Source organism: Protomyctophum parallelum (genome assembly GCF_964188405.1).
Source record: "Protomyctophum parallelum genome assembly, chromosome: 21".
Lineage (NCBI taxonomy): Eukaryota > Metazoa > Chordata > Actinopteri > Myctophiformes > Myctophidae > Protomyctophum > Protomyctophum parallelum.
In genome coordinates, this window is record NC_139713.1 from 38,629,266 (window position 1) to 38,701,354 (window position 72,089).

The following is a 72,089-nucleotide window of genomic DNA, read 5'->3' on the forward strand; positions in this document are numbered from 1 at the left end:
ACACAGGGGTCACAGGGGTCATGTTGGGGTCATGTTGGGCTCATGTTTGCACACACACACACACACACACACACACACACACACACACACACACACAGGGGTCATTTTGGGGTCATGTTCACGCACACACACGCACGCATAAAGCTCATTAATCACCTTAATCACTTAATGTAAATCTCATTAGCATAATGAAGTTAATCACCACTTACCTGTAGATGGATTGTAGGCGTTGCCGATGTTACTGAAGACTCTCTGATAAACCAGAGTGGTTGTATTACTATATGGTCCAATCCATCCATCACCCAAATAATGCGCAGAGAAGGCCACCTTTGGTTGGTCTGTCAACACAAGAGATTATCACATTATTCATATGATTATAAAAACATTCATTAGATTATTAATTACATGAGCAGTGTTGGGTGTAACGGCGCTATTAATAACGACGTTATGTAACGGACTACTTTTATTGGTAACGGAATAAACTAACTAGTTAGTTTTGCAATTCAGTAGTTAGTTACTTAGTTACTTTTCCAAAAAAGTAATCCCGTTATTATAATGTGTCCCTGTTCATTCTGTTGGCAAGATTTAAAAATAATAAAGCCCCGACTGCCTGCGGAGTTTATTTATCCTGCCTTCTGTGTGATGTATCCTTCCAAGCCCACTATACCATGTACTATACATCCTGCGTCTACTACATCCTGTAGTTCACTTAAGAAATAAAAGTATTGTTACAAGCAGCTTTTATTTTGAAGAGGAAGTTGTTTCGGTTGTAGCCAGCTACCATGACAGTGGTAGTGGTGCCGGGTGGTAGAGGAATAATAAAAACAACATGCTTTTAGCCAAAACCGCATGCGTCTATGACTTAAACAATGTAGGCTAAACACTTTGGAATTACGTTAAACATGGTACATCCTCCGTGGCGGCGTCATTAGGTGAGTACTAGTAAATTAATTGTTAAGTTTCATAGTATCATTCATCATCAACAGGCTGTTGTTGATGCCCCCCAAAATGAACAGGTTACAGCCTACAGGATTCTCATTCTGTTACTGTCACTGCCTGCAAGGATGGCCACCGTGCCATTTCTTATAAACTATCTAATTCATACGTGGGTCGTCGTGGGTCCATGTGGAGTTGTTATTGTTGTTCATGCACCACGGTGCGTGGCGTGGAGAGGGCATCAGAGCGCAGCGCTACAGCCTAGTATGGTATTTTCTGTACTCTCTGCACTAGCTCTTTCTGTCCAGTCCTACGTGTATAGGCTGGCGATTGTGGCGACTTATATTCGTTATCGTTAATAAAGAGAGAGCTGTAAAGGGGATATTGTCTATGATCAGTTCATGGTGTGTATCATTCTCGTTTTTAACCGGGCCGTGATAATGCGGCGCAATGGCGGTAGGCAGTAGCCTAATACAATGTAACCAACTTGCGCAAGCATAAAAAAAAAGGGTTTTAATTGTCTGGTAACGGAAAATAACGGAAAATAATCTAACTTGTTACTTTTCTCAGAAGGTAATCTGTAACGGTAAGGGATTCTTTTTATGGGCAGTAATCCAGTAACCTAACGACGTTACTTTAGAAAGTAACGATGCCCAACACTGTACATGAGAGAGAGAGAGAGAGAGAGAGAGAGAGAGAGTGGCCAGTCTGGGGTCATCCCTATGTTCCCCAGGTTCTATGTTCCCCAGGTTCTATGTTCCCCAGGTTCTATGTTCCCCAGAGGAAAACGGGTTACATAGAACTTTATAGCTAAATGGGGAACACAGCAGGTTTTCAACCTGCGGTGTAGGACAGTAGTACGTAGTGTGGTGTCTCGATGGTAAATCACCGCCCAGGTAAGAGTACCCCCGGAGGCCAGCAGAGGCAGAGACCAGCTGGGATGTGCGTCACAGGTATTCGCCCATCAGATACTACAAAACTGAGCTCTCTCTGCCTCAGAGGAGATTACACTCCGGGGGGTGAGGTCGCAAGTCATTATAGACTGCTAGGGCGGTGAGTCGAGAAACCACTAATTCACTGTCACTCTGTGCCACTGTGCTGAATTATCACACTGACCCCTCTGTCTTATTCCCCCCCAGGCTTATACTGACAGCACGCTAAACGCGCACTTGGAGCACGCATGTAACCTGTAGCGTTGCAACAAGGAGAACCAAGGAAAGAGGAGGATAACCTTACGGAGTATGGAAAAGGAGTGACAGGATCGCGACCCGAGTACACAGCCAGAGACAAAGGCTGAGTAGAAATACAGAACTACCGTTTAACTCGCTACCAGTGGATCCGACTACTGAAAGAGAGACACTGTGCATTATATTATATTGCAGTCTACTGAAAGAGAGACACTGTGCATTACATTATATTGCAGTCTACTGAAAGAGAGACACTGTGCATTATATTATATTGCCGTCTACTGAAAGAAAGACACTGTGCATTATATTATATCGCTATTGAAATTCCCCTCTCTGCCGCAGAGTCCAGAGACAAGGTCCAGAGACTGACAGACCAACATGCATAGCTATCGGGTTTCAAGCAGTGTTTTCTGTGCCACATGTGGAGGAGGCGGACTTACTGTATGTCACTGGAGAAGGAAAACACGTACACGTACGTGATGCGGAAATCCGTTGCGAGGAGACAAAATACACCACCGAGCCTGCACCTGATGTACACTCGCTCTATGCGGTCTCGGAGAGGCCACTCGGCTCCTCCACTCGACTCCACTCTCCTCCTCGATGGAGCACTTTAACAATCGGAATGTTAACCATTTCCGGGTCACGCTGGAATGACCCCGAGTGACAGAGTGGGAGTGAGCGAGTGGCCGAGATTAATAAGGTTTTCAACCTGCTGTGTAGGACAGTAGTACGTAGACTAAGAAGGTTTTCAACCTGCTGTGTAGGACAGCAGTACGTAGGCTAAGGTTTCAACCTACTGTGTAGGACAGTAGTACGTAGGCTAAGGTTTTCAACCTGCTGTGTAGGACAGCAGTACGTAGGCTAAGGTTTCAACCTACTGTGTAGGACAGTAGTACGTAGGCTAAGGTTTTCAACCTGCTGTGTAGGACAGCAGTACGTAGGCTAAGGTTTTCAACCTGCTGTGTAGGACAGCAGTACGTAGGCTAAGGTTTTCAACCTACTGTGTAGGACATCAGTATGTAGGCTAAGAAGGTTTTCAACCTACTGTGTAGGACATCAGTACGTAGGCTAAGAAGGTTTTCAACCTGCTGTGTGGGACAGGCTAAGGTTTCAACCTGCTGTTTAGGACAGTAGTACGTAGGCTAAGGTTTTCAACCTGCTGTGTAGGACAGTAGTACGTAGGCTAAGGTTTTCAACCTGCTGTGTAGGACAGTAGTATGTAGGCTAAGAAGGTTTTCAACCTTATAATTGGATGTTTAATGTCACACGGTGACTGTTTAGTTCATGTTATAGGATTCACATTGAGGACACACTGTAACTTGTTACACTTTAGTTTAGGCTCCTGTTAATGACGGAGACAGTGTTTGATGACCAATTCCCTGGCTTAGGAGGAATAAACAGCCTACTTGAGAACAACTGCCTGTGTCGTGTCCTTCCGTGCCCTGGGTTGTGACTAGTTTTGTCACAGTAGGCTAAGAAGGTGTTCAGGGAAAAGGGTGTGTTACGGCCGTAGTCCTACAGGTATGTGTTTGTGTGCGCAGCGCGCACCCCGTTGCCTATTCCCTCCCTATAGATCCGTCAGCACAGCCATTGGTTCTAACCGGCTCCTACACCTGAGTCCACCTCTACTCAATCTCTGAGTCCACGCAGTATGCATTGTAGGTACATCTTTTTTTTTCTAAATGTGAAGGTAATTACCTGCATTCTCTCTGGCCAGCTCCACTCGACTCACACTTTGATTCAGCATCATAAGAAAGGACAGCTGAGCAAGGTTGGCTGAAATCATAACAATATTAACATTAAATCACTCATTAATTAATGCAGTTAAATATCAAAATATGGTTGAGGGAGAGATTTCTGTTGATAATAAATAATTGAATTTTTAGACTTTAAAAAAAAAATAATTATGTAATCTACCAAAAACCGGCCGAAATCCACGCGATCGTGCACTATCGTGCACGCGCGCCGTCTCGATGTGATTCGCGGCAAAAAAATATATATTTTGGGATGTTCCTGGCCGTTTTTAAGCTTAATTTGACTATGTTATGAAAAAGCTAATGTTAGCTTAGCAATCCGGACAGCCAAGCTATCTGCTTGGGGTCAAACTAGCCTCGGTTGTTTACCTCCGTTTGACAGGAAGTGATTTAGACAGATTTGACACTTTAGCCAAAATCAGCATAATGGTACGTTCCCGCCATCTGGTGGCAATTCTGGGTATTACTTTGAAAGTGAAAGTAAAACGTGATGTATTTTACTTAGATCGCTGATCTGCGATTTGCATTAAAATGACGAATTAAGAAATGGGGCATTGGCCAGATTTGGCGACTTTTTGAATGGCAATCGAAAAATGTGAGATATGACCACAATGTCACGAAATGTCTCATTTTAAAGCTCCAAGTCACTAGTTTACAATGAAAAAATAATTATGATTATAGCTTGTTCCATCGTTTACTTTTTAGTAGACCTTGGTTTCAGTGATAAGTCAAACCAAGGTGTACTAAAATGCTTATAAGTAAACGATGGAACAAGCTAGAATCATAATTATTTTTTCGGTGTAAACTATAGACGTGGGGCTTTAAAATGAGACATTTCGTGACATTGTGGTCATATCTGTCACATTTCTGGGGTAGTTTATCTACTCTGGCTTCGGTGTTTCACCCCAGACATTTTATGTTGCAAATTCATGTCTTACGACATCCTATATGAACCTTTTGTGACTTGAAAATCCATTTTAACCATGTTAGACTAATTGAAAACACACGTCTCTGCTTCTGGTGACTGATATTGGCCCGGTTTCCCAAAGGACACATGGTGTAAGTGGTATGGTGTAGCACATGCTCAGATGCCCTCTAGGCCGCACACATGAACATTTATAAAACAATTATACTTTTTTTTTATAAAGAAAGTAAAGAGAGCCTGTCAGCTGTCCAGCAGTCCAAATATTATTACATTAAATGTCAGAATGGTAGGCCTGAGGCCTAGGCACATCTAAAACTACTACTAAAAAAGTAGGACAGGTCACTTGTTGTATTTATGCATAGGTACTTTAAGGTGTATTATGGATGTTTGCTGGTTCAAAATGTAACATTGATGATGTGGTATTGAAGTGTAATTTTTATTTCTGCCTCTTGGCCAGTTCCCACTTGTAAAAGAGACGCAGTCTCAATGTGATTTTACTGGTTAAATAAAGGTTAAATAAATAAATAAACATCTATGCACGGAATGTCTATGTTCACAGGCTTCTGTGTGCGGCCTAGAGGGCATCTGAGCATGTGCGGCACTACAAGACTTACACCATTATGCGTTTGGGAAACCCAGCCATTGACTTTATGTCTATCATTTGCTTTTCCCGGTGATGTATTTCAGTCACAGATAGTGACTGGAAATCGCTCTGGATTAAGAGCATCTGCTAAATTCCTAAATTGTAAGAAAAACCATTGAATGTAAATATCAGAGACATAGCTTTTTCAGAAAACTGTCAGGATGTAGAAAACATTTTTAGAATCTGATCTCAGGTCAAAATGGGTTAAGCTAAATGTCATCAAAATTGGTCGGTGGCTCAAATGCTGAATAAATAATTGGCCTTGATATGAAAATAGTTGAAAACCACTGTTTTATGGCATTTTAATTACATAGTTAAACATTTATGTTACGTTTGAGCCCAGATTAAGAGTTATTCATTTTTATTATTTATTTATTTAAAATGGAAATGAAGAGCTTACATAGTACACAGTGCATGCATAAACTTTAATCGCAGCGGCCAATTTGTATTGGTGGTGGGGGTCGCGAGACATGCCCAAAGCATTTCTGGTGGTCCCCAGAGGGGGTCTCTAAAGGGGGGCCCTAGAGGGGGTCTCCAGAGGGGGTCTCCAGAGGGGGTCTCCAGAGGGGGTCTCCAGAGGGGGTCTCCAGAGGGGGTCCCTAGAGGGGGTCTCCAGAGGGGGTCTCCAGAGGGGGTCTCCAGAGGGGGTCCCTAGAGGGGGTCTCCAGAGGGGGTCTCCAGAGGGGGTCTCCAGAGGGGGTCTCCAGAGGGGGTCTCCAGAGGGGGTCCCTAGAGGGGGTCTCCAGAGGGGGTCTCCAGAGGGGGTCTCCAGAGGGGGTCTCCAGAGGGGGTCCCTAGAGGGGGTCTCCAGAGGGGGTCTCCAGAGGGGGTCTCCAGAGGGGGTCCCTAGAGGGGGTCTCCAGAGGGGGTCTCCAGAGGGGGTCTCCAGAGGGGGTCTCCAGAGGGGGTCCCTAGAGGGGGTCTCCAGAGGGGGTCTCCAGAGGGGGTCTCCAGAGGGGGTCCCTAGAGGGGGTCTCCAGAGGGGGTCTCCAGAGGGGGTCTCCAGAGGGGGTCTCCAGAGGGGGTCTCCAGAGGGGGTCTCCAGAGGGGGTCTCCAGAGGGGGTCTCTAGAGGGGGTCTCCAGAGGGGGTCTCCAGAGGGGGTCTCCAGAGGGGGTCTCTAGAGGGGGTCCCTAGAGGGGGTCTCCAGAGGGGGTCTCCAGAGGGGGTCCCTAGAGGGGGTCTCCAGAGGGGGTCTCCAGAGGGGGTCTCCAGAGGGGGTCTCCAGAGGGGGTCCCTAGAGTGAGCTCTCTGGAGTGAGTGTGGAACTATAGTGGCCCTCTGGAGTAAGTGTGGAACTATAGTGGCCCTCTGGAGTAAGTGTGGAACTATAGTGGCCCTCTGGAGTAAGTGTGGAACTATAGTGGCCCTCTGGAGTGAGTGTGGAACTATAGTGGCCCTCTGGAGTAAGTGTGGAACTATAGTGGCCCTCTGGAGTAAGTGTGGAACTATAGTGGCCCTCTGGAGTGAGTGTGGAACTATAGTGGCCCTCTGGAGTGAGTGTGGAACTATATTGGCCCTCTGGAGTTAGTGTGGAACTATAGTGGCCCTCTGGAGTGAGTGTGGAACTATAGTGGCCCTCTGGAGTGAGTGTGGAACTATAGTGGCCCTCTGGAGTGGGGAACTATCCATAGATCTGAAGTCCCGTTGCACTGCTCCCGTGCTTGCGGTTAGGTTTAGGTTTGCTCCCGTGCTTGCAGTTAGGTTTAGTTTAGGGTTAGAGATAGGGATAGTAATTTCGGAACAATGAACCTTCTGACTAATGACACGGCACCCTGGAGTGAGTGTGGAACTATAGTGGCTATTGTGTCTGGTCAATATTCATTAGAACAATGTGAAGTTATTAACCTTCATTCTGTGCATCCAGCCGGGCTTTCATGGCTGTCCGTTTAGCTGAAAACAGAACAAACAGAACATTAACATTCAAGTCAATCATACATACTAAATATAGCAGGGGCAGGGGCGGACTGAATTTTGGTGTGGTGTTAGGTATGGGAATAAGGTTTTCAAAAAGCTGTGCAAACACACAATCTACTCAAGTGGTGTTTCCCGACGACAGTTAGGTCACACATAACGCCAAACCGTCTGCACACTGCGTAGCCAGTGAAGACTTTGGGGAAACGGGTTTGCTGCTACGTGCAGTCTTAGGGGGCAATGGGGGCATTTGCGCAAGCTACGCACCACCTAAAATCCGCCCCCATGACGATTATAAAAACATTTCGTCTCTGCACGCACGCACGCAGTATTCATTGTAGGTGCATAATTTCTTTTCTAAATGTGAAGGTAATTACCTGCATTCTCTCTGGCCAGTTGCTCCACTCGACTCACACTTTGATTCAGCATCATTACTACACCTAGCTGAGCAAGGTTGGCTGAAATCATAACAATATTAACATTAAATCACTCATTAATTAATGCAGTCAAATATCAAAATATGGTTGAGGGAGAGATTTCTGTTGACCCTGAATTTATCCTAAAGATCATGTATTTTAATACAATCCGCCTGTGAAGAAAGGTCTTTATTTTTTATCGTATTTTAATTTCATAGTTATAGTTATAGTTATTTTACACTGAAGGGTCATTTTGACCCAGCCAGTATGGTTAGATGTTAAAACACTTCTGGGGTAGTTTATCTACTCTGGCTTCGGTGTTTCACCCCAGACATTTTATGTTGCAAATCGCAAGTTATGTATATAACTATGGTTCTATGAATACCGGATGACCGCCAGAGGGCGGTGTTTTCAACACCTGGATATACATCGCGCGCATGCGCAGAGGTCGAAAATTAATACCAACTGTCACTCGTGACCCCCTGTGGGCGTACCGATATAGGTGCCCAGTTCACAGGGTTCGTCCTCATGAAATCTTTTCGTCAGGATTCCGAGTGACAATGAACTCTGGCGGTCATCCGGTATTCATAGAACCATAGTTATATACATAACTTGCATTCTATTTCATATCTACTGACCGCCAGAGGGCGGTGTTTTCACGGGGCCCGGAAAGGGCACAATAGGCAGATACTAGAATGCTCCATGCCTAGCTGTGGAGCAAACTAAAAGTGATAGGCTAGCCAACGTACAAGGCAGAAAGTCCTTGACGACATAAGAGGGATTGGCGAATGGTAAACCCAGACCCATCGGCATCCCAGTCTCAGGCACTGGGCAGGGCATGAAGACAACCTACTCACTTCCGTAGGGTCGCAGTGAGGGCAAATGGTACTTCCAGATAGCCATTTGAGAACGGCCCGATACAAGGGCTGGGGACAAAGTCCACCCAAACCTGGTAGAGTGGTACCTCGTACCAGATGGTAGGGGGGCGATTACTCGCCCCGTCAGCGTGGCTGATGACATAACCACAATAAAGTGTGACAGGCGCTGTCCAGAGAAAGCGCAACCTTTATTAGAGCCATCATAGCCAATGAAGAGCCATTCTGACCACCAAGTGCACATGGTAGGTCTAACATAATAGGCTCTCCGTACTGGGCACAACAGTTCTCAATCACAATTACTTTCCTGGTGGAGAGGTTAAGGCTGCCAATATCACAGGCAGGTATTATGAAAACACAGAGCAGCATGGTGGTGCTTTGTCTCAACTAGACCACACTTTACTCGTGTTGGCGTGCAACGCCCTGGTGCAGGATGCACCAGAATCAAGTAGGGTTCGGACAATAGGCATGATTGTCAGTGGTCAATTTACGCAGCCGGGTGAGAATGCACCCTCTCCCTAAACTGTGACAGGGGATTCTGTCTCTGTGGGGAGGCCAAAGCACTTCATCGAGAAGCTGCAGTAGATGATTCGGCTGCAGTGGTAACCAGAACGAACCTCTAGTCGCGTATAGCCCACCCAATATGAAAAACTAATTGAGGCGGAAACATGGAAACTCATACTTCCTGACCGGTATGGTGGCACCATACTACTGTGCGACTGCCTCTGCCTATCCTGTGAAGAATACACTGCACCAAAAGTGGCATGTAGAGAAGACTTACAAGAAGTCGCCTGGCCAGGGGTGGGCCAGAGTGTCCTGCCCTAACAGTCAGTGCCGGAAGGGAGAGCTACAGTTGGCCATGCGCCAAGCGCTCAAGGCCAAAGATCCTGCTCTGCCGTACATATGCCCAGTGATACGAAACATCATCGGATCCAAGAGGCTTAAATGGGAAGCATGTCCGCCGCCTGGACTGTATACTGGAGTTGGACTGGATGTGTGCAATTATTCCAGAAACTGCTTCCGGTGGCGCTGCTCAGTGGCGACCCGGGCTCTAGTGCTGCTGCTACATTAAGCGCTTTTTATTTGTTTTTACTGTTTTTATCGTTGTATGTCCTTGCATTATTGTACAAGCAGTAAAGAGAAACACAGGGCTTTTCTCTCTGGGAAGCAACGAAAGCTGGCGCTGTCACTCTTTCAGTAACATTGTTGTGAGGAGAGGAGTTAGCTCTTTGAGTTAGCCAGGGGGCTAGGCTAACCCCTAAGGAACAGACTGCCTGCCTGGGAACTACTATTCTGCAGCCATGGCAGCACTGGACGCTGCTTGTGTTGTTCTTGGTCTTTGGGGAACTCCTGTACACAAGTGGGTTTGAAACAACACTTCCCACAAACACGGCAGTGCTCCGTGCCTACACGAGAGAGGCCCTGCTCGCCCTTCGGTTGAAAGGGAATACACCGCCAACGAACCTCCCTGAGGCCGTCATCAGCAGCCCTGCCGGGGGAGCCAGACGGAGGAAGAGGGGTAGGAAAGGTGGCGTCAGGCAACGCGTCCGCAGAAGAGGAAACAAACCTCCGCTGCCTTCAATCATCTTGAGCAACGTGCGGTCACTTCGAAACAAAATGGATGAGCTCCGCGTACACACAAGATTTAGCCACGAGTACCGGGAGGCTAATATCTTGGTGTTTACCGAAACGTGGCTACGGGAGGATATACCGAACTCCATGCTGGAGCTGGAGGGTTTCTCATCAACACGGGCGGATCGGGAGGCTACATCTGGGAAATCCAAAGGAGGAGGACTCAGTGTGTATGTGAGTAATAGTTGGTGTAGCCAATACACGATCAGAGAGAAATACTGTGACCCGGACGTTGAACTGCTTTTTCTCTCTATGAGACCGTTCTACCTTCCGAGGGAATTTGGCAATATTATTATTTGTGTAGCTTATGTACCGCCTAGCGCTAATGCAGCTAGAGCTGCAAACAGTCTAGCAGACTGTGTACACGCACAAATGCAACGTACGCCTGGAGCCCCAATCTTCGTACTGGGGGACCTAAACCACTGTAGACTGGAGCCAGTTTTACCTGGGTTTCACCAGTATGTCAAATGTGGTACAAGGAATAAAAATGTGCTAGACAAATGTTATGGCAACATAAAAAAATGCGTACAGAGCCAAGGTTCTCCCTCCTCTTGCCAACTCGGATCACTCGACTGTCCAGCTCATGCCCACTTACAAATCTGTGTTAAAGTCCAGTAAGCCTGTCCAAGAAACTGTGATACAGTGGTCAGAGGACAGTGTGGAGGCTCTTAAGGGCTGCTTCCTATGCACAGACTGGAGCATTTTTCATGATCTTGAACTGAACGAGGCTACAGAGACTGTAACGGATTACATTAACTTCTGTGTGGACAATGTCGTTCCTAAAAAGTCCATTCGCCACTTCCCTAACAACAAGCCCTACATCACCAAGGAGGTGAAAGCCTGTATTAACAGCAAGAAAGTGGCTTTTAAAAATGGGGACAGGGGGGGCATGGCTGTGGCCCAAAGGGAGCTAAATCGGATGTTGTCCCAGGCCAAAAGAAACCACCGAGCTGCACTAGAGGAAAGTGTCGGCACCATGAACACTAAGGGTCTATGGGATCATATGAAAAAAATAACGAACATGAACACTAACCGAAATCCCATTGCTACACTGGATGAACTAGCAAAAGCCAATGAATTGAATGACTTTTTCCTCCGTCATGACACTGACTCCTCAGAGCAGGAGTCTGTGGACTTTAATATTGATTCTATCATGTGTAATGCTTCTGATCGACTTCTCATTGATCCTAAACAGGTCCAGAGTGTCTTTAGCAGGGTATGCAACAAAAAATCAACGGGGCCTGATGGTTTGCCTGCCTTGTTGTTAAAAAAGTGCTCTGAAGAGCTTACAGCTGCCTGGTGCCCTATTTTCCAGCAGTCTGTAGACAAACACATGGTTCTTGATATCTGGAAAAAGTCACTAATAATTCCTGTTCCCAAAGTATCTTGTCCCTCTGTGAACAAAGATTACAGACCTATTGCTTTAACTTGTGGGGTTATGAAATGTTTTGAGAGAATTATCGTGAACTCACTTAAGTCTCAGGTGGCTTCCTTCATGGATCCTTTACAATTCGCTTACAGGGCTGGGCGCAGCACGGAGGATGCTGTAGTCAGTATAACCCATTTAATTAGCAAGCACTTGAAGGAGCCAAAGGCGTATGCTCGTGTCCTTTTTGCAGACTTCAGTTCTGCTTTTGATACTGTAAGCCCTCTGTTACTTGTCAAAAAGCTAAATAACATGAATGTAAATCCATTCATCATTAGATGGTTCCACTCCATGTTAACAAACAGATCTCAACAGGTAAAGGTGAACTCAGTACTCTCAAGCTCTAAATTGTGTAGCACAGGTGTGCCACAAGGGGGGGTGAGTTCACCATTTATTTTCACCGCTTACACAAATGACTGCAGAAGCAGTCAGCCAAACAATTTCATCTTGAAATTTTCTGATGACACTGTAATAGTCAGCCTGTTGAGGGGTGTTGAACACCCGGTGGGTTATATCAGTGAGATCAATAACTTTAAAGACTGGTGTGATAATAGCCACCTTATGTTAAACACCACAAAAACCAAAGAGATGATCTTCGATCCAAAAGGTGTCCACATCCATGTCCCAGTGGTCATGGGGGGCACGCAAATTGAGCAGGTTGTATCATACAAGTACCTGGGGATCCAAATGGACAACCAGCTCAAATGGAATGTCCATGTGGACTATCTGTGTGCCAAATTGGCACAACGCTTGCACTTTCTCCGCAGGCTCAGGCTCTTTGGTGTGAGCAAGGGAGTCATGTCAACCTTCTATGATGCAGTGCTAGGTAGCATTATTAGATATGGCATGTCAGCTTGGTTTGGGACACTCTCTGTCCAGCTCAAATCTAGAATAGCTAAAATGGAAAAAACAGCCATGAAGGTAATTGGTAGGAAAGATTCTCCATCTCTTCAGACAATCTTTGAGAAAACGGTGCTCAGTCTGTCAAATAGAGTGTTGTCTGATCCTTCACATATATTATCTTCAGAGTATGAGCTGTTACCCTCTGGTAGACGCTACAGAGCGTGTCGTTGCAAGAGCAACCGCTTCAAACTTTATTTTGTTCCCACTTCAATTGTTCTACTAAACAACCGCCACATAGTTCATAGTTCTTAGTGGGGAAGGGACTTCTTGACCTTCATCAGTTATTTATTGCACTTTACTGTGATTGTGTACTATAAACTGTGAATACACTTTTTTATATTTTATACCTTCTCTTATTGCAACTTGCACTTCTTTTGTGATACTCTTGTGACTGTGTATTGTCTTTTTTGTATTGTCTGTCTGTTTTAAAAAGCGTTGATGTATGTACTAATGCACTTTTGCCCAAGACAAATTTCCCCTTGTGGGACAATAAAGTATATCTCATATCATCATCTCATCTCATACCCAACAAGAGCATTGCTATGAAACCAGCAAGATGAGTCAAGACCTCCTGCAGAGACTGACTGGATCGAGCGACCCCTTAGTGGGTCGGAAGATAGACTGTTGACATATTATGTTACGAACAAAGTATAAACATCCCAAGGGCCAAGTCCACTGCACACTGGCCCAGTACATCACAGACACTGGCTAGAGGTGGTAGGCTGTAGAGCGAAGCACGCTCTTACTTAAATGCCTGTACATAACTGAAACAGTAACCCAACCGTATCCACGGTGGTAGGCAGAATTCTGGGGTTTGAGGCCCAGAAATTATAGACAGGACATGTAAAAGGGTGCAATGAAAGCAGCCCTAGAGAAGCAACTGTCTATGTCGCTTCGGTGTGCCCAACAACCAGAGGGACTGGCTGGCAGTACTGTACTCGTCCAAGACGAGACAGGTCAGTGGAATCTGTCCGGCAGCCTCCCATTAACTCTAAGAGAGAGGCCATGATTGCAGACCATTCTCAATCTGGCACCGCCTGGAGCACATCCACTGTGCCCAGCATACATGACCAGAGGCAGCTGGTAGGTCTGAGATCGAGGATCAGGCGAAAACCACCACCGTCATCAGTCACACTATGAGTCAAGGAGAAACCTTCAGTTGAACCAAACTGCTTGTTCACCGTGCACTATGCTGCAAGGTCTGTTGGGTAGCAGGCCCAAACATCCGGCCTGGAACGACAGGCAGAGTGTTAAGTGTCCCACTGTACTTCCCTGGAAGTGGGGCCTGTTAGAATGCTGGGCCTATAATCGATGTGCAAGCTAGCTCAGCTGTACAGTTGCACATACGCAGCATGTGTCCCCTGCATTTACCCATCGTATTGCTACTAGGAGCAATGAGCAGCCATTATACAGCGCTCGGGGAGCAGTTAGGGGCTCAGACCGCGACACACATGGACACATTGCTGGCCGGATCTGGCATTGAACCCGGGACATCCAGGGGCTCTAGGTCGCCAGGCGGGCTCACTAACCCGCCATGGCCGCCCCTCGGGGCCACACTAGGCCCCAACATCATCAGGGTAGTTAGTTACCACGTAAGCTAACGCCTAGAACAAGCATCACCCATAGGTGCCAAAGGGCCAGGATGAGGTGACCATTAAGGGACCGTTTAACACGTCCCAGTCCAGCTGCCATGGCATGGATCTAGTTGGCAGACGAGTGACTCTACACTGAGTGCGGCCATGGGCAATAGCCATACTAGCTCGAAGGCTTCATCTAGTGAGACCACCAGAGAAGCAATGCTGGCATTATGTCCAGGGTTAGGGACCCTGTCTCGGTCACCCACAGAAGGCAATCTAAAAGGTCAGTGCTACTCATCACAGACCATGAGTAGCGGCTCTGCAAACGGCAGTGAAAAGAGCAGCACCCATTTATCAACCCATTAAGACAGGAACAAGTCTGGGTTGCCGCTGCTATGTAAGTATATATCCACATGTATACTCTTCTCAATTCTTCAAATAGACATTTTAAATCATTCAGAGACCTAGGTCAGGATTCTGAAGGTGTTTACAGCATCGGCCCTAAATGGGTTAAGAAGTTCTCAACCTGAGCAACTTAGTGGCCAACAGTACCACCTTGAAATTTCCCCTAGTTGAGAGAGCATCATCTCACAAGGGCTCAACGCTAGCATCCCCGTGGGAGGCAAACCAGCCACCACCACGGCCAACACAGTTGACATACGTGCCAGAAGTATGCAGCCACAACATCAATGTCTTCAAAATGGCCTTGGATCACCTCGGGATCCCCCAGAATGAAGTTACTAATGCTGATCTGGGGAGGAAGTCTGCAGCTCTCGGTGTGGAGCCGTTTCCCTCGCGACCAGACTACGGATAAGCGGTTGGAGATGGATGGAAGAATGAAACACAGCCATAGCCTGTGTCCGGCACCCAAGTCGAAACACGACTAGAGGCGCAAGTAATGGACCTCCTCTGTGGGACCAGAGAAGACCAGCATGTTGCACTAATCCATGAACGGCAGCAGAGCGAGACAATAAATACAACTGGTTATGTAGTTGTAGCATAGAATCACTCAAGCTACAGTGTCAAGTAGTGCCCTAGTATAGTGGCAAAGCCAAACACTTGGACCGTCATATACAACCATTTTAATACCAAGCATATTGCTCAGATGCCCTCTAGGCCGCACACATGAACATTTATAAAACAATTATACTATTGTTTTATAAAGAAAGTAAAGAGAGCCTGTCAGCTGTCCAGCAGTCCAAATATTATTACATTAAATGTCAGAATGGTAGGCCTGAGGCCTACCATTGCGTGGCACATCTAAAACTACTACTAAAAAAATAGGACAGGTGACTTGTTGTATTTATGCATAGGTACTTTAAGGTGTATTATGGATGTTTGCTGGTTCAAAATGTAACATTGATGATGTGGTATTGAAGTGTAATTTTTATTTCTGCCTCTTGGTCTCCAGTTCCCACTTGTAAAAGAGACGCAGTCTCAATGTGATTTTACTGGTTAAATAAAGGTTAAATAAATAAAAAAACATCTATGCACGGAATGTCTATGTTCACAGGCTTCTGTGTGCGGCCTAGAGGGCATCTGAGCATGCGTGGCACTACAAGTCTTACACCATTATGCGTTTGGGAAACCCAGCCATTTACTTTATTTCTATCATTTGCTTTTCCCGGTGATGTATTTCAGTCACAGATAGTGACTGGAAATCTGCTAAATTCCTAAATTGTAAGAAAAACCATTGAATGTAAATATCAGAGACATAGCTTTTTCAGAAAACTGTCAGGATGTAGAAAACATTTTTAGAATCTGATCTCAGGTCAAAATGGGTTAAGCTAAATCAAAAAATCAAAAAAAATCTAAATTGGTCGGTGGCTCAAATGCTGAATAAATAATTGTCCTTGATATGAAAATAGTTGAAAACCACTGTTTTATGGCATTTTAATTACATAGTTAAACGTTTATGTTATGTTTGAGCCCAGATTAAGAGTTATTAATTATTATTATTTATTTATTTAAAATGGAAATGAAGAGTTTACATAGTACACATAGTGCATGCATAAACTTTAATCGCAGCGGCCAAGGCGGCGGACAAGGCGAGACATGGCCAAAGCATTTCTGGTGGTCCCCAGAGGGGGTCTCTAGAGGGGTCCCCTGAGGGGGTCCCTAGAGGGGGTCTCCAGAGGGGGTCCCCAGAGGGGGTCTCCAGAGGGGGTCCCCAGAGGGGGTCTCCAGAGGGGGTCCCTAGAGGGGGTCTCCAGAGGGGGTCTCCAGAGGGGGTCTCCAGAGGGGGTCCCTAGAGGGGGTCTCCAGAGGGGGTCCCCAGAGGGGGTCTCCAGAGGGGGTCCCTAGAGGGGGTCTCCAGAGGGGGTCTCCAGAGGGGGTCTCCAGAGGGGGTCCCTAGAGGGGGTCTCCAGAGGGGGTCTCCAGAGGGGGTCCCTAGAGGGGGTCCCCAGAGGGGGTCCCCAGAGGGGGTCTCCAGAGGGGTCCCCAGAGGGGGTCCCTAGAGGGGGTCTCCAGAGGGGGTCCCTAGAGGGGGTCTCCAGAGGGGGTCCCCAGAGGGGGTCCCTAGAGGGGGTCTCCAGAGGGGGTCTCCAGAGGGGGTCTCCAGAGGGGGTCCCTAGAGGGGGTCCCCAGAGGGGGTCCCCAGAGGGGGTCTCCAGAGGGGTCCCCAGAGGGGGTCCCCAGAGGGGGTCTCCAGAGGGGGTCCCCAGAGGGGGTCTCCAGAGGGGGTCCCTAGAGTGAGCTCTCTGGAGTGAGTGTGGGACTATAGTGGGTCTCTGGAGCGAGTGTGGAACTATAGTGGTCCTCTGGAGTAAGTGTGGAACTATAGTGGCCCTCTGGACTAGTAAGTGTGGAACTATAGTGGCCCTCTGGAGTGAGTGTGGAACTATAGTGGCCCTCTGGAGTGAGTGTGGAACTATAGTGGCCCTCTGGAGTGAGTGTGGAACTATAGTGTGTCTCTGGAGCGAGTGTGGAACTATAGTGGTCCTCTGGAGTAAGTGTGGAACTATAGTGGCCCTCTGGACTAGTAAGTGTGGAACTATAGTGGCCCTCTGGAGTGAGTGTGGAACTATAGTGGCCCTCTGGAGTGAGTGTGGAACTATAGTGGCCCTCTGGAGTGAGTGTGGAACTATAGTGGCCCTCTGGAGTGAGTGTGGAACTATAGTGGCCCTCTGGAGTGGGGAACTACCCATAGATCTGAAGTCCCGTTAGTCCAAACATGCACTGCTCCCGTGCTTGCGGTTAGGTTTAGGTTTGCTCCCGTGCTTGCGGTTAGGTTTAGGTTAGGGTTAGAGATAGGGATAGTAATTTCGGAACAATGAACCTTCTGACTAATGATACGGCACCCTGGAGTGAGTGTGGAACTATAGTGGCTATTGTGTCTGGTCAATATTAATTAGAACAATGTGAACTTATTAACCTTCATTCTGTGCATCCAGCCGGGCTTTCATGGCTGTCCGTTTAGCTGAAAACAGAACAAACAGAACATTAACATTCAAGTCAATCATAAATACTAAATATAGCAGGGGCGGACTTGTAAAGATTTGGCTTTTGGTGACTAGTTTCTGAATTTTGGTGTGGTGTTAGGTATGGGTATAAGGTTTTCAAAAAGCTGTGCAAACACACAATCTACGCAAGTGGTGTTTCCCGACGACAGTTAGGTCACACATAACGCCAAACCGGCTGCACACTGCGTAGCCAGCGAAGACTTTGGGGAAACGGGTTTGCTGCTACGTGCAGTCTTAGGGGGCAATGGGGGCATTTGCGCAAGCTATGCACCACCTAAAATCCGCCCCCCATGACGATTATAAAAACATTTCGTCTCTGCACGCACGCACGCAGTATTCATTGTAGGTACATCATTTTTTTTCTAAATGTGAAGGTAATTACCTGCATTCTCTCTGGCCAGTTCCTCCATTCGACTCACATTTTGATTCAGCCACATTTCTACGCTGGACAGCTGAGCAAGGTTGGCTGAAATCATAACAATATTAACATTAAATCACTCATTAATTAATGCAGTTTGATTAAAACACCAGTAGTGCTTATAGTTAAATAATGTTTCTGAATTATATTAATCAAATATGGTTGAGTGAGAGATTTCTGTTGACCCTGAATTTATCCTGAAGATCATGTATTTTAATACAACCCACCTGTGAAGAAAGGTCTTCATTTGTTATGTTTTTTATTTATTTCATGGTTAAACTATGTATTTTACACTGAAGGGTCATTTTGACCCAGCCAGTATGGTTAGGTGTTAAAACACTTCTGGGGTAGTTTATCTACTCTGGCTTCGGTGTTTCACCCCAGACATTTTATGTTGCAAATTCATGTCTTACGACATCCTATATGAACCTATTGTGACTTGAAAACCATTTTAACCATGTTAGACTAATTGAAATCACACGTCTCTGCTTCTGGTGACTGATATTGGCCCGGTTTCCCAAAGGACACATGGTGTAAGAGGTATTATGTAGCACATGCTCAGTATAAATATATATATACTATTATTTTTAAGAGTAAAGAGAGCCTGTCAGCTGTCCAGCAGTCCAAATATTATTAAATTAAATGTCATGTGCCACGTGTCATGTCATGTGCCACGTGTCTTTCTATGCACGGAATGTCTATGTTCACAGGCTTCTGTGTGCGGCCTAGAGGGCATCTGAGCATGTGCGGCACTACAAGTCTTACGCCATATGCGTTTGGGAAACCCAGCCATTTTCTATCATTTGCTTTTCCCGGTGATGTATTTCAGTCACAGATAGTTTTCAATATTTCTTAACGTTGAATGAAGAATACCAAAGTGAAGGTAAGAGCTCATTCTTGGGAAAACAGAGTGTTTTAACTTGTGTCACTATTATTACTTGTTGGGGTAGTTTTAATTGATTGATGCACATAATGTCAAGATTGATTTAAATAAACTCAGATTAACTCATTGTTGCATAGAAGAGTTGTAATTTTAATTGACCCTCATGCATTCTTTATACATTCTTTATTCTTTATTATCTATCTTCATGTATGCAAAAATAACTCCACATTGATGGAAGCAACACACTCAGATGAGGTTGAAAGTTGGTGGAAGCAACAAACTCATATTACCTACTTCAATTATATATATAAATAGATCTTAGATTATATAGATCTTAGATTACCAAATGAGATAGCATTTTATGTAGACATATCACTATAGAGGGTATAGCATGCATAACGTGAGTGGCAAAGTGAGTGTAATGTTGTTTAGCGTTGTTTAATGCAATCATATTGGACTTTTCTGGTTGGATGTCGAGGCTAGAAAGTAGTTTTTTGGCACTCAGTAGGCGTTCCCTGGTTTGATGATGATGTCACGCGCATACCCTCTATATATGCATAGGTTCATTATATAGATATTCACTGTTAGGCTCTTAGCTTACGTATGATTCATAATCACTATGTTTTATGTATATTATGATTCATAATGACTGTTTTATGTATATTATGATTAATAATGACTGTTTTATGTATAATATGATTCATAATGACTGTTTTATGTAAAATATGATTCATAATGACTGTTTTATGTATATTATGTATTACCATGTTTTGTTCTTGCTGACTGAAAATCGCTCTGGATTAAGAGCATCTTCTAAATGCCTAAATTGTAAGAAAAACCATTGAATGTAAATAATCACAGACACTTTTCAACAACAGCGAAACATGTGAAGTTATTTACCGCCATTCTTATTGGCCAGTTGCTCCACTCTAGTCTCGCTGTGATTCATCCTCATTTCTATGCTGGACAGCTGAGCAAGGTTGGCTGAAATAATCACAATATTAACATTAAATCTATCATTACTTTAATGTATGCAGTTTGATTAAAACACCACTAGTGATTATAGTTAATCTGATTCGACATTACAATATTATTTTTAAAACCTTAGCTCTTGAATTATATGAATCAAATATATTACAGTAGTTAAGCTTCAAAAGACAGAACTGCCACCCTGGGCAGTTAACGTGTTAATGCTAGGGTTGTTCCGATGTCACTAGAACCTATTATGAGAACTTCTGTCTTATCCTCATTTAGCTTGAGAAGATTCTCACTCATCATTATAGTGGCCCTCTGGAGCGAGTGTGGAACTCTAGTGATGCTCTGGAGTGAGTGTGGGACTATAGTGGGTCTCTGGAGCGAGTGTGGAACTATAGTGGCCCTCTGGACTAGTGATTGTGGAACTATAGTGGCCCTCTGGACTAGTGAGTGTGGAACTATAGTGGCCCTCTGGAGTGAGTGTGGAACTATAGTGGCCCTCTGGAGTGAGTGTGGAACTATAGTGGCCCTCTGGACTAGTGAGTGTGGAACTATAGTGGCCCTCTGGACTAGTGAGTGTGGAACTATAGTGGCCCTCTGGACTAGTGAGTGTGGAACTATAGTGGCCCTCTGGAGTGAGTGTGGAACTATAGTGGCCCTCTGGAGTGAGTGTGGAACTATAGTGGCCCTCTGGAGTGAGTGTGGAACTATAGTGGCTATTGTGTCTGGTCAATATTCATTAGAACAATGTGAAGTTATTAACCTTCATTCTGTGCATCCAGCTGGGCTTTCATGGCTGTCCGTTTAGCTGAAAACAGAACAAACAGAACATTAACATTAAATAATGTTTCTGAATGCTATTAATCAAATATGGTTGAGGGAGAGATTTCTGTTGACCCTGAATTTATCCTAAATATCATGTATTTTAATACAATCCGCCTGTGAAGAAAGGTCTTCATTTTTTATGTTTTTTTAATTTCATAGTTAAACTATTTATTTTACACTGAAGGGTCATTTTGACCCAGCCAGTATGGTTAGGTGTTAAAACACTTCTGGGGTAGTTTATCTACTCTGGCTTCGGTGTTTCACCCCAGACATTTTATGTTGCAAATTCATTCAATCTTACGACATCCTATTTGATCCTATTGTGACTTGAAAATCCATTTTAACCATGTTAGACTAATTTAAAACACACGTCTCTGCTTCTGGTGACTGATATTGGCCCGGTTTCCCAAAGGACACATGGTGTAAGAGGTATAGTGTAGCACATGCTCAGATGCCCTCTAGGCCGCACACGTGAAAATATATAAAAATATGCAGTATATATACTATTTTTTTCCCTAGAACCTATTGTATTCCTGGGACATATGAGAACTCTGGCCTTTGTGTTTCACCCCAGACACTTTTCATGTTGCTTGATTCAAGATTTTCATATTTCAGAACCCACCTCACCCCTGCCCATTTTGATAGGCTGGAATAGCTTAGGGTTGATGACAAAGTAACCTACAGCAACTTGCAATGGGCCTGGTCTACACGATTCTCTCTGTGGAACTATAGTGGCCCTCTGGAGCGAGTGTGGAACTATAGTGGTCCTCTGGAGCGAGTGTGGAACTGTAGTGGCCCTCTGGAGCGAGTGTGGAAAAATAGTGGCCCTCTGGAGCGACTGTGGAACTATAGTGGCCTTCTGGAGTGAATGTGGAACTATAGTTGCCCTCTGGAGTGAGTGTGGAACTATAGTGGCCCTCTGGAGTGAGTGTGGAACTATAGTGGCCCTCTGGAGCGAGTTGTGGAACTATAGTGGTCCTCTGGAGCGAGTGTGGAACTGTAGTGGCCCTCTGGAGCGAGTGTGGAACTATAGTGGTCCTCTGGAGCGAGTGTGGAACTATAGTGGCCCTCTGGAGCGAGTGTGGAACTATAGTGGTCCTCTGGAGCGAGTGTGGAACTGTAGTGGCCCTCTGGAGCGAGTGTGGAACTATAGTGGTCCTCTGGAGCGAGTGTGGAACTGTAGTGGCCCTCTGGAGCGAGTGTGGAACTATAGTGGTCCTCTGGAGCGAGTGTGGAACTGTAGTGGCCCTCTGGAGCGAGTGTGGAAAAATAGTGGCCCTCTGGAGCGACTGTGGAACTATAGTGGCCTTCTGGAGTGAATGTGGAACTATAGTTGCCCTCTGGAGTGAGTGTGGAACTATAGTGGCCCTCTGGAGTGAGTGTGGAACTATAGTGGCCCTCTGGAGTGAGTGTGGAACTATAGTGGCCCTCTGGAGTGAGTGTGGAACTATAGTGGCCCTCTAGAGCGAGTTGTGGAACTATAGTGGCCCTCTGGAGTGAATGTGGAACTATAGTGGCTATTGGCCATATTCAGACTGCAGCCATCTTGCCAGCAACGTGATACTAGGTGATACTTCCCATAGACGGCTCTTTCATCCAAACAGAAAAGTCCTCTCTAATTATATTAAACAACGTCAAAATCACCAACATTGCAGCTGTAGGGACAGCTTGAATTATCGTCTTTCAATCTATAAAGTGTTTTTTCTTTCATAAAAAATCCACCGTAGACATTTTATGAGCTACTTCCTGTCAATAAATGCCTTGCAAGTGTTGGAGTTTGGAAGAGCTCGTTGAGTATCACTCAACAGCCCAGGCGTACCACCTGTTTTGAATGTGCACATAGTGCAGCAGGCAGCAGGAGGTTCCTTTACTGATAACGAGCGCTTCCATACTCTGATACTAGAAAATAATCATCTGCAAGGAATTTATTGACAGGAAGTAGCTCATAAAATGTCTACGGTGGATTTGTATTAAACAAAAACTTTACAGATTGAAAGACGATAATTCAAGCTGTCCCTACAGCTGCAATGTTGGTGATTTTGACGTTGTTTAAAATAATTAGAGAGGACTTTTCTGTTTGGATGAATGGGGTGTCTATGGGAAGTGTCACCTAGGTATCACGCTGCTGGCAAGATGTCTGCGGTCTGAATATGGCCTATTGTGTCTGGTCAATATTCAGTAGAACAATGTGAAGTTATAAACCTTCATTCACTTCTTCACTTGCAGCCAGCCGGGCTTCCATGGCTGTCCGCTTCGCTGAAAACAGAACAAACAGAACAAACAGAACATTAACATTCAGTCAATCATAAATACTAAAAAGTTTCATTTAAAAACGCAGCAATAAGTTGAGTGTTTATTAACCCTAGAAGAACACTAAACCCAACTTTTGTCACACCATCACTAATTTAATCAGATGTAATATACACTACTAGTAATTGGTATACTGACCATGGTATTACTGTGCTTAACTGACCAGCCTGACCTGAACCCCACAGATATATATATATATATATATATTCAACAATACACCTTAGTTTAAAACTGCTATCAAAGCAAATCTGGGCTTTCATAACACCTCAACCTCTAACATTTTGAGATACAAGTTGTAGTATTTTTTGATTTTCACGAGCTGTATGCCAGAATGATCAAGATTAAAACAAAACAAAATTTTAAATATTTCACTTTATGCACAATTAATCTAGAATATATGAAAGTTTCACTTTTTTAATTATATTATGGAAGATAATTAATAATTTAATAAAATGAATATTCTAATCTTTTGAGATGCAGCTGTATAGTGTCCCTCTCCATCGACAGAATCATGAAAACCCCTAGCCGCGATTTGCAACTCTAGATTATCCAGAGTTGCAATACCCTCCATTGACTTTTGTTTCATATAAATCCACCATAGACATGCTATGAGCGAATGCAAGACTGCTCGCCCCTTTACCAACTCGCCCCCGCAATTTTTTCTAATGTAGTTAACAATTAATTTAGTATTTCCCTCCCTCTCTGAAATGATCTTGTATACAGATTTATTTGATTGCATAGTAGTCGATCTCTAAAATTAGAAAGAACATCATGTCACAGAGACGGTGACTGCTTAATTAAGTTAATGTAGGACCTTCTAGCAGTTAATTTCGTTTTATTAATCACATACAGAAATGTGCATGGTGATTTGGCACCTGCCCACAGACACAAAACTACTATTAACTGGTGTACTGACCATGGTAATACTGTGCTTAACTGACCAGCCAACCGGCCTGACCTGAACCACAGATAATTTATATTGTATTGTCAAGAGGAAGGTGTGAGACACTATATTCAACAATACAAATGAGTTTAAAGCTGTTATGAAAGCAAACATGGGCATAACACCTCAACAGTACCACAGGCTGATCACCTCCATGCCACGCCCCATTTATGAAATAATGTGTTTAAAAGTAGCTCAGACCACGTATTGAGTGCATAAATAAATGTACTTTTCAGATGGTCGACATTTATGTATTTTAAACGTTTTTTCTCATAACATATTCTAATATTTTGAGATAGGATGTTTTGATTGATTGCACAATGAATCTATAATATATGAAAGTTTCACTTTTTGAATTATATTATGGAAGAAAGTAATACATTTAACAAAATTAATATTGTAATGTTTTGAGATGCAGCTGTGTAGTGTCTCTCTCCATCTCCCCTGAATGAATATTGTAATGTTTTGAGATGCAGCTGTGTAGTGTCTCCCCTGAATTAAAACAATGTGAATTTATAAACCTTCAAGCTGTTGGTTTGCTTCTTCACTTGCAGCCAGCCTGGTTTCCATGGCTGTCAGTTTAGCAAGGAGGGCTGACAACACAAGAGCATAACATTCAGTCAATCATAAATACTAAATAGTTTCATTTAAAAACACATCTATCTGTAAGCTGTCTGATTGACAGCCCATACATCCAAACATAAAGGTCCTATACCTGATTGACAGCCCATACATCCAAACATAAAGGTCCTATCTGATTGACAGCCCTTACATCCACACAAAGGTTAAACTCACTTTGCCACTCGATTTGCCACTCACTTCATGCAGGCATGTATGCTCTATATTATAGATATATATTATAGTCTATAAGAGTGTTTTCTAATAATTATTATAATATATATATATATAATAATTATAATATAATTAATTATAATAGTCAGGGGATATTAAAGGAGAATTCCATGCTAGAAGGCTTTCTTACCTTTCTTACATTTCTTCATAGTTGTTACGTCCCCACCAAAGAGGTCCAGGTGTTTTTTTGTACAAAACCTCCTTATTGGCTATTTCCCCTACCATAAGCCCTCAATGAATTGCATTGAATTGAATGGGAATGGAAAGGGGCTATGGGGTGTTGTGCTAATTCACTTATTTCCATCAAAATAAGTAGTAAAGTGTGCCGCTTGGGTTATTATTTACATTATGAAGAGAGGATATATACAAAAATATAATGATTTTGAGCGATCGAAATAAGCGAATTAGTACAACACCCCATAGCCCCATAACACCTGGACCTCTTTGGTGGGGACGTAACAACTACAAATAAAGGTAAGAAAGCCTTCTAGCATAGAATTCTCCTTTAATATAATCTGGGAATACATTTCTTACCAAGAATTTTCTTCACTAATGTGTTTGTAAAGGTGTCTACTAACATATCTATAGTCACCAATGTGTCTGTAAAGGTGTCTACTAACATATCTATAGTCACCAATGTGTTTGTAAAGGTGTCTACTAACATATCTATAGTCACCAATGTGTTTGTAAAGGTATCTACTAACATATCCCACATTGTTTTCTATTCAACCCCCCTTTGTAATTTTTGACAGCTGCTGAAAGTTGGGGTACCATACAACCATTATAAGGCAAAATGTTCTACATTTTATTATGCTTTAAAGGGATAGTTCAGATTTATTAAACTTTAGCTGTATGAAATACTTGCTATTAATATAGTGGTTGCAACTGTATTAATTGATTGCCCGAGTCCACTGGTGGGAGTTCTGCTCTGGTTTTGGTCAATATTAAGTAGTTCCGGTCATTTTGTGGGGGGCACTGGGGCCACGCAGTAAAAGTAAATTAATCCACAAAACTAACGTAATTTGTATTGTTGACCTATTTCTAAAATATTAGTGCAACTTTCGTTCAACTTTGACCCCTCTATCACATGGAACTACTTTTTGGGCGTAGTGATATGGACACAAAAAACATAGTTCCATGTGATAGAGGGGTAAAACATTAACGAAAGTTGCACTAATATTTTTGAAATAGGTCAACAATACAAAAGACGTTAGTTTTGTGGATTTATTTACTTTTACTGCGTGGCCCCCAGTACCCCCCACAAAATGACCGGAACTACTTAATATTTCACCTAAACCAGAGCAGAACTCCCACCACGGGACTCTGGCAATCAATTGATACAGTTGCAACCACTATATTAATGGCAAGTATTTCATACAACTTAAGTTCAAAAAATCTGAACTATCCCTTTAAGTAGCATGTGACGTGTCAAATTAGGGGGTTTTCATGATTCTGATTTCAAGCATTATCTTTGCACAAAAACACTCCTTGGGCTGAATTAGGCCATAGACACTTAGCCCATAGTATAGTATTATAATACTTGATATTATAAGTAATTATAATAAAGTTTATAATGTGTTATGATTAAGCTTATAACGTATAATGATTATTTATCAGTGCCTATAAATATAATTATACATGTTTATGAGAAGATTATAATGTCTTATAAGTGTGTTCATAAATGCGTTTTAAACATGGGATGCATAGCAAATGTTACCAAATAATAATTAAAACATTGACGTTCTCACCTTCATTCACAGAACCTCCTCCTGGTGCTTCCACCTCATTCTTACTGGAATTACATTTCTTGTCCTTTTCTGGAAAATATACAACAAAATCACATCATGTCAAACAAACGTAGAAAACAAACTCACTCACTCATTTCATAAATATCACCATATCTATACATGTCATAAATATCACCATATCTATACATGTCATAAATATCACCATATCTATACATGTCATAAATATCACCATATCCATGTCCTTTTTTCTCTCTCTCTCCACACACACACACACACACACACACACACACACACACACACACACACACACACACACACACACACACACACACACACACACACTCTGATGGCGGAGGAAACCAATCAAGCAAATGTTTGGTCGTTTCTTTGGGTCACCACAATGCTTTTCCAACGGGAAACACATGGTTTGACCAAACATTTCTGTTTGATGAGGGGAGAGGGGCAGAACACCACCAGCAATCAGCAATCAAACACAAACATTTGCTTGATTGGTGTTTGGTATACGTGCGAATGAGGCCTCAGACAAAAGTGTGTAAACACAAACATTGAAAAGTGAGGACGCAATTTGTGATTGTCCAGATTAAGATGTGTGATGTAGGTTCAGTCAATGGAAGATTTGACCCAAAATAAATTGCAATAGTAAAAGGTTTTTATGATCCCAATAACAGATTCAAGATTGATTATTATATACATTTTGGATCATGTTAAATGCAGGGGTTGAACGTTGAATTTCAGACCAAAAAAATACATTTACCCAAACAGTTATGTCTGTGAGGAGCTGGTCACAGATAGAGTGAAAGTGTTATAGGCCTATTATTTATGCTATATATATATTATTGTGTCACAATTTACAATTTACAATTTAGGCATTTAGCAGACGCTCTTAATCCAGAGCGACTTACATTTAGGCAAGAACAAAAGCACAGTCACAGATATGCATGCTGGGTGGGAGAGAGAGAGAGAGAGAGAGAGAGAGAGAGAGAGAGAGAAAGAAAGAGAGATAGAGAGAGAGAGAGAGAGAGAGAGAGAGAGACTGTGTGTTAAAAACCAACAGTGACGTTGACGCACACAGGGAAAAGCAACAAGGGGTTTAGAACGGTTCACACAGGGAAAAGCAACAAGGGGTTTAGAAGGGTTCACACAGGGAAAAGCAACAAGGGGTTTAGAAGGGTTCACACAGGGAAAAGCAACAAGGGGTTTAGAAGGGTTCACACAGGGAAAAGCAACAAGGGGTTTAGAAGCGAAAATGTCCATTGTGGGGAAAAGGAACTCGATCCACGCATGCACTTCTCAGAGCGATTAGCCTACTTAACGATTGACAGGTGCGGCCGCTTAAAAAATGAACGAAAGTTGCACTAATATTTTAGAAATAGGTCAACAATACAAATGATGTTTTGTGGATTAATTTACTTGTACTGCATGGCCCCAGTGCCGCCCACAAAATGACCGGAACTACTTGATATTTCACCAAAACCAGAGCAGAACTCCCACCACGGGACTCGGGCAATCAATTAATACAGTTACAACCACTATGTTAATGTTAAGTTAAAACAAATCTGAACTATCCCTTTAAAATGGAAATTATCACTTTAAAGGGAATCCAAGCTAATAGAAACTGCAGGCTTTCTATTCCTGAAAAGTGTTAAATTCGTGAGGACCAATTATATGAAGATAGGTTGAAAAGTGTGACCAGATTTGACTGAGAGCCTGCCATCGTGCAAACTCCAGCTTTTCACCAGAGGAGAAAAACTGAATGTTTATTTATATTTGATCCAAAATGCAATAATAGCAATTCAGATACAAGAGCATGTCTGAAATAAATATCAGAGCTGAAATTGACATGTAAATATGAAATAAATGCTTAACCCATTCTGACCTGAGATCAGATTCATACGAGGTTTCCGCCGGACACACACTGGTCCTGATGAACCCATTCTGACCTGAGATCAGATTCTAAAAATGTCAGTCGTTCTTCGATTTTTCAAAAAATAGCAGACCTACAAGCTCGTATCGCGCCACTCGGTGGCGCGATATGAGCTTGTAGATCTGCTATTTTTAAATAGCTAAAGCATAACATGATGCCGACACCAAAATGGGTGCCCGGTCAGAATGGGTTAAACATGTATAGCTAGGTGTAATGTTAGAGACCACAGAAGACATGTATAAAATAAATGCTTAAACATGTAGCTAGGTTTAATGTTAGAGACCACAGAAGTGAACCTTTTCTCAACTCGCTGTTTCTCTGCAAGACATTATTTTATAAGCCATATCTCCGACAAAAATAGAAGAGGGACCACCGCTCATCTGCTAAAACTTTAGGGAGGTGCTGGAGCCACAAAAGATGTGTGATGTAGGTTCAGTCAATGGAAGATTTGACCCAAAATAAATTGCAATAGTAAAAGGTTTTTATGATCCCAATAACAGATTCAAGATTGATTATTATATACATTTTGGATCATGTTAAATGCAGGGGTTGAACGTTGAATTTCAGACCAAAAAAATACATTTACCCAAACAGTTATCTCTGTGAGGAGCTGGTCACAGATAGTGAAAGTGTTATATTAGGCCTATTATTTATGCTATATATATTATTGTTTCACAGTCACAGATATTGCGCAGCAGCGTGCACATGCATGCTGGGTGGGGAGAGAGAGAGAGAGAGAGAGAGAGAGAGAGAGAGACTGCGTGTTAGCAGGCATTTTAATACCGCCAACGTCTACGTTGGGTCCCGCGGCCGCCAGTAGCCTACCATATTGAAAACCTCTAAGGCAAAACATTCAAATTTGAAATATGCTTTTAGTAGCATGTGACGTGTCAAACTATAGGGGTTATTCATGATCTGAATCCATTGCAAGCATTAGTTTTACACGAAAAACACTCCTTGGGCTAAAAACGGACATATAGCCGTCTTCACAATAGGTTTTCAACAGTACCCCAAAGCTCAACCCCTGAATTGACCATAATCCAAAATGTAAATAATAATCAATTTTAAAATGTTATTTGGATGACACTAAGGATCATAAAAAAACATGAATTATTATTGCAATTTATTTATTTATAAAAATATTCTTTTTTAGCTTAGATTGACTGGCCTAATGATAAGAGTGACACTCACTTCACACGGGTGTGATTTCTTTTAGCAAGGCATAAGGGTCAATAATAAATTAAATAAACTGAATTAAACCCACTATAAAAAAAACCATTAAAGCTAATCTGAACTTGAAAACAGTCAAAAAGCAGCCCTAGAACCTCGTGGTCTAGAAGTAACAGCCTCTCCATCATTCTTACCTGTGAGGTGGTTTAAGGGCTGGTCATCATCGTGGCGGTTGTTGAGGTTGACCTCCAGCGTAGCTTGGTCATCATGGTGGTTAAGGGTGAGGTCCAGCGATCCTTGGCCCTCGTGGTGGTTGATGTTCAACTGGAACTCCAGGTTGGGGTCGGCTGAACACAGGCAGAAGAGGACGATCAGGAACATGGCTGCAGTCTCCATCAGTAAGATATGTGTCTATGCTGTGCCAAGCTTCATCTTATATACACTACCTGGCTACTGGTAACCTTTTCTTTTTTTTTCGCAGACCTGCATTGGGAATGCCAGCCCTGATTGATTTGATGCCTTAGGCAGGATTTGACCTGGAAGACATGGGCTAGATTTTGAAGGTGCGTTTTACCAATGGTAATACATAAATTGGCCTCGCTCTGCGCACATTCGTATTATGAAAGGCATATCGGCCCGTGTTGAACGCACTGGCCCGTGTTGAACGCACACACATTATGGCTTACCGCGTTCCTGAATATTTTAGCATTGTGGGAGTGTCCATATGTTAATTATTTTCGCTTTGCGCAATTTGCTATTAAGCCCCTTGACCTAAAGACACTCAGCGCATAACGATTAGACGTGGGTCTGACCACCTCATAAACGCAAAAAGCACTGTTTGATTTGACACTTGAGCGGCTCTGTGAGGCTGCTAGAGTGTTGCCATGTCTGTTTATTATAAGCGGCTTATTTTTCTGTAAAGTTGCTTTCTGTGTGGTTGCTTTTCTTGTTTCTAAAGTGGTTATTTGGGCTTTTCTCCTAACCAGTGATCCTCACACAGCACATTCCCATGTCAAGGATCCCCAGATGAATGCATTTGCCCAACTAAGGACGGCTAATCCAAAAATTAAATTAAAAGATTACTTTTGAAAATAGCAGATCTATACCAGCTCACAATGCATCACATTCATTCATTAAAACTATGAACTCTGACTGCAGGGGGATATATAATGATCATTATAACAATGTGCAAGAACATATTTAAAAAGAAGGAAGAACTTTATATTTGTGGACAATCAAAACATGTTTTTTTATTTTAATGTGGTGTCATTTAAATTAATCTGGATATGGCAGACTCACTATTTAAAATAGGTTACAGACCCCTGTTATATGCGCTTATTTTTATAGACCTATTTACTTGTTTCTATGAGACATGGCAGTTTTGCGTCTTTAAAAAAAAAAAAATTGAGATTAGAAACGGCCATAATTCTTTCATTTCTCAACCTTAAAAATAAATAAAAACATCTCCATAATCCGTGGGAAGTTTGCTTTCATATGCTGTATCACACCCGATTCAAGTCTTCTTCAATAAAATGCTACGAGCGAACTCAGCGAAGACCATACCATCGGGGCCACAGCATTACGCAGCACGCATTCAACTCATTCCTTCGTCGTGACTTGAATGAAATAAAATATAATAAACGTTATTTTACTGGTGTTTTTCAATAGAAACAAATAAAGAGCGTGTGTAGGCTACTGTGGGCAAGTGTAACAGTGCATATACATGCATGCACTAGGCTATATTTCTTCCGTGTCGGGATGGTGATTGAGCTCTTCAAGTTCACAGCCCGTTTGTCTTTCATAAAAAAACGTTGATATTAGCCTATAAACACTCATGGTTCTCTCATTTCTCAACCGTTTTATTAAATGTAAAAATCTCCATATTCCTTAGGAATCTTGCTTTCATTCGCTGTATGGTACATGGTTCTATCGTTATCGAATTAAACAATATCAAACGAACTTGCATGTTCGGGGGTTAGACGATTCTGGGAACATTACGCATGTATTGCCAATTTGCCAATATGCTGCTATCTACTCGCAGTTCCATTCCGATCTGAAAGGTAGGCCTATAGGTGGGTCTGTTCTTTTGAGGCATAAAGGTGATAGCATGCAGTGCAATAGGAATAATTAACCCAAATGTGACAAAGTCATGTCATGTCTTCTATGGTGCCAGCCTGAAGAAATGTAATACCACGATCCCCAAAGTGCGCATTCCGTATGTGACATCAGCTGACTGGTAAATAGAATAGTACGGACATGTTGATTGGGTACGTCTCAAACACGCCTTAAACACACCCATGACTAATTCAAGGCCGTTTTGCGCACTCCGTGGGGTGTCAAAAGCGTTTCTTAACATGCCCAAAATTGCAATATGACATACCACACGCCCCCAGATCATAATACTGTAATATGATTAGTAATATAGAAGTAAGTAAAATAGAAGTCCTAAATGGCACCCTTAGAACATGCTCTGCATTCCATGCGCTTTTCCATTCCACGCCTGCATATGACAGCTTGACAGCAGTCATCACGCAGGCATGCAGATGCAATAATGAAAAGACACACACACACACACACACACACACACACACACACACACACACACAGGCCTACAAGCTACTCTTGATTGAACCAGAAACTATAACACACAACCTATAGGAATTACTATGTCGTGTCACCACCCCCCCCCCCCCCCCCATCTCTCTCCCAATTTCCTGTCAGCCTACTGTCTGTCCCTCTATAAAAAATATATATAAAATATAGGTGAAAGCCACGTACGTTAAAAACAGACGGCTCGCTTCAATATATTTGACATAATTCCTGCTGGGATCCACTCATAAGGAAGAACTCTAGTGTGTGTGTGTGTGTGTGTGTGTGTGTGTGTGTGTGTGTGTGTGTGTGTGCACATAACATCTGTTGCGCTAAACAGCATCATCACATAATATCCGTGTGTCCGTGCGCAACATATGAGCAGGACGGTACACACCATGAACTGAGAGGCCTCTCTCAATGCATATCACCCCATGGGGATTATATGTAGCCTCTCTCAATGCATATCGCCCCAGGGGGATTAAGTCTGGCCCCTCTCAATGCATAGTATTGCCCCAGGCAGATTAAGTCTGGCCTCTCTCAATGCATATCGCCCCAGGGGGCAGATTAAGTCTGGCCTCTCTCAATGCATATTGCCCCAGACAGATTCAATCTGGCCTCTCTCAATGCATATCGCCCCAGGGGGCAGATTAAGTCTGGCCCATCTCAATGAATATCACCCCAGACAGATTAAGTCTGGCCCCTCTCAATGCATATTGCCCCAGACAGATTAAATCTGGCCTCTCTCAATGCATATCGCCCCAGGGGGCAGATTAAATCTGGCCTCTCTCAATGCATATCACCCCAGGCAGATTAAGTCTGCCCTCTCTCAATGCATATCACCCCAGGCAAAACAACTTGTTCATGCTACTAACACTGCCCGTACTGCTGTTTACTTCTGACCCCTGTTTCAAGTGCGAGTGAATTATTCCCAAGCAATGTCTGACATGAACTTCCGCCCTCCGTGGCAGCCGCGCTCTGATTGGTCTGTGGACAGCAGCAATGGGAGTCATGTTATTTGCCAAAAAGTACTTTTTGGGCATAGTGATATGGACACAAAAAACATAGTTCCATGTGATAGAGGGGTAAAACATTAAAGAAAGTTGCACTAATATTTTAGAAATAGGTCAACAATACAAAAGACGTTAGTTTTGTGGATTTATTTACTTTTACTGCGTGGCCCCCAGTACCCCCCACAAAATGACCGGAACTACTTAATGTTTCACCTAAACCAGAGCAGAACTCCCACCACGGGACTCTGGCAATCAATTGATACAGTTGCAACCACTATATTAATGGCAAGTATTTCATACAACTTAAGTTCAAAAAATCTGAACTATGCCTTTAAGTAGCATGTGACGTGTCAAATTACGGGGTTTTCATGATTCTGATTTCAAGCATTATCTTTGCACAAAAACACTCCTTGGGCTGAATTAGGCCATAGACACTTAGCCCATAGTATAGTATTATAATACTTGATATTATAAGTAATTATAATCAAGTTTATAATGTGTTATGATTAAGCTTATAACGTATAATGATTATTTATCAGTGCCTATAAATATAATTATACATGTTTATGAGAAGATTATAATGTCTTATAAGTGTGTTTTAAACATGGGATGCATAGCAAATGTTACCAAATAATAATTAAAACATTGACGTTCTCACCTTCATTCACAGAACCTCCTCCTGGTGCTTCCACCTCATTCTTACTGGAATTACATTTCTTGTCCTTTTCTGGAAAATATACAACAAAATCACATCATGTCAAACAAACGTAGAAAACAAACTCACTCACTCATTTCATAAATATCACCATATCTATACATGTCATAAATATCACCACATCTATACATGTCATAAATATCACCATATCTATACATGTCCTTTTTTTTCTCTCTCTCTCCACACACACACACACACTCTGATGGCGGAGGAAACCAATCAAGCAAATGTTTGGTCGTTTCTTTGGGTCACCACAATGCTTTTCCAACGGGACTCACATGGTTTGACCAAACATTTCTGTTTGATGAGGGGGGAGGGGCAGAACACCACCAGCAATCAGAAATCAAACACAAACATTTGCTTGATTGGTGTTTGGTATACGTGCGAATGAGGCCTCAGACAAAAGTGTGTAAACACAAACATTGAAAAGTGAGGACGCAATTTGTGATTGTCCAGATTAAGATGTGTGATGTAGGTTCAGTCAATCGAAGATTTGACCCAAAATAAATTGCAATAGTAAAAGGTTTTTTATGATCCCAATAACAGATTCAAGATTGATTATTATATACATTTTGGATCGTGTTAAATGCAGGGGTTGAACGTTGAATTTCAGACCAAAAAAATACATTTACCCAAACAGTTATGTCTGTGAGGAGCTGGTCACAGATAGAGTGAAAGTGTTATAGGCCTATTATTTATGCTATATATATATTATTGTGTCACAGTCACAGATATTGCGCAGCAGCGCACACATGCATGCTGGGTGGGGAGAGAGAGAGAGAGAGAGAGAGAGAGAGAGAGAGAGAGAGAGAGAGAGAGAGACAGAGAGAGAGAGAGAGAGAGGCAGAAAGAAAAAGAAAGAGAGAGAGAGAGAGAGAGAGAGAGAGAGAGAGACTGCATGTTAGCAGGCATTTTAATACCGCCAACGTCTACGTTGGGTCCCGCGGCCGCCAGTAGCCTACCATATTGAAAACCTCTAAGGCAAAACATTCAAATTTGAAATATGCTTTTAGTAGCATGTGACGTGTCAAACTATGTTAGTTAGTTAGTTAGTTAGTTTCATTTATTGTCCACGTGTGGAAATTCGTCTTCGGTCTCAAACAGTAAAAAACAAACGGTTACAACAACAACAGCAACAACACTTAACACAATTATTTTCTCATGGCAAAAAGTGCAGGACAACAGTGGCAGATACATTGGAAAAGAAAACTAATCTAGCGAGACATGGTATCATTTAGTGCCTTAATGGCATTTGGTATGATTTTCTTTTTTTTAATGTTACGGTTAGCTCTTGGTACTTTGTACCGTCTACCAGAGGGAAGTAGTTGGAACTCGCTGCAGAGTGGATGAGAGGGGTCGTTTGCTATCTTGATAGCTTTTTTACGAAGTACCTCCTTGTAGATACAGCCTAATTGTTGCTGTCTCTTCCCAATTATTTTTGAGGCTAGATTTACTATTCGCTGCAGCTTGCTTCTTCCTTTGACATTTAGATTGCCAAACCACATTGCCATGTTAAAAGTCAAGATTCCCTCTATCAGGTTTTTATAGACTGTTTCCATGATATGCTTGCTCACTCTAAAGGAGTTGAGCTTGCGTAGTAGGTGGAGGCGTTGGTTACAAGTTTTAAAAATCTGGTCAGTATTTTCACTGAAATTGAGTTTGCTGTCAATATATGTGCCTAAGTATTTAAAAGTGTCTACTACCTCCACTATTTGTCCACCAATTGTAATGGACTGCACAGGTTCCTTTTCATGAATGACAAGTTCTTTTGTTTTTGTCACATTGACAAAACTATAGGGGTTATTCATGATCTGAATCCATTGCAAGCATTAGTTTTACACGAAAAACACTCCTTGGGCTAAAAACGGACATATAGCCGTCTTCACAATAGGTTTTCAACGGTACCCCAAAGCTCAACCCCTGAATTGACCATAATCCAAAATGTAAATAATAATCAATTTTAAAATGTTATTTGGATGACACTAAGGGCTGTATTTTGCGTGTCTTAAGTACCAGGTCTTATTCCATAACTTGAGTAAACTAAAGACCTGGAGGCGTGGTCAATGCTCTTTGGCCACTCAGAATAGCCAAATGGCATTGACCACGCCTCCAGGTCTTTAGTTTACTCAAGTTATGGAATAAGACATGGTACTTAAGACACGCAAAATACAGCCATACGGATCATAAAAAAACATGAATTATTATTGCAATTTATTTATAAAAATATTCTTTTTAGCTTAGATTGACTGGTCTAATGATAAGAGTGACACTCACTTCACACGGGTGTGATTTATTTTAGCAAGGCATAAGGGTCAATAATACATTAAATAAACTGAATTAAACCCACTATAAAAAAACCATTAAAGCTAATCTGAACTTGAAAACGGTCAAAAAGCAGCCCTAGAACCTCGTGGTCTAGAAGTAACAGCCTCTCCATCATTCTTACCTGTGAGGTGGTTTAAGGGCTGGTCATCATCGTGGCGGTTGTTGAGGTTGACCTCCAGCGTAGCTTGGTCATCATGGTGGTTAAGGGTGAGGTCCAGCGATCCTTGGCCCTCGTGGTGGTTGATGTTCAACTGGAACTCCAGGTTGGGGTCGGCTGAACACAGGCAGAAGAGGACGATCAGGAACATGGCTGCAGTCTCCATCAGTAAGATATGTGTCTGTGCTGTGCCAAGCTTCATCTTATATACACTACCTGGCTACTGGTAACCTTTTCTTTTTTTTTCGCAGACCTGCATTGGGAATGCCAGCCCTGAGTGATTTGATGCCTTAGGCAGGATTTGATCTGGAAGACATTTAGAACATGCTCTGCATTCCATGTGCTTTTCCATTCCACGCCTGCATATGACAGCTTGACAGCAGTCATCACGCAGGCATGCAGATGCAATAATGAAAAGAGAGACACACACACACACACACACACACACACACACACACACACACACAGGCCTACAAGCTACTCTTGATTTAACCAGAAACTATAACCTTTAACTTGCCCGGGGGCGTGGTTATAAACACAACCTGTGTAGGAATTACTATGTCGTGTCACCACCCCCCCCCCCCCCCCCCCCCCATCTCTCTCCCCATTTCCTGTCAGCCTACTGTCTGTCCCTCTATAAAAAATATATATAAAATATAGGTGAAAGCCACGTACGTTGTTCACATAACATCTGTTGCGCTAAACAGCATCATCACATAATATCCGTGTGTCCGTGCGCAACATATGAGCAGGACGGTACACACCATGAACTGAGAGGCCTCTCTCAATGCATATCACCCCATGGAGATTATATGTAGCCTCTCTCAATGCATATCGCCCCAGGGGGATTAAGTCTGGCCCCTCTCAATGCATAGTATTGCCCCAGGCAGATTAAGTCTGGCCTCTCTCAATGCATATCGCCCCAGGGGGCAGATTAAGTCTGGCCTCTCTCAATGCATATTGCCCCAGACCTATTCATGTACCTATTCTGCATACTGTCAGTCAATCAATCAATCAATCACTCAATCAATCTCTATTTTATTTGAATTGAGATTGGAGGATAGAGATGCAGCAACTCGTTTGTGTTCAGGATTTTGTTTAATAAAGTGTTAAAATGAACCCCATGGAACATCATTTCTAGCCTGGGTAAACCCACTCCCCCTGCTGGACAACATTTCATTCTGCCAGGAGGGGTGAGTCTGGCATAATTGCCTGTGTGGCTGTTTAGCCGTGGGGCGGGAGAGTAGCGTTGACGGACAACCCCTTCAGCCAATCAGCGTATATCAAAACAAGAGGCGTCATCTAAACGCGTTCCGTTCCTACTTCCTCATTCCCATGTTTGTTGTTGTGAATGAGTCGAGGAGTTCACACGTCATCAACTGCTCAAATCGTTCCTGATTGGCCAACGTGCGCTGTCAATCACAGAGCCCTGAGCTCGGTCACGGATTGGCTCGTACCAAAGCTGATACAATCTTAAGGACTTTGTATTACCATTTAGCCAGACTCACCCCTCCTGGCAGAATGAAATGTTGTCCAGCAGGGGGAGTGGGTTTACCCAGGCTACATCATTTCAGCCTGTTACCTGACAGAATCTTAAAAGATACACTTCATGGATGAAGAAAAACCAGGTAGTGGAAAAACATCTACCCTATGCACATGAACCCGTCCCTAGCCTGGTTAACCACTCCCTTGAATACATGTAATGGCTTGATACAGGTGTGGGTTGCATACAATGCCCTGTTAAATTACAGTATCTCTTGAAAAGAGTTGGAACCCGGAAAGAATATGTTTATTGCCAGTAAAGTGCCAAAAACAGCACTGTATTTTGAAACTCTAGGAACTTATGTGGATCTCTGGATCCATAGACTGTAGAAATGGTGTGGCTCCAATGTGGATCACAGCCCACTGACAAAATAACACATTTAACACACAATCACATTTATGATTTGTGTCGACAGGAACTCTGCTGGAACAGCCAACCTTGTACGAAGAGGAAATACGGACTCCAGAGAATCTACAAAGGTACGCTTGCATCACTGGGGAATGGGATAGTGCTGAACAATATACAAATTAAATTACATTAAATTGTCCAAGATGGATGAATTGCATAAATACTTTATGGAGAATATTATTTTGTATGTATTTTAAAGATGTGTCACCCCCATTGTTTCCCCATCTTTCAGAAATCAAAAGATGTACTCTCTGATGGGTCATTTTCCACCAAAAGGCTAAGGACTGTATAAATGAATAAACAATAGCTTAGGATCGATAGCTTTAGAGCTAGAGCTAGAGAGAGCTCCGGAACACCGGAACTGAATAAATACTTTAGAAAGTAATCTAAGTACCATAAATACTGTTTACCAGAATAGAAGCAGAGGGCTTGTAACTTTACAGAAATGGATGTAAAAACCTTTTAGGCTATAATGAGTAAAAGTCAGAGTATAACAGAGTTAACCAAAATACCTTAGAATGAATTGACGGACACAATGAAGAGAACTCAGACAAGCAGAACTTAGAGGGAGGTTCAATCAGATATATTCACCATTGTTTCGGGAGAGAAGAAGACATGCCATCCGGACAGCGTTTCACAACGATCTCTGCCCATGTTCAAATTGAACAGGGTTAATATAGCATACCGTAATCAATACACCGGAAAATGTGTTGAACAACAAAGTCAAAAAACATATTTGTTTACAAATGGACAGATAATGCAAGACGTCACGAATATTGCACACAGGAACTATCTCACGGGGCAGAGATAGTCCGGACCTGCAATATCAGTTAGTGGAACCGGGGGACAGGGCACCACGTCATTGAGTGCAGTTTACCAGTCTGTTAGAGCGAATACTAACTTCAAGGGCAAAAACACAGAGGCTGGGTGTTATGGCCAATGGAAACAAAACAATTCTTATCTAACAACGCTGGCTAGGGGAGAAGTTTTACTATCGAAACTCAGAACCATACTATTTTAAAGTCAGTGGGACAGCCTGACATCAAATGTCAGTCACAGGGCAATTCATAATCCATGATTCTGCAAGACCATAGGGGACACTGAGTCATAGATCACATGAAAACCGTCATCCACCAAAATAACAGATCTACAAAAGAAAAATACCTATCACTCTCTATGAAACATTAAATTGTCACATCACTTTGTCATATTGTGCTTTGTTTGTGAATAGCGTTGCCTACTAACTGATACATATTAAAGAAATTGCATAACTTTGGCATGTTTCGTTCCTCTATGCAGGCTTGGGTTAGCTACAATAAAATAGCACCTGGCTCGCTGATAACAAACTATCCTTACACCTGGGAAAAACTGAATCCATCCTCTTCGGATCAAATAGTAAACTCAGCAAGGCAGATGGCTTCTTGGTTCGAGTGGATGACAATATTATCACACGAAAAGATCAAATTACCTACCTAGGTTCCATCCTGGAGGCCAATCTTTCCGGTGATAAAATGGCCACCAACGTAATCAAAAAAGTCAATCAAAGAACAAGATTCCTTTACAGGATCTCCTCACTGGTCAGCAAAAACACCTTGAAGACCTTAACAGGAGCCCTCGTACAAGGTTTCTTTGACTATGCATCCACCTCTTGGTACCACAGCACCTCAAAGGCCCTTAAAACAAGGCTCCAGACCTCTCAAAACAAACTGGTCAGGTTCCTACTTGGCCTCACCCCCCGAACCCACCTCACCCCTGCCCACTTTGACAGGCTGGGGTGGCTTAGGGTCGACGACAGAGTACAGCATCTTGCAATGGGTCTGGTCCACAAGATTCGATACACCACCAAGATACCCATGTACCTGTCTAAATACTTCCTTAATGTAAACGAAGTCCACACCCACAACACCAGAGGGAGTGCAACAAACCATGTACAACCCAGATTCGGCACAAACAAGGGACTAAATTATTTTCGCTCCTATGCCACCAAAATGTGGAACGCCCTACCAACAGTCATTAAGACATGTGAATCCCTTGACTCCTTCAAAACCGCTCTCAAAGGGCACCTACGGATGGCTGCATTTCGAAACTGGCCTCTGTAAAATCTGAATCCCCCCCCCCCCCCCCCACCCCATTTTCCCTCACTGTATATTGTATCTTTTCCCTTTTTTTGCTTCCCATAATGAATTCCTGTTCTGTTCTTTACCTACAGAGAAATGTCTATTTGTATGTCTCTAAATGTTTGTATGTCTTTAAATGTTTTGATGAATTGAACAATGTGGACCCTGTTGTAAACAAGTGTAATGCTTAATTGGGTCGTCCACTCACAGTTGACAGTCTTTGTATTGAGTTTGTGCTTAAAATGTACTGTAAATTCTACAAACTGTTAATAAAGATTTCAATCAATCAATCAAACAACTGCTCTGGTACCAAGTACCTTAACCCTGCACCTGATCTTGTCCTTATTTTTGGTGGGAGGAATTCATTGCTACAGAGCCTGCAAGTTGGTGATGCCCAAACCTTGCAGGTCTCTTATTCTCCTCGTCGGAGCAGTATGGGTGTTCAGGACCACTGCTTCCTTGAACGGCCAGGGGTCAAACGTCTCTTTGAACCACATTTCTGGCTGCGCCTGCTAATAGCAGTAGGCTGGGCCAGGGACAAATTAGCCATTGGGCCAGTGGCCCAGGGGCCCTTGGCTCTCAGGGGCCCTTCTGGGAAATTGGACCGCGCAGCACTATGTTTGACACCCTGAAAAGGGCTCCTGGGGCCCTTCATTGGCCATTGATTTAGTTAAATTTAGGTCAAAAACATGATAAAAACACGGAAAAACACAAAATGTTGCGCTTGAGGGGCCCTGCAAAAATGACCGGCCCAGGGGCCCTCATGGGGGTTAATCCGTCCCTGGGCTGGGCTGGAATCATGGCACCCGGACGCCTTGCTGCTCTGCGAACTGCCTTGGATCTGTTGGTTGCAGTGGTGAGGGATTTCCCATAACTGTGCATTGCAGACAGCGCCTTTGCTGGATTATGGCTCAAACGTTTGAACTGCTTAGCCATTGCAACGAGCCCAGGGCCATAGTACTCATCTGACTGATATTCTTGCAGTTCTTTAAACATATGTTCAACCACTTCATGATCCATCTGCTTCTGCTCCATGGTGGTATCTGCCTGGTCTGTGCTGGGATCTGATTCTGCATGCAGGTCGATGTTGCAGTCCATCTGCTCCATTTCTGTCAACATAAATTGATTGATTGAATACTTTTTTAGACAGAATTATAAACAGCAACCGAGTACAGTAATTGTGGTGTTCCATTTGGGTAATTTGTATTCATGAAATTAAAATTCATAAACATGAAAAAACAACAAAAAAACTATAAAACACTATAGGAAGGGAATTAGGGTTAGGGCATTCGACCTCTATCACTATACTCACAATTTGGCCTAATTAAGGGGAATTAGGAACACCTCGTGCTCTCTTTTTTTTTTTTTTTTAGATATTTTTTTGCGGCTTACGCCTTTTATTTATTTTTGAAGGGACAGACAGTAGGCTGACAGGAAACGGGAGAGAGATGGGGGGATGACATGCAGTAAAGGCCGTGTCGGGTCCGGGAGTCGAACCCGCGGCACACTGCGACTGGATTACCAGTCCGGTGCCCAGACCGTTACGCTACGGCCTGGGCCACCTCGTGCTCTCTTAGCCTCTCTATGCTCAGAAGTCAGAACTCAGTTTGCAAGTTGTCACTGCAGACGTTACTCCATGTGATCACCAATGGAATCTTTGCTTGTAAGTTTGTGCATTATTTTCTTCAAATTCTTCATTAATTGTGTTAATTAGGCTACATTTGTGTGTTTTTTTAGACTTACACGGTTACACGCTTTGTGTATGGCATTAGCTGTTCTTACACCAGACAGTTTTTAGCTGCTCCTCTAAGCATTAGAGCTGTGGACCAGACATAGGTTGTGCCCATGTCATGTCATGTTTGTATAATTTGACAGCACTGCTTGTAGCCTACAGTATACATTAACATTACCAATCAATGTTTCCCTTTTTGTAGTTTTATACTGTGTCCTGTGGAGTGGAGGAATAACTCCATTGATTGGTCATTATTTTGTTTTAGAGCCATGTGTACAAATTAATATGGGTTTATATTCATTCTGTATTCACAATTCACAATGTGATTCAGCTAATTGCACACTGCAGAGTAGCGCTGGCCCTAACTGCAGAGCACAATTTTCTGGAGAACAGGAGAGAGAAGCATGACATTCATATCCGTTTGAAGTATCTGGGTACATTTGATACGTTTGATTCGGTTTGTTTTGTATGATTGTTTATCTGCCATTCTATTTTTATTTTGTTATACAAGCAGTTTTAGAAACAGCTATTACTAAACCTTACCAATGGTCTGTACTCTGGTCTAAATTATTCTCCCTCTGTACTCTGTGGTCCCCTCCTGCTTTACTTAAAGTCTCATACCTTCTTGGAGTGACTGTAGAGGCTGACTGAGTTGTCTCAGTGGTTGGAGAAAATCCAAAGGGAGTGACTGAGGCTCACACTGAGGCTGCTCTCTCAGAGGTTGGAGAAAGTCCAAACACACGTCTTCAAAAGATAAGTAATGAATGATTAAAGTAATTATATATATACTTAATTAAGCTTTATAGACTTAAAATAATACTCCAACCAATATTAAAAGTAAAAGGAATATGACATGCATGTGTAGTTCGTTATATATATATATATATATATATATGAGTGAACAGAACACACACACAGGTCCATCCCAGCTAATTAGAATGATCTGAAAAAGTTCATTATTTGCCATAATGTAAGAAATAAAATCATATAGGCCTATTTTAGATTCATTACACAACTGAAATAATTCAAGCCTTTTATTGTTTTAATATTGATGATTATGGCGTACAGCTCATGAAAAAAAAACAGTCCTTTTGGCACTGTGGGCAAGTGCCAAATCGAGCTGGAAGAATTAGCATCTGCATGAAGCTTGTCAACATACAGAAGCACACAGTGCTGTTAAATATCATCATGGATGGTTGTGTTGAGACTGGACATGATGACAAAACACTGACGATTTTGGCCAGGGGTCAGGGGTCGTCCTCAACTATAAATTATTTTTATTACATTATGGCAAATAATGAACTTAAAAAAAACACCTACCTCCTGAAGTAAGCTTGAGAAGCTCAGCTTTCTGCTTTGCACTCACTGGTGCGTAGGTGTTGGAAACACATCCAAAATGTTTGACCACCACTGCCTGGTGCCTGCATGGCCCCCCATTTTGTCCTGCTGGACAGGAACACAGCTCTAGATCCATGTCCACCGTATACATTTCTGTTGACCCCTTGACCAGAAATGTTTTCTCTCCAACCTGTCACACATTGGGAAATTTGTTTTAATATATTTACTGACAAACTGACAAACTAACAGTATTTTCTTTAATCTTATAGGTGGTGTAACTGTAAAGACGGATGTGTTCCGTTATAACCTCTTGAATGTTGCTGGCTGGGATGTTTGTGTCCAGAGCAAGGAAGCGTGGGCGCTGTGCCTCCCAGCGACCAAGAGCAACGTCAGTGATTCTGGCCTCATAATAGGATTCAAGTCTGGAGGTGAGGAGGTCAAAGAGCTGCGACGGGTTGAATGCTTTTGTCCTCTGTAAGATTTTGTCCTTGAGGACACGCATTTGAGCCTCTGCATAGTTATTTGTGTTGTTGCCCCTGGTGCACAATTTTGCTCTGTAGCTGAGCGCCCAGCATTCCCTCCTGGAGTACAGTCGCTCCAAATACTGGATGTACTTCTTGTATCTACAATGGAGAAAAAAAGTATCAATTATAGTGTGCATCTACGTATGTATTTGTATCAAATCATTTGTCTGATAGTGATATATATTTGTTAATGCACATATTTTACATATCATTGCTGTCCGGAGGAAACCTCATAACTCCAAAAGGAAATTAAAAATATACATTTTTAAGGAAATTAAGAACCATATATATTTTTTAAACGATGCAATACTGCCTTATCAAAGTTGGTGTTGTGACTTTAGATATTGTTAATGACTTTCATGAGAGGGGGAGAGGTGGTGGAGTTGTTTTTGCAGACAGTTTGAGGGTCCAATGGAGTTAAGAGGTTTTGTCCATTGGTTCAATATTTTCAAAACAACACAGACATAAAGAGTGTTCTATTCTCTTTATTCAGACCGCAGCCATCTTGCCAGCAAGGTGATACCTAGGTGACACTTTCCATAGAGAGCCCATTCATCCAAACAGAAAAGTCCTCTCTAATTATATTAAACACCGTCAAAATCACCAACATTGCAGCTGTAGGGAAAGCTTGAATTATCCTCTTTCAATCTGTAAAGTTTTTGTTTAATACAAATCCACCGTAGACATTTTATGAGCTACTTCCTGTCAAGAAATTCCTTGCAGATGATTAATTTTCAATAATCAATGTCGGAGTTTGGAAGCACTCGTTATCAGTAAAGCAACCTCCTGCTGCCTCCTGCATTATGTGCAAAAAACACCAGGTGGTGATAGTCAACGAGCACATCCAAACTCCAGCACTTAGAAAGAAAACATCTGCAAGGATTTTTTGACATAAATGAAGATCTGTCTAAGCTAAGCACCTTCATCAGTTAAACCTGCTTGCCTGTCTCAAAGTGCACACTAACCTCACAAGTGACTGGATGTGACTTGGCCTGCAGATAGAGCCTTTCAACATCTGTGATTTCCTGGCTGTACAGCATATCTTTAATAATTGCAAACAGAGTCTGTTTGTCTGCTTTTGCCACACAGCTCTCCTTTCTCCAGAGCCACCTCCAGACTGCCTGAAGGAGGTGGAAAGAACAGAGGAGAAGTGTGGCCGCTGGAAACACCTGGTTGAGAGCGCCTCTTTCTGCAGCACAGTCGTCTGTGATGAACACAGAAGGTCCTGCCTGCCCATTTCCAGAAAAAACGTCCCCTCCGACTAGCTCTTTGAGGAGCTGTAAGCCCTTCCACGATGGTAGCTTGGTTCTCGGACTGGGCCATAAGGATTCCAAGGGGGAGACCACCAGCGCAGCTGTGAGTCAGCAGGAGGAATACTCTGCAGTTCTCCCTGTCCATATTCCCAGACGAGTCTATGAAGCAGAGCTCTCCACTGTGCTTATTCATTTTGGGCACAACGCTTCATCAGTGGGGAGCATATGGCCAATAGTGGAGCTCCTGAAGTGGACGTATCCATCTTTGCACAAATGTCTGAGCACTTGATGTTGTACTCCTGGACCTGGCGTTCTAAGGATTCCAACATGGATGGGCCATTTTGTGCCCCATACTCTGCCCTAGATACTCTTTGGAACAGTCTGGAAAAAAACGATAACATTAAGTCAGTCCGTGCCTGGCTACAGTATTAAAGTGTAAGGGTTATTGTCGACTAAATACTTGGTAGCCAGATTTAGATTTTTTTTTAATTGACTAATGGACTATGAATAATATAAAACATTTTGAATACCTGCCTACACCGTTGACCAAATAAAATACTATAATAATAAATGTTAAGACACCTTTGTACAAAGCTGATGTCTGGGCAGATCTCCCGGTTGGCTGAGGCATAAAGGTAGCCTCGATACCCAGGCTTTCATTTCGTCTGCGCGAAAGATGAAATCCTGGAAAAAGTCGTGGGCTGAACCAGTCTAAAAGTGGGAGTCAACCCTTCCGGGTGGGCGTCGCTCTAAATGATGTGACGTAGCGCTGCACTAGGGGGGAGAGGAGGGGCCGGGGGTGACGGACAGATCGATGAGATCCAATCAGGGTGCGCGCATTTCTGAGGCGCGACCCGCCCCTCTAGACCAGAAATGTCTCTGCTTAGGTCAGGCTAGCATAAAGGTACCTCTCTGCATACTGGATTTGGAGATCATGCTTTAACACACTTAGAGCAGATGTAGCGGAGTGGCCAATGTCGAAAAGTTTGATGAGACTCTCAATGGCATTCTCTCCAACATCTCTGTGTTTGAGGGCGTCCGCGATAAACAGGTTGTGGTTGTGTTTGTTGTGAATTCTAACTTCAAGGGGGAAGTCTGGCAGGTGTTGGTCTTGAGTCCTGTCAAAAACATTGTATAACCATATCATGCACAGTTTATGACAGCTACCTGTAGAACAATTCTAGTATCACTTGTATCACTTCCATGTATGAAACTCACTTGCTGATTTCCCCATTTGATCTTTGGCACTTCTTAAGAGTCACACACATTCTTGCCTCACAGCCTGTGTTTTTAGAAGACTCTCTCTTATTTGCTGTGAGAGACCGTGCATGAATAAGATGTTGACACTTGTATGCAGCCTAAACAAAATGACATATTCAAATGAGTTAATTAAATTGCAAGTGATAGTTATTTGAACAGTGAATGTGGCTTCCTTAACTTCTGCCAATGTTAACTTGTCATTTCAAACCATTGATGTATCTACAATGTCACAAGAATGAAGAACAATTGATTTTACCTTGTACAAAATACGTTGGCCTTTACGGGGTTTGGTTGACTCAACCCTCCATGTCACCCCTGACTGCTTGTATGCTTTAACCCACTCCTTTGCTTGTTCCATGGTTTGAACTTGGACTCTGATGAGTGCTTCAAAGCATGTGTGATCCCTAAAAGCAGTTGGCATCTCATGGAAGTGACACACATGGTATGTGTAATCAGGAGGTAGGTCACTCTAGAAAATGGATTAAGATTACATTTAATTGGCCAGGTAGGCCTAGACTAGAGGTTGGAGTTGTGATGACAAAATATGGAATATGGAAAGCATACTCTTGGAAATTAGTTAGTGTCTATAATTAGCCGTCCTTCAATGTACGTTATGTTTCAGTTTTATAGTCTTAAGTGTAAAAGTACCATCACATTTGATTTTGTGATATTTGGAATAAAGCTGTATATCAAATATAGACTTGCTTATCACATTACCTTCAACTGCGGATAACTATCCAGGTTCTCTGCTATAGCTCCTGAGCACACCATTCTGGAATAATTACAAAAAGCATCACAGCCAGCCTCTACTATTCAAAATAAAGCAGTTCACATGATAATCTTGGAGATGTCTGGGGTGGTATATTACTATTTTACCTTGCTTTTGCATTAGCCCCATCATTGCTGATGGGGTCCAGTCTGTAAACAAATTTACAATTTAGACATTTAGCAGACACTCTTAATCCAGAGCGATTTACATTAGGCAATAAAAAAGCATGGCATAGGCCTACATCCCATCCATACATAGAAAATAGTTATCATGAAACATGGGTAAGCTAAGAACGTAACAGTGGAGTATCTATATAATGAAACTATATAAACTATGCATACTATATTATACTATATATATATGTATATAATGTGCTATAACTACAACAAATAGTTGTAGGCTAGGCCATAAGAACAATGATGAATGGAAGTGCTGTTCAAAACAAAACTATTGAGCATTTGTTATCTAAAGTAGGCTATAAAGTCCAGCATCATTGGTACATACTTTGTTTTCATTATTGACTGTCTTATATTCAATTGTATTGTACTGTATTGATCTTTCTGACCTGTGAAGCACTGTGGTACAATGAGTTTTTAAATGTGCTGTGATAAATCAATTTGATTAGAAGTACTGAAAGTATAGCCAACACTTAGCCCAAACATTTAGATTCTCGTAGAGGTTTTTTTCGATTCTGATGAATTGAATGTTTGGGCTAGCCAACACTAAATAACCTACCCAACTGTTGTAGCTGCATAGTTGTGATCTGCATTTATCACGGGCACAGCTGTAGTGGAAGTCATGTTGTCCTTTTATAAAAATTAAAAACTATGCATCTGAAAAATATGAAGGCCTGTCTTCTTTCGCGCGCGGGTGCAGTCTTCACGGTCCAATCTTGTCCCTTGAACGTAGAATGACCACCAGATGGCGGCAAAATAAAGTGTGTGGTGTGTGTGTGTGTGTGTGTGGGTGTGTCAGTCATTGTTTTACTGGAACAATATTTATTCATACTATGAAGTTATACTGCTTCACCTGAATACTGATGAATGAATAGTTTATATATGGTTAGATTTAACCCAAGACTAACATTTACCTGTCAACTATAAATAGAGTTATAACTATATTAATTTATATAACAATCATGTATTTATAATGACTAATTTGCTATGGCGCATTCTGTAAAGAAAGTACAAATTTGTGTATTTAAGCATCCTTAGTAATAGGCCATTATTATAAAAAAATTTATTAATCATGTCATATTTATTACATGCCTTTTATATTTATATGATTATCTGTTGGTGCTGCAATTAAAGTAACAAATAGTCTAACAGTGTAGTAGGCCTAAAGACTTATAGTAGAGTACAGTATGTATTCCTCTCTCTCTCTCTCTCTCTCTCACACACACACACACACAGACACGCACGCGTGCGCAGACGCTGCTCCGTCAACGCGTATATTAAAAGACGTGATGTTTTTATTTAACAACATATTATATAATTACATGTTTTCGTTAGTCTAAAAGTATATTAAAACTTATGAAACTGCTATTTAATCGCAGAAAGGCGAGTTATGCTGGGCCGCCATTGCTGCTGTCCACAGACCAATCAGAGCGCGGCTGCCACGGAGGGCGGAAGTTCATGTCAGACATTGCTTGGGAATAATTCACTCGCGTTTCAAGTCACTGTACTGTACTCTCACTGTGTCCAGAGAGAGTTGGGGGGGATGGGGGAGTGGGTGGGAGAGGATGAGCAAGCTTACTGTATCTGTACATGTCTGTATTGTCTATTTGTGTAACTGCACTGTACTGTGTTTAGGACCCCCTCTAAAATGAGATGCTGCATCTTAAGGTATACTTTAAATAAAATTCTGAGATGAAGTCTCAATGCAGCGGCAGTGGCTCAGGGGACCAGGGCAGTGACCAGTGGCTCAGGGGACCAGGGTAGTGACCAGTGGCTCAGGGGACCAGGGTAGTGACCAGTGGCTCAGGGAACCAGGGTAGTGACCAGTGGCTCAGGGGACCAGGGTAGTGACCAGTGGCTCAGGGGACCAGGGTAGTGACCGGATGGCTCAGGGGACCAGGGTAGTGACCAGTGGCTCAGGGGACCAGGCTAGTGACCAGTGGCTCAGGGAACCAGGGTAGTGACCAGTGGCTCAGGGGACCAGGGTAGTGACCAGTGGCTCAGGGGACCAGGGTAGTGACCAGTGGCTCAGGGGACCAGGGTAGTGACCGGATGGCTCAGGGGACCAGGGTAGTGACCAGTGGCTCAGGGGACCAGGGTAGTGACCAGTGGCTCAGGGGACCAGGGTAGTGACCAGTGGCTCAGGGGACCAGGGTAGTGACCAGTGGCTCAGGGGACCAGGGTAGTGACCAGTGGCTCAGGGAACCAGGGTAGTGACCAGTGGCTCAGGGGACCAGGGTAGTGACCAGTGGCTCAGGGGACCAGGGTAGTGACCAGTGGCTCAGGGGACCAGGGTAGTGACCAGTGGCTCAGGGAACCAGGGTAGTGACCAGTGGCTCAGGGGACCAGGGTAGTGACCAGTGGCTCAGGGGACCAGGGTAGTGACCGGATGGCTCAGGGGACCAGGGTAGTGACCAGTGGCTCAGGGGACCAGGGTAGTGACCAGTGGCTCAGGGGACCAGGGTAGTGACCGGATGGCTCAGGGGACCAGGGTAGTGACCAGTGGCTCAGGGGACCAGGGTAGTGACCAGTGGCTCAGGGGACCAGGGTAGTGACCAGTGGCTCAGGGGACCAGGGTAGTGACCAGTGGCTCAGGGGACCAGGGTAGTGACCAGTGGCTCAGGGGACCAGGGTAGTGACCAGTGGCTCAGGGAACCAGGGTAGTGACCAGTGGCTCAGGGGACCAGGGTAGTGACCAGTGGCTCAGGGGACCAGGGTAGTGACCGGATGGCTCAGGGGACCAGGGTAGTGACCAGTGGCTCAGGGGACCAGGGTAGTGACCATTGGCTCAGGGGACCAGGGTAGTGACCGGATGGCTCAGGGGACCAGGGTAGTGACCAGTGGCTCAGGGGACCAGGGTAGTGACCAGTGGCTCAGGGGACCAGGGTAGTGACCGGATGGCTCAGGGGACCAGGGTAGTGACCAGTGGCTCAGGGGACCAGGGTAGTGACCGGAGAGAGACAGACAGGCAGGCAGAGATAGGGAGAGCGAAAGACAAAAAGAGAGGGATAGAGATGGCTTATTGATGACTGACCTGAGGAGTCATTGTTACAGGCCCAGTACTGACCTGAGGAGTCATTGTTACAGGCCCAGTACTGACCTGAGGAGTCATTGTTACAGGCCCAGTACTGACCTGAGGAGTCATATATATATATATATATATATATACAGAGAGAGAGAGAGAGAGAGACAGAGATAAGCGAGGGAGAGAGAGAGGGAAGCGAGGGAGCGTGGCGGAGAGAGAGAGAGAGGGAGAGAAGCGAGGGAGAGAGAGAGAGAGAGAGGGAAGCGAGGGAGAGAGAGAGAGAAGCGAGGGAGAGAGAGGGAGAGAGAGAGAGAGGGAGAGGGAGAGAAGCGAGGGAGAGGGAGAGAGAGAGAGAGAGAGGGAGAGAAGCGAGGGAGAGAGAGAGGGAAGCGAGGGAGCGTGGCAGAGAGAGAGAGAGGGAAGCGAGAGAGAGAGAGGGAAGCGAGGGAGCGTGGCAGAGAGAGAGAGGGAAGCGAGAGAGAGAGAGGGAAGAGAGAGAGAGAGAGAGGGAGAGAAGCGAGAGGGAGAGAGAGAGATAAGCGAGGGAGAGAGAGAGAGGGAAGCAAGGGTGGGTGGCAGAGAGAGAGAGAGAGAGAGAGAGAGAGAGAGAGAGGGAAGCGAGGGAGGGTGGCAGAGAGAGAGAGAGAGAGAGAGAGAGAGATGTGCACTGGGGAGGGAGTGCACTGCTCTACACAGGGTAAGGCAGTATCCTGGGTCCTCAGGCCTTCAGGAGGCTGAAACCCTGTACTGGCATGAGCCAGTTGGATGGCCTCCACAATCCACTGGGAAAGCCATACTTTAGTAATAGGGTTTCCTTTATAGGGTCATCCAAATGACGTTTTAAAATTGGATTATATACATTTTGGATCATGGTAAATTCAGGGGGTGAACGTTGGGGAACCATTAAAAAACTATAAGGCAAACATTTCATATTTTAATTATGCTTTAAGTAGCATCGTGTGACGTGTTAAACTAGGAGGTTATTCATGATTCTGAATCAATTCAAATCATTAGTTTTACATGAAAAACACTCCTTGGGCTAAAAACGGCCATAACCGTCTCCATTAATGTGATGAGGTCATCCATCACATTTGGGTAAGTGGCTATGGCCGACTTTGGCTATCGCCCCTTTTTAGCTTAGATTGACTGACCTAACAGGCAGACAGGCAGGCAGGCAGGCAGACAGGCAGGCAGGCAGGCAGGCAGGCAGGCAGGCAGACAGGCAGGCAGGCAGGCGGGCGGGCGGGCAGGCAGGCAGACAGGCGAGCAGTCAGGCAGACAGACAGGCAGGCGGGCAGGCAGACAGGCAGGCAGACAGCAGGCAGGCAGACAGGCGGGCAGGCAGACAGGCAGGCAGACAGCAGGCAGGCAGACAGGCAGACAGACAGACAGACAGGCAGGCAGAAAGGCAGGAAGGCGGGAGGGCGGGCGGACAGGCACGTTGTTCCATTCTCATGACACGTGGCTGTTGCATGTCGCTGTACATGTTGCACTTAATAAACAGGTTTCTGTACATCTGGCTATGCATGTGTCCTCCACATGTTACTGTGTGTGTGTGTGTGTGTGTGTGTGTGTGTGTGTGTGTGTGTGTGTGTGTGTGTGTGTGTGTGTGTGTGTATTCTGTTGATGAGAAATAAATCCAAGGCATGCAGATGCAATAATGGAGAAATACACACACACCCTACAAGCTAAACTTGACTTGATTTATTAGACGTGATAATTGCATGCTAAATGCTTCTTGCGGAAACATCAAAGATGAAATACTGGAACAGTTTACCGTGAGAGACAGAACAGATAAACATGTCATGAGTGATTAATGGAGGGCCGTGAAAGGAGTTTAAGAGAATGCATTCTCAACATAGTTTAATGTGACGACACCAAACGTTGATCAGAGATACATTTTATTTATTTTTAAATATATTTTTTATCCCACGATTTTGTAACCCATTTTTCACCCCTGTGTCAATCATCTAATGTGATCCTGGGCTCTACACACCCTCCACCAACCTAGTCCCCATATATGGGGGACAAGGGGAGACCAACCTAGTATATATGGGGGACAAGGGGAGAGCAACGGACTTGAACTCATGCGCTTCCTTCATGCCTGAGTGTCCAAGTTGCTCCTTTACACCTGACAGGGGGGAGTTTCCCTGGTTGGACGTAGCGCGTGGAAGGAACACGTTATTCCAACCAGTTCCTTTCCCCTCCAGAGAGATAACTTTTAGGTTGGAGAGGGGGGGGGGGGGGGGGGGGCAAAGGTTTTTATGATCCTTACAGGGCCATCCAAATAACGTTTTAAAATTGGATTATATACATTTTGGATCATGCAGTTAAATTCAGGGGTTGAATGTTGGGGTACAATTAAAAAACTATAAGGCAAACATTTCATATTTTAATTATGCTTTAAGTAGCATCGTGTGACGTATTAAACGAGAGGTTATTCATGATTCTGAATAAATTCCAATCATTCGTTTTACATGAAAAACACTCCTTGGGCTAAAAACGGCCATAACCGTCTCCATTAATGTGATGAGGTCATCCATCACATTTGGGTAAGTGGCTATGGCCGACTTTGGCTATCGCCCCTTTTTAGCTTAGATTGACTGACCTAACAGGCAGACAGGCAGGCAGGCAGGCAGACAGGCAGGCAGGCAGACAGACAGACAGGCAGGAAGGCGGACGGACGGACGGACAGACAGACAGACAGGCAGGAAGGCGGACAGACGGACGGACAGACGGGCGGACGGGCGGACGGACAGACAGGCAGGCACGTTGTTCCATTCTCATGACACGTGGCTGTTGCATGTCGCTGTACATTTTGCAATTAATAAACAGGTTTCTCTACATCTGGCTATGCATGTGTCCTCAACGTGTTACTGTGTGTGTGTGTGTGTGTGTGTGTGTGTGTGTGTGTGTGTGTGTGTGTGTTTTCAAAGAGTCTAACATCCATTAGGACAATATCAATCATATGCACATTTACTACTTACTGTAATAAACAAATATCCACCAAATAAATAATTAATTTATCTTCCGAATCGTGACGATTTTTTTTTACTGGCCTCATTGGATATCATATGTTATTTCCAGTCCAGGCCTGCATATGATGCTAAAGAATAGGCCAAATCAAACACCATTGTTGTTGAATTATGTATTTACACATAATCAGTGGTGAAAGGTAACTAAGTACATTGAGTAAATGTTGAGGTATTTATTTTACTTTAGGTACTTCAGTGCATATACAGTACCACTAAAACGTAATTATATGCTCTGTATTTAATTATATTATTCACATTAATAATAATAATAATAACTAGAAAAAGTGCCCTTCTGGGCACAGGTCTCCACCAGGTTATCCACAGATCCGTGCAGTTAGAGGTAAAAACACTTTTCGGCCAGTTATAGCGCCACCTTGAGGCTGAGTTGAAATTGTTCATGTGGCATTTCGTCCTCGGCCTAGTGGGAATGTGCGTGCACAATTTCACGGAAATCACGCGATGTGTTCATGATTTGCAGCATTTTGTTTGAAACTGAGCACTCCTGTGAACTTTGGAAGCCAATCTTAACCAATCAGGATGGAGTCTGAGAAATCTGAAAGACCCGTTTCGTTGAATGGCTCTAGAGAGACTGTGTACTAATTTGCGTGATGTTTGGACAAAATCTGTAGGTGTACTGTGAAAAAACTTGTTTTGCACAAAGCGGCCTCCTGGTGGCGCTATAACAGGCCGTTCTGGAAAGTTTGGGGCAGAGGTTCATCGTTGGCATCCAGGGAGTGTGTGTGCAAAATGTGGCATCGACCGGGTTAACGGTGGCCGAGATTAGCTGTTCACGGACACACGGACGGACACACGGACGGACACACGGACGGACGGACGGACACGCGGACGGACGAAGTGCAAAACATACTCTCCCCACATGCCTTCGGCCTGGTGGAGACAATAATAATAATAATAATAATAGTACCTTTCGTGGCAATGGTAGTATAATAAAATACCACAGGCTCCATTTCCGTCAACCCTGAACCCCCTTATCCCTAAACTGCTTTTTTTTTTTTTTTTTTTTACATTTTTGAACAGTTCAACTAGCCAATCTACATTGACACGTTATGAGCTTGTTATGAGCTTGTAGATCGGCTTAGTTGAACTATTCAAAAAAGTTTAGCAAAATAGTAAATAAAAGGCAAAGAAATGTAGGGATAAGGGGTTTAGCGATGACAAAATGGAGCCCTGTGTGTACTTTTCGCTTCCCCAGAAGGAGGGACGATCCAAGCATTCCTCCACTATTTAAAAGGCACGCCCCCCGGGCTGTCTCACAGTCTCACAACTATGGCAGCCAAATTGCAAGCGTTTTCTTCTTTAATGGATGCTGCTGAATATCTGAACAAAGAACAACTTCAAGCGTTGACTACGATGTTAATTGATATACTACCGGTGAACATCGCTACATGGCTCTTAAAGATGGAGTGCCACAATTTTTGTATTTTTCCAGCTTTTCATGTGTCTATGGGGTGACAGTACTTCATTAGAGTCGTTTTTATGTGCAATGGTGTAATAACTTTGTATTTAGGGTTTCTTCCTGGAGGCTGAACACTTGACGGTCAAACAGGCCAATGAAGTAAACACGGATAGTGTGACGTAAAAAGATTGCATGCACACACACGCGACTTGGGCTTGTTTTCATATAAGTAACTTTCAGGGGAGATGTGGTTGACTTGACCAATGGTTTATGTGAAGGACCCTCAAATGAATATGTTGTTAAAAGGATTGGTGTTGTTGAAACGTTTTCATAAATATTCAAGGCAATATCTGTGACTTATTTTTGTGGACTTGGCCGCTTGTTTCTTTAAATCTGGCGACTTTTGCTCAATGCAGTCAGAAGGAACATTCATGTTGTAAATTGAGTTTGATCAGAGCAAGAGTGGAGAGTCTTCTGTCCAGAGCATCATGTGCCTAGGGCAGTGCAAGTGTTTTGGACAGTTTTAATGCCAGGGTGCTTAGCTGGAGGAAATCAATAGCCTACAATATATTGGCAAATTAATAAAATTATTCATGCTAAATGATCTATCAAATTAATTGTTTCTGCTGTTAAACTATGATTTAATTGCATGATGAGCTGAGCTGATTGTGACAATAGGGTCAATATAATTGGAGGAAATAAATAAATGATTATAAAAAATCAGAAAAAACAGATCTGATATGGTATGGATGCGTGGATTATATGCCTATACATGGATGGTGGCAGTATAAGTGCATAATGGTGCTTATACAATATCTCAGAAATATGGGAAGTGTTCACTTCTAACATTCACAAAAACATGAGTTCTTGTTACATTACAGACACCAATTTGTCATTTTGTAAACAAAAGGGCAGAGCCATGGGCTGTCCTTTTATAAGGAGGGGGAGGGACTAGGACAAGTGGGTGGTCTTAAAGGAGGAGGCGGAGGGACTGGATTAGGTGGGTGGTGCTACGGTTAAACTCATGCATAACTAATGAACTGGTGGGTGTGTCCACATAAAACCATAATTTTAACAAATACTGTACACTTTTTTGAAAGAATTATACCTCATATACACCTAAATACACCTGATGATCATGTTTAAGTGTGGAAAAAAATCACGGCACTCCATCTTTAAGCTATGACCCATGGAGGACCACAGCGGATCGATATCGAGCGGTAATTACGGCTTGTCACGAGAATGAACTGATCTCCAAGCCGCATTTAACAAAGCGTCCTATCTGTATCCTATTGAGTTCTCTGGAAAAAGAGAGAGGAAAGTGAGTAATCTCCTTGCGGTGTGCAGACCGAAACACCTGTTCCACCACAAAACGCCCCTGGACTGGATTTGATTCCAGGTTATGAAAGTGATCCCTGATGGACCCAAGAAAGTGTGGAAGAAGAGGAAGAGCAAGAAGTACAAAATGCATTCAAGAGACAAAAGAACATCTTGAGGAGAATTACAAAGTGAGAAGGACAATACTCTTATATTCTGTGAATTCTCAAACTCCTAATACTCTCTAATTAAGGAGAAATTATTCTAATTGTGGGCCACTAGGACATTGGAAGTAAATGTACACTAATGCATAACAAACCGCTATCCATTAGGCAATTAGGATTAGGGCATCACAATCTATACAATCATATATTGGTGTAGGCCTATTGGTGAATAAATAAATAAACCATTTCATAATGGAAAACACGGACTGTAGCCTAATGTATTTTGTGCTGTACTTCAACAGGGGATTTTTAAACCACTACCCCCTTTACCATAATCTTCACCAAAACACCCTTCCGGAAGTGTAACATGGGTACAAAACACAAGAGAACATAGTGTATAGTCAAATAATTACTTTATTTAAAAGTATTTTATTTTCAGAAATATCATTATGATCATCATAGATCATTTCTTGTGTTCATTTAAAATAGGGATATTGAAAGTAAAGAGCGTTCATTCCACTTTGTTTTGTTGTAATCCAACAGTGTCTCGAAAAATGTTTGAATCATTCACGTGTAAACGGCCGTTTATCAATGGCCAGGATCACTTCTGTATGCATTTTCAGGTCAGTTTATCGATAGATTAGGATTTCACACAAGTGAGCAAAATAAAAAGCATTAAGACGATGAAGAGTCTGCCCGAGTGTTTACTTAATTATGAAATGTTACCTCCCTGAAGCTCAAACGAAAACAAGTCGAGGTCGAGGCACCTAACACTTCAAACAAAATTAGACATGCTGCAATTCAAGTAATTGTATATCGTTTACGCGTTCGTGGGTAACGTTATAGCTTTTAGCTTAGGTAGGATTTACACCTTTTCATCCAAATGAAGATAAGAACAAGTCCTAGAGAAATTACAAGCGATAACATGAAACACAAGCATAATCTCAATGTCTTGGGCCTATGTCTGCAGTGGCCTTGGTGGCTGGCTGGTTCCCACATGTCCACTATAGTATCAATGTCTTGGGCCTATGTCTGCAGTGGCCTTGGTGGCTGGCTGGTTCCCACATGTCCACTATAGTATCAATGTGTTGGGCCTATGTCTGCAATGGCCTTGGTGGCTGGCTGGTTCCCACATGCCCACTATAGTATCAATGTCTTGGGCCTATGTCTGCAGTGGCCTTGGTGGCTGGCTGGTTCCCACATGCCCACTATAGTATCAATGTGTTGGGCCTATGTCTGCAGTGGCCTTGGTGGCTGGCTGGTTCCCACATGCCCACTATAGTATCAATGTGTTGGGCCTATGTCTGCAGTGGCCTTGGTGGCTGGCTGGTTCCCACATGTCCACTATAGTATCAATGGGCCTGATTCTTCAACGTGTTTCCGCTGATATATTGCCGTGACGCTGGCGGAAAGGCATTTACGTGGATTTCCCACATTAATTTGGAATTCATGGAAATGGCCGTGAACTTGACGCTGCCTTTGGTTCGTCGGAAACTCCGCTAAATCCTCCGCCACCTCTTTAGGTGGCGGAGAAATTTGCGGAAGCATACACTTGCATATAGATTTATTCAGAAGGCTTTAGTCTTCATGCTGAATCAATAAATAGTCCCCAAATCTCAGATAAAATATGTAGGCATGTGCCCCCAACATATTGGTCGATCAGCACATAAAAAAACGATATATATATATATATATATATATATATATATATATAAAAGCCGAGTGCACTTGTATGCCTAAATGCATTCTAGAGGCAAGTTAGCCTATAGAGTCCCATAAGGAAACTGCCCCTGCAAGCCCCGACACCTTTTTATTTATTTATTAGGATATTTCTATAGCATGCCATGCGCGATTGCGCTGCTCACTTGACAGCCTTCTCTAGGCTACTCGCAGTGCAACGCGTTGTGAGCTTGTAGATCGGCTCTCACGGACTGCATGTTAAAAAACAAACTCACAATTATAATAAGGACATAGGCCTACACTTATCTGCATTTTGCACTGTACGAATCTAACGTTGTTTCGGTGTGTGTGTGTGTGTGTGGGGGGGGGGGGGGGGCAGACATGCAGCGTGCTGCCGATCCGATTCACATTGGAAAATGAATAGGGCTAATTAGCCCTATATAAAAAATAGAAGACCACATTTATAGCCTAATGAATGCAGCGTGTTTGAAAGTCGGCCAGTCATATCAGTTTTAAACCAGCTCACCTCCACTCGTGAACATGACGGACAGACAGACAGAATTTATAATAATGTATATTGATATTGATCACATGGATGCCACACACAGAATAGTTTAACTCACTGGATAAACTCACTGGATTATAATTTCTTCAGACAAGAGGATCCCAGGCCTACGAGGTAGGCCTATAATATATTTACTTATGAATGTATGGGGCTATGGGCTACTGTTCTTTATCGCGCAACAGTGTCGAGGGCCCATGCAGCCCCCCTCCCTCTCTCGTCTCTCTCTCTCTCTCGCTCTCTCTGAAAAGACGACTTTTGCATTGACATATCCGATATTTTAAATATCGGATATGTTTTACCTCTGCATAGGTGTGAGAGAGCACCCGCCTTGGTCCCGAACTTAATTAAATAAATTATAATTATATTGCTTCAGCGGAGCACGCACCGTTGCAAGCTTCGATAGCAGTGACCGCGGCTGTGATCTCAGACAAACTGCTGTCTGCTGAGTCATGCTTGAAGCCTTTTATGGTATGAAATTGGGCGTGGATCAATGCAGATGAGGTTGTCGGGTGCTTTTCCGATCACTTTGCACCCGCTGCATTCAGTATGACATACACCTGCGATACACCTGCGCACCTGTGGTACACACAACTCTCTGAATAACACGTCATCTCAACGTAGCTTGATCGGACGGATAAATACGATATCTGTTTCCGCCACCGTTACACTCTGGCGCATTTCATTTTTGAAGAATCAGGACCAATGTGTTGGGCCTATGTCTGCAGTGGCCTTGGTGGCTGGCTGGTTCATAGTATCAATGTGTTGGGCCTATGTCTGCAGTGGCCTTGGTGGCTGGCTGGTTCATAGTATCAATGTGTTGGGCCTATGTCTGCAGTGGCCTTGGTGGCTGGCTGGTTCCCACATGTCCACTATAGTATGTCTGCAATGGCCTTGGTGGCTGGCTGGTTCCCACATGTCCACTATAGTATCAATGTGTTGGGCCTATGTCTGTAGTGGCCTTGGTGGCTGGCTGGTTCCCACATGTCCACTATAGTATCAATGTGTTGGGCCTATGTCTGCAGTGGCCTTGGTGGCTGGCTGGTTCCCACATGTCCACTATAGTATCAATGTGTTGGGCCTATGTCTGCAGTGGCCTTGGTGGCTGGCTGGTTCCCACATGTCCACTATAGTATGTCTGCAGTGGTCTTGGTGGCTGGCTGGTTCCCACATGTCCACTATAGTATCCTGATTGTGATGATTGGTTTTCCAATTGGCTCCTCGGATGCATCTGCCCACCGCCTCAGCAGTCGGTTTACACCTTGTAAAGTCAGCTGTAAAAGATAGATTTCAAGTTAGTTTTTTACCATGTTTGTGATTTGTAAAAATCATGCAATTGTTTAACACATTGTATGCTAGAGTTTTCTATTTGCTCAGGCTTGCTGGTGCTAAGCGATTAACATTGGACTTTTGAACTTTTTAGGGGCCCACAGCGAGGGGCCTCTTATAGCTAGAATCACATCGCATAAATAAAAAGTAGGCCAAACATGTCCACTTCAATTTAAAAAAAAAATTATGATTCTACCATCTTCCATTCTGGAGATATTGACCTTTTTCTAAAACCTGCTTTTGAAGGCACGCTGCTCGCTTGAAAAAACAGCAGAGATATGGAAGGTTGAAGTTGACAGACATTGACAGACAGATATAAAAATGAACACAAATAATATCATATACATACTACACACTGAATGAAAGCCCTGAATGTCTACTTTTAGGAGGAAAACAAATACACATGGTCCCATGTATAGTTTGTCAGTAATTGGCTATTGAATGCAGCTTGCGCCCACCAGAGAGGATTTCAGAAAATGCATGGACCAGAAGAACTATTATTCACAAAATAAGGCCTATAGCGAAATGTACATACTATATACCGTATGAAACAGAAGACTCTCTGCTTTCATAAGAAAAATACTTCTACTGTAATAATAATGAAAATCACACCCCTGTGAAGTGAGCAGTGCAATGTTGCGCAACATTGCACTGCTCACTTCACAGGGGTGTGATTTTCATTATTATTACAGTAGAAGTATTTTTCTTATGAAAGCAGAGAGTCTTCTGTTTCATACGGTATATAGTATGTACATTTCGCTATAGGCCTTATTTTGTGAATAATAGTTCTTCTGGTCCATGCATTTTCTGAAATCCTCTCTGGTGGGCGCAAGCTGCATTCAATAGCCAATTACTGACAAACTATATTTGTATATATTTGTATATTTGTTTTCCTCCTAAAAGTAGACATTCAGGGCTTTCATTCAGTGTGTAGTATGTATATGATAATAATTTATTTATGTTTATATCTGCCTGTCAATCTCTGTGACTTTAAACCTTTATAACTCGCTATGATAACTTCATGAGGAAATGCTCACTTCACAGGGGTGTGATTTTTATTATTATTACAGTATTAGTTTTTTTCTTATGAAAGCAGAGGGTCTTCTGTTTCATACGGTATATAATATGTACATGTCGCTATAGGCCTTATTTTGTGAATAATAGTTGGACCTGAACAACTGCATTCAATAGCCTGACAAACTGTACATGGGATCAATATTATGTATTTGTTTTCCTCCTAAAAGTAGACAATTAGGGCTTTCATTCAGTGTGTAGTATGTATATGACAATAATTTATTTATGTTTATTTTTATATCTGCCTTCAGAACGATAGTATAACGGTGAGATGCGTTACTGGATCGGTGAGTTTAGTGGTTGAGGTTGACATGTCTGGACATGTTTGAGGAAAGAAGCACAGGAGAGAGAGATGATCAAATAACTGGCTGCTTTGTTGGACAACGCTATCTTCACTTTGTTTGGGCAAAGAAGCAGAGATCAGCGATGGAAAAGAGTTTTATCCACGGCAGATAAGTAATGACGTATTATCGAGGGACCGCCATGATCAACTAACTGCCTGGGACCGAGGCTACGTTGTCACCAGCCAATGCAGCCATCGCTATCCGTTGTGTGATTGTAGCCTTTTTATTCATTATAATTGCAGTGATAAGACCTATATCACAGCCGGGCGTCTCTCTCGATACCGTGGATATAGCCTACACCCTACATCCACAATCACACAACGGATAGCGATGATGGCTGCATTGGCTGACGAAGACGTAGGCAGTAAGTTGATCATGGCGGTCCTTCGATAATACGTCATTACTTATCTGCCGTGGATATAAAGCTCTTTTCCATCGCTGATCGTGCTTCTTGCCCAAACAAACAAAGTGAAGACGCGATGGCGATACACACAACGGATAGCGATGGCTGGTGAAGACTGAAGACGTAGCCAGGCAGTTAGTTGATCATGGCGTGTGCCGTGTGCGTGTTGAAAACGTTATGAAATGGCGATCGTTGAAGATTATTCTTGGTTTATATACTGGCAGAGGGCAAATCGACACGACTGCGTTATATCTTTTTCCGAGAATGAGTGAGCGGTGCAAGGCGATCGCAAGGCGCAGTGGGGCCTGGGGGGGGGGAACTCAAACTGCCAAAGCGATCAAGAGACTCCCCCCACAAAGCTTCCTCGGGAGAAACCATGTAGAAACAGGAGGGGAGGGGGAATCGAGTGTATTCACAGACACTAGAGTATGGGTAACTCCATTTTAGATGCCCTGACATCTGCGTTGGTCTATGCCGTTGCCGTGCAGACCCATACGTGTAATGGAGGCATTGGAGGAGGGAGCGTCTTCGCCACAGACAGACCTCTTTTCAGGAGGGAGGGGCTTTTTACTCCCGGATCACATATTGGAGCTTCCTGGAGACGAAAGCTGTTATTTTCTTCGGTGTCCTGGAGCATAGGACGTTGATGTACAGTAAGCAATAAAAAAACGTATAAAACGTATACATACGCTTCGCGCGTACGGCGTTCGATATTAATAAAGCGTATGGATACGTTTCCAGCATTTTTTGTGTTAATTGATTACTTGGAAAGGATTTATACTCACACAAGGACTTTCTGTACACCTCTCCACTTGTCATAATTTCCTCTTCCGCCTGGAAATCCAGCCTCAGTTCTAGCCTTTTTGCTTGGTGGCTGGCCATCCAGTGTGACTGGGAAACGTGTGAGGAAATCACTGTGGCTGTAGGCTTCCGCAGCTTCTTCTCTGCCTACGATTGGCTCGGAAGTGGCCCCATCACTTTCCTCCGCAATTTCTTCCCAGTCATCCCTGCAAATGAAAGAAAACAAAGTTAAGCAATGCTAATCTGACTATAATTAGTAGAATAGTTGAATTGTACGTTTTCCAGAACTCCATGTACATACCCTGTGAACCTCCTGATGAGACGGGAAACGGAGTAGAGTAGAGTTCGTTTTTTCCAACAAGATGGGGGTATATCATCGTTCGTCAGCCTCTTTTCTTTTTTCTTTTGTACCGTTCGTAGACACGAGGCTCCACTCTCTAGTGTTAGCTTGCTTTGGCCAGAGTGTAGAGTACACGGGGGTTATTTATACGGTGGCACCAAATGCAGTTGCTGTGTCACTGCACCAGGACATCTGCTCGTCTCAAAAGTACAAAGGGCTTTTCTCTTTGACAATCACGATTCACAGACAGACTCATGTTTAAGTTTATTTTTGACACACCGTTTGTCTCTTTTCTGACACAGCCATGGCATCACATCAACGCTGCTCCCGTATCAGATCACTTGGCATTACCAGGCTCTGAAGCAGTGACGTGCAACGCCTCTTCATTATTCTCAAGTACCTCAGAGGAACCGAAACGTTATGAATACGCTCACGAGTGTCCTCCAACAAATGACCACGACGAAGAGCCAAGACGAACAACGGACACTACCTTTTGGATCATCTTTGGACTAGCTGGGACGGTCGTTTTGGTCTGCACCGTTGGCGTGTTAAACTACTGTCGCCAACATGGATCTGACCAAGGAACTGTGTCCGAGCCCAAGCGAGCATCACCCGAACCGATAGTGGAGTATTCCAAAGATGACTTCTTATTCTACGAACCCTGAAGACTTTCTTCATTATTATGGAGAGGAGAAAATGGCGTCTGTAATTGACCATAAAAGTGTACATAATTTTAGAGTAGAAGGTCTAGTGTTGAAGTCTGTGATTGATAATTTTTTTAAATAAAATAAAAATTTTTTTAAAGTATTTGCCTTTTAAATACACAGTAATTTTAATCGACTGTTTTATTGGCACATTTGCGACGTGCATCACCCCTCATTATAAAAGTCATAACGACTTAACATGCTGTAGCTGACCTACAGATTATGAAAATAATATAGCCTATTGCACCTTTAAAGTATTTACCTTTAAAGCAAATGTACGTGAGCAATTTGAATTTACTGCTTAACTAAACACCTTTTGTTTGAAATACAACGATGATTAAACTGAGACGAACAAGGAGAAAATATCATAAGCTGTTGCCTGAACAAACCCAAGAACGTTGTACTTTATCTAGACAAACAACACGCAACACAAAATAAATCATGAAAATAAGTGATGTGTCTGAAAACACATCGTTCAGGACAGGAGAGGGAAGACTGAGCGAGAGAGAGAGAGAGAGAGAGAGACATAAGATGGCTGGCTCCCGGTCGCTGCCCGCACAGAATACAAAACTCTGATGCTGACATTCAAAGCAACCAAAGGTATGGCTCCCCCATATCTTGCAAGTATGATTGAACCCTACAAACCCTCCCGCGCACTCAGATCAGCCAACGCAGGGAAGCTGGAAGTACCCGCACTAAAAACGCCGGGACAACGCTCCACACGTCCCAAACTCTTCTCCCTTCTGGCTCCAAAACTGTGGAATGCACTTCCCATTGCAGTCAGAACTGCAGCATCACTCCCAATCTTCCGCCGTAGACTGAAAACCCACCTTTTCAGACTCCATCATGGCCCATAGCACTTACCCTACCCCCTTAGATAGCATTTCTGTAGACTTAGATAGCATTTGATACAGACTTATAGCATGTTATGTAGACAGCACTATAATTGCATTGTATATAGTCATAGCACGCCATAGTACATATGTATAGCATAGTAGTATAGATATATAGTTTATATGTATAGTCTCATAATATAGATATTCCACTGTTACTTTCTTAGCTTACGCATGTTTCATGATAAATGTTTTAATGTGATGTATTCCCATGCTTTTTGTTCTTGCTTAATGTAAATCACTCTGGATTAAGAGCGTCTGCTAAATGCCTAAATTGTAAATTGTAAATTGATGTCAGCCAAAAAAAATCCCTATGTGAGCCGGTGGAAATAAATATATGTGTTTGGTTTATTATTATTTGTGTGCTTTTGCTGTGTTATACTTTTGCATGTTTGTTTGAAATGTTTTCTTTAAGTTGCTATGAGTTTAATTGGAGTGAGATTATTGTCCAGTGATTTTGCTTTATAGTTTTGCTTGTTTTGTGAATTGCATGATTTGTATAACTTGTTTTTCCACTGACTGACATTGAACCCTGGCTGATGCCAAACTAATGACCTGCACCTGGGTTGGGTGTGGCCCAACAATCAGGAGCCCTATATAAGACAGCGGAAGAAGTTGGAGAAAAACAGAGGAAGGAGAAGGCTGTGTTGGAGAAGGAGGAATGGGGGCAGCTCCATGGGCTGGGGCCAGGACACTCCAGCTGGGGGCCAGCGGTAGCCATGATTGTCGACCACAGATGGGCTGTAAGTGCCATGAGAGCCAGGCCTTCGACACTGTAAGCGCCACGACCGCGGCCCCTGGCTGGTGTGTGCCCGGCCCTCGGTGGCAGAGAGAGCGACAAGAGAAGAGACGAGACGAGACCAAGTGACTTTTTCGGTAGCAGAGACGATAGCAGCACCGGACAGCAAGGGGGATTAATCCCAGGGGAGACGGACCGGATTGCACTCTGCACTTTATAGAGCCACAGCGAGCTCCAGAGCCACCGGTGTGACGAGCCAGACAAGAAGGCGTCCAACTCCAAGCACGACAGGCGAACTTGAACGATAGACGAGACGGAGAAGTTGCATACTGCAAGCCGAAGACAGATAGACCCAGGTTCATACCCTGGGTCGCCTGTAAGTACCTGAACACGCAGTATTGCCAACCTTGATTACTTCCCTCATCCCTGTCTGAACTGAATTTGTTGACGTAGAACAGCTGAACTGCCGCACTGTATTTGTGTGTTTCAGTGACTACTAGACCTGGCTCCTTCCCCGATTGTCTGCACAACCTCTTGCTGTATTTGCACATTGCTATCCGGACATTTTTATTGTGATTGATTGTTTCGTTTTGTTTTGTTTTTAGGTCAAGATTTTAGTTTAGTTAGTTATATAGGATTGGTTAGGGTTTTAGGTTTAGGGCGTTTTAAGTTTAATTGTATTTTTCTACTGGCCATTTTTAGAGTGCCCGTGTATAAGGAAATAAAGTATTATTTTGTAACTCCCCAAAACCCTGTCCTGTATCAGTCTTTTAACAGTTTTCCTTTAATTTATAATGCTCTTTTTAACTGGTTTTTAACTCGAACCTGGGTGTCCTTTTATTGTTTTAAGAGTTCCCTTTTACTCTGTTTTAAACCAAAGGGTGGCGTAGGTCGGCTACACTTTTAACAGTCACACAGTACAACGCACTCGCACTTTAATTAGTGCACTTTAAATTATACTACTGTGTTTCTAAATGCCTTATTGATTTAACCGGCTCGCGTCACAATGATTAAATGACCCCTATGACATCACACACACACACACACACACACACACACACACACACACACACATACACACTATAATAATTATATTTGTCCCCTTATGCACAAGATCAGTATCGTGATAAAAACAATCGATGATCGGTTCCAAAAAAAGCTGATCGGAGTTGGAGCACCTCTAATTTGAATGAATGCCAGCCTTGTAGATTTCCCCAAATCCAGCAGGATTCAGTGACACAGCAGTCGATTCCACAGCATGAACGTCACATAAATACAGAGTAAACCACACATAAGGAGCTCAACGCTTACGTACAGTAAGCCATTAGAACCAACATGTAGCAGAGAAGACACGTCAGGTCTTGTAAATCAGTGGTTCCCAAAGTGGGGACCGGGAACCCCCCAGGGGTCCTTGAGGGAGTTCCAGGGGGTCCCCAGCTAAATGATAGTTTGTAACCCTTCTGCGTCTGTAACTCTGAGAGTGTACACATGGAACCAAACAGACCCCAACGGGTCCGTATGGTTCCATTTGTACACTCTCAGAGGTAAAAATTAACATTGATTTTACAATATAAATGTAGGTAGAAATGCCATTAAATGGCGGTCCGTAGACTAATGCATGTCAATTTGGGGGTCCCTTGCATGAAAACGTTTGGGAACCACTGTTGTAAATCATCGTGTTTTGAAAACCCTGTTCCTACATCAGTGGTTCTCAAACTCAATTATTTCATGTCAAGGACCCACAGAATGATATGAATTTGCCTGCCAGACAGCCATATCAAAATATGACACCCAGAAGCAAAGATTTGATTGAAAAATGTTAGCTGTGAAAGAATATATATTTAAAGATTTGCACACACCTCCACATTTGCACGCCATTTCTTTTTTTTTTTAGCAGATCTGCTGTTTTCCAACAGCTAAAGTATAAAACACAGATGCGTTCCAGGTCTTAATGGGTTCGCCTAAACAGAATTGCCCTGCAGAGAAGCAACCAAAATGCAAGAGGGCGAGATGGACGAGACAATGGGTGATTAAACCAGGGTAATTGCTTAGTAAATGTTGTGTGGAAGGGATGAGAGTGCATTTCTACTGAGCAAGATGGCATTGTGTCTAAAGCTGCTGTAACTTCATTTAGATTAGAACAAAATGTGACCAAACTTGACACGCAGACAGTAAGCCATTGGATTCTTTCTTCATGTCATGTGAAAGCAGATGATCATGGCTTCAAATTGACATATTGGTTCTGCAGCCCGTCTCCCACGCTGCACAGCTCAGGCTATTCAGTATTTTAGCCGTGACGTGAGCGCCCCCTCCTGAGTTACTTACGGGTCCTACTTTTGTGTCGCTTTTGTGTCCCCATAGAGTTATACTGTGACGCTCCGTCGGACTAAATCTGAGACGAAAACAACCACGAAAGTCTCATTTTACCTCTTTCCTTTCCTCGCAACAACAAAGCTGCTGCTCTCCCAAATCTGGCTGTGACAGGCCGTCTGCCCCACACGGAATACTATCACCATTTTATTTAATTGTGTCAACTAAATCCTCATTATGCCAACTAGATTAAACATACTCAATCATCATACTCATAGCTCAACGCTTACGTACAGTAAGCCATTAGAACCAACATGTAGCAGAGAAGACACGTCAGGTCTTGTAAATCAGTGGTTCCCAAAGTGGGGTCCGGGAACCCCCCAGGGGTCCTTGAGGGAGTTCCAGGGGGTCCCCAGCTAAATGATAGTTTGATAGAAAATTATCATGATTTAGAAGACCTTTTTTTTATTTCGATGTCAGGCCTGAATGGGTATAAAACGGCCACCGTTCTGTAACAACGTTGATAACGAGAGCTGTGGGCTAAACTCTAGATAGGCCCAAAGTTATTAGTGCAGCCGCTGTAACCAATCAGGGCCCAGCATTCAAATATGAAAAAATAAAAATCGAACACTGAGAGGGACGAGACTAATATCCACACAATGATATGATTAGTATCACTAATACTAATATCACAGGCTAGATATGACAAATAACATCAATATATAACATAATAAATTACTGACATATTTAATAAGTGTAGCTACACAACAAAACTATAGCTGCTTATAGCTTACAAACTAACAAGCGATTATGACGATGGCGTAAAACTTGATCCGATCCTTGTGTCCGATTCTAGTCTGTGATTGACAGGCCGATCCTCGGCAGGTGAAAGACCCAGTGTCTGATTCTAGAGTCTGATTGACAGGCCGATCTATATTTATATTGATTATACAACTTGAGTAAAAGTAAATAGGTATTGGCATCAAAATGACCAACAGTAGGCTATGCAGAATACAAGCTCACAATGTGTCGCATTGTATTGTGTGCGATTGTGTGCTTGTATGAAACCTTATTGACAGCCGTAGCCAGTAGATGACAAACAACAATTAAAAACATACAAAACAGTTACAAATAAATACATTGGTTCATAAAACTCTAAAACGCTCTCGTAAAAAAGAAAAAAATCTATAAGAGGCACTCGTACCAATGTTTCCACATCAAAGAGCGGTATCTAACAGTGCTAAACCTAGGATTAGTCAACACCTTAATCACATTATTATGTGACCCGTCAAGTCTGCTTTTAAAGCTGAACATGAGGTTTCTCAAGAGAGCCTGGAAGGTGGTTAGACCAGAGTCGCAGAAGAGCTGACTAGCACTGCCACCCCTAACCCTAACCCCTAACCCTAACCCCTAACCCCTAACCCTAACCCTAACCCTAACCCCTACCCCTAACCCTAACCCCTAACCCTAACCCCTAACTCCTAACGCCTAACCCTAACCCTAACCCCTAACCCTAACCCCTAGGCTTCTTCAGGAGAATCCTGAGAGCATCGTTATAAGCCACCTTTAGCTTGCGCAGACTCTCTTTGTTATAGTTCACCCATAAGGGGGCTGTATACAGCGGGGTGCAGCACGCTCTAAATAGGTTCAGACCTCAACTGAACAGTAGTGAAATGTCCTGGCTAACATAGTGGCTTGGGCATAGAGCATTCTACGCTGTCTATACATGTCAGCACAGATCAGCCATTTTCAAATGTATGGCTGTAGTGGTGAATGAACAATGTAGGCTAGCATGTTTTGTAATAATAATCCAAATCTGCAAAAGTATAGCTACAGTACTAGTTAAGTTTTCAAATAAATAGTGGAGTAGGCCTATATTTTCCACACTATAAGTCAGTATTAAAATTAATGCTGGGCCGTTATCGGCGTTAACGTGCTGCGTTAACGCGAGGATATTATCGCGCGTCAAAAAAATTATCGCCATTAATCTATTCTCAAAGTTGGGTCTAAGAGCTGGGTCTGCATTGACTGCATAAAGCAAGCAAACTAGGAATTTCACTTTGATAGTTTTATCTGGCGGACGCCGGAATTACTCTGTGGGAGGGAGAAGTCCTAACCTAACAGGGACAAGGTGAAATAAATTACTCTGAGAGCGGGGCGGTAACAAATCCTAACCTAACCGGACACGGGTGAAATTAATGAACGTCAGCATGCAGGACTCTGTGAACCCAGGTTTGCTTCAGGGGAAATTTCTTTACAAGAAGCTTCCCAATGGAAACCTCGACAAGAACAAGGTGGTTTGCACCCTGTGCAAAGCAGAAATGGCTTACTGTAGGAGTTCTTCAAGTCTGAAGTATCACCTAACGCACAAGCATCCCTTTGCGTTGGTTGATGATAGCGAAGCTGCCGGCGGGCCAAGCACTAATATGGCTCCGGGGAAAAGTGTTCGTCAAACTACAATGTTTGAGTGCAACCGTGGCAAGCCCGTCAGCCCAACTCTATCAGCCAAGCTAACTAACCTCCTAGCTCAGTGGATTGCCATCAACTGCCGGCCTATCAGTGTGGTTGAAGATGATGGGCTCGAGCTTCTTCTCCAGGCGGCCACAGGCGACCCATCTTACAAACTACCTGCGAGACGAACTATCACAAGGAGAATCCATGACCAGTACGCCGCAGAGAAAGCTGCGAAAGATGAAAAGTTGGCCGGGGCGGCGTGTGTAGCACTGACTGGGGACCATTGGACATCTGTCAAAAACGACAACTACCTTGGCGTTACTGTACACCTCATCGATGTCAGCTGGGAACTTCACTCGTTCGCCTTAGGTACGTTATGTAATTTAAATTAATTTACCACGGTGAAGTTGGTCTCGGGCTGGATACCCAGCCATCCTGGCTGAATATCCAACCTGAAACCAACCCCACCGCGGCATGTAATATTGCTAATTCAGCCTAACATTTACACAGCTTTAGCTAACGTTATCAGGGATCGATTGATTTATTTTACCACCAGCCAACATTATACGTTTGCTAGCTAGCCCCAACAACGCCAGCCTGCTAATTGTAAGTCTCCTATTAATAGCAAACTTATTCTGATCTACTTTGTCTCTCCTATAACGTCAGGTGTGATTAAAACGGAGGAGCGCCACTTTGCAGAAGCTTGTGCCAGACAGTTTCTCGACGTCGCTAATCAGTGGGGCATAGCTGAAAAAATCACCACCATTGGAACCGACAGCGCTCCCAACATGATAGCAGCAGGGAGAATATTACCATTTGAGCACTTGCCCTGCGTTGCTCATCTTGTACAGAGGGCCGTTGTAATGTCACTTCGGGATGGTGGTTTTGATGGTGTACTGGCCAAGTGTCGAAAAGTGGTCGGACATTTCAAACACAGTCCGGCTAACTCAGACGAGCTGAATGCCCAGCAAGCATCCCTTGAACAAGACCAGGAGTCACTCGTGCAAGACGTTCCAACACGCTGGAATTCAACCCTAGCGATGATCACACGTTTGAGGCGCAACAGAGACGCAGTGCACGCAACGCTGGCTCAGCAGACCCACAAGCTGGCCCTCCCAACACATGCTGAATATGAGAAGTTGGCAAAGCTGGAGAAACTGCTGGAGCCATGCAAGTAAGTGTGTGTTGTGCTGTGCTCTATGTGTGTGTGTGTGTGTGTGTGTGTACACTGCTGTGTGTGTGTGTGTGTGTGTGTGTGTGTGTGTGCACACTGCTCTGTGTGTGTGTGTGGCTGTGTGTGTGCACAGTGCACACTGCTCTGTGTGTGTGTGGCTGTGTGTGTGTGCACAGTGCACACTGCTCTGTGTGTGTGTGTGTGTGTGTGTGTGTGTGTGTGTGTGTGTGTGTGTGTGTGTGTGTGTGGCTGTGCTGTGTTTGGGGCTGTGCTGTCTGTGTATGGCTGTGCTGTTTGTTTGGGGCTGTGCTGTCTGTGTGTGGCCGTGCTGTGTTTGGGGCTGTGATGTCTGTGTGCAACTGTGTGTGTGTGTACTGTCCTCTGTGTGCTATGCTCTGTGTGTGTGTGTGTGTGTGTGTGTGTGCGCGCGTGTGTCCTGCTGTGACATTGTGGCGTCGTTTTTGGTGTCAATTCACCCCTCTTAATGTGTGTGTGTGTGTGTGTGTGTGTGTAGGTACGTCACTGAGCTCCTTGGTGGGGAAAAGTATGTCTCCTGCTCTGTCGTTTTACCTGCCCTGTGTCATCTCCTGCGAGCAATGAAGATCTCTGATGATGATCCTGCCTACATTGTGCGCTTCAAGACTGCCTTCATCAAAGACCTCAACCAGCGGAGGGAGAAAACAAA

At 43.3% G+C, this 72,089-nt stretch overlaps 1 protein-coding gene and 1 long non-coding RNA gene across 2 annotated transcripts in view; one reads left to right on the top strand and one right to left on the bottom strand.

Moving 5' to 3' along the window:
* Positions 1-18,029: 18,029 nt before the first annotated feature.
* On the bottom strand, positions 18,030-26,675 carry LOC310878673. Its single transcript, XR_014570908.1, has 4 exons — positions 26,606-26,675; positions 24,527-24,598; positions 22,955-23,008; positions 18,030-18,117 (listed from the first exon to the last, which is right to left on the bottom strand). It is a non-coding gene; the product is annotated as an uncharacterized lncRNA (long non-coding RNA).
* A 43,367-nt stretch (positions 26,676-70,042) lies between these two features.
* LOC310878581 (E3 SUMO-protein ligase ZBED1-like) overlaps positions 70,043-72,089 on the top strand; it is a 2,769-nt gene continuing 722 nt past the window's right edge. The window contains exons 1-3 of the mRNA XM_083792930.1: positions 70,043-70,599; positions 70,897-71,404; positions 71,919-72,089. The exon at positions 71,919-72,089 is cut by the window's right edge and continues 16 nt beyond it. Of these exons, the coding sequence (XP_083649056.1) occupies positions 70,098-70,599; positions 70,897-71,404; positions 71,919-72,089 (1,181 nt within the window). The 5' untranslated portion in view covers positions 70,043-70,097. The remainder of the gene's footprint in view (positions 70,600-70,896; positions 71,405-71,918) is intronic.